At 51.0% G+C, this 69,787-nt stretch overlaps 1 protein-coding gene and 1 long non-coding RNA gene across 5 annotated transcripts; one reads left to right on the top strand and one right to left on the bottom strand.

Annotated features, from left to right (window-relative positions):
- Positions 1–9,732: 9,732 nt before the first annotated feature.
- On the top strand, positions 9,733–66,304 carry Gsn (gelsolin). Of its 4 annotated transcripts, XM_052722526.1 has the most exons (20): positions 9,733–9,854; positions 10,361–10,459; positions 22,953–23,042; positions 39,084–39,154; positions 40,382–40,586; positions 41,127–41,281; positions 47,850–48,011; positions 50,013–50,162; positions 51,142–51,231; positions 52,558–52,690; positions 54,085–54,173; positions 54,323–54,538; positions 56,186–56,319; positions 58,966–59,056; positions 59,991–60,161; positions 60,688–60,862; positions 62,064–62,188; positions 62,375–62,452; positions 64,730–64,790; positions 65,876–66,304. In XM_052722526.1, the coding sequence occupies exons 4-20, from the start codon at positions 39,131–39,133 to the stop codon at positions 66,043–66,045; spliced, it is 2,229 nt and encodes a 742-aa protein (XP_052578486.1). In that variant the 5' UTR covers positions 9,733–9,854; positions 10,361–10,459; positions 22,953–23,042; positions 39,084–39,130; the 3' UTR covers positions 66,046–66,304. The 4 variants fall into 4 exon arrangements, with proteins under 4 accessions (XP_052578486.1, XP_052578487.1, XP_052578488.1 ...); XM_052722527.1 differs by lacking the exon at positions 39,084–39,154 and having other exon boundaries at positions 9,734–9,854; XM_052722528.1 differs by lacking the exons at positions 22,953–23,042; positions 39,084–39,154 and having other exon boundaries at positions 9,734–9,854.
- On the bottom strand, positions 27,671–36,137 carry LOC128100401 (uncharacterized). Its single transcript, XR_008214783.1, has 2 exons — positions 31,238–36,137; positions 27,671–28,361 (listed from the first exon to the last, which is right to left on the bottom strand). It is a non-coding gene; the product is annotated as an uncharacterized LOC128100401 (long non-coding RNA).
- Positions 66,305–69,787: the final 3,483 nt, after the last annotated feature.

Below are 69,787 nucleotides of genomic sequence, written 5' to 3'. Positions count from 1 at the left end.
GGAAATTTAATCTGAAGAGGGAAATCTTTTTTTTTTTAATTTTAATAAGAATTCTATGTGCATTGGTGTTTTGCCTGCATGTATGTCTGTGTGAGGGTGTCAGATCTTGGAGTTACAGAGCTGTCATGTGAGTGCTGGGAACTGAACCTGGGTCCTCTGGAAGAGCGTTCAGTGCTCTTAACTGCTGACCCTTCTCTAGAATTTTCTGAAGAGAAAATTCTTAATCTGAGGAAAAGAAAGACACGATGTTCCCCAGGATGGGTTCCGCAGAATTCCTTGTGAGTGAAGGAGTGGGAGGTCTTTGGATAATGATGGTAGGGACTGAATGTACGCACCTTATTAGAAACGACAATGTACAGCAATCATCACACCGGTAGGAAAAGTAATATTATCAACAGCTCTGTTTCCAGTACTAGGTTAAATGTTACACCTGGGGCTGGTAAGACGCCTCAGCTGGTAACGGGCACTTGCCAGCAAGCCGGACAGCCGTCAGTTATAGAGATTTCAGAGGGATTCTGGGGTGAGGAGTAACAGGATAGAGGAGCCTGGTTCTACAGGATAGAGGCATGTTGAGGGTCCCGGGGACACAGAGGGACAGCTAATGTAATACACTTGGAGGAATCATAGAAAGCCTCCTGAGGGGCGCCCCCCACCCCCAGAGGAAGCCCCAAGAGGAAAGATAAGGTCAAGTATAGTGGGAGGCATGTTATAGTGAGTAGGAGAGAGAGAGAGAGAGAGAGAGAGAGAGAGAGAGAGAGAGAGAGAGAGAGAGAGAGAGGGAGAGGGAGAGGGAGAGGGAGAGGGAGAGGGAGAGGGAGAGGTGGGAGAGGGAGAGGGAGAGGTGGTTCGGGGTTCAGGGGGTTTTCAGTAAGCTGCCATGGCACTAGCAAGTGATTCAGCAGCTGTGGGTACAGGGTTTGAGCAGGAAGGATCAAGATGAGCTGGAGAGATAGCGAGGCCTGGTCACCTGTGGTCACAATGCCAGGCAGGGCAGCAGGAACCAGTCTGTCTGGGCTGCAATGTTTACCAGCCCCACCCACTCCAGGCCCTGGACATCTCAAATTCCTGGAGTCACTCACAAGTCCCTGTAAGGCCAGATCACCAGTTGTATTTTATGCCACGATTAAGCTGTATGCTTCAAAAGGCAAGTCACAGAGACTGGAGAGATGGCTCTGTGGTTGGGAGCACTGGTGCTCTTCTTGAGAACTTGGGTTTGAGTCCCAGCACCCACATGGTGGCTCACAACTGACCTCTGTGGGCATTGAGCATGCATGCAGGCAAAACACTCATACATATAACATAACAAAGATTTTTTAAATTTCTTTCCTTTGTTTTACTTTTTTAAACTTTGTATCGATTCTTTGTGAATTTCACGTCATGTATCCCAAACCCACTCATCTCCTGTCCCTCCATATCTGCTATTCTGCCCTTGCGACCTCCTCCCCCAAAGACAACAAAACAAACCAACAAAACTCTGGCCGTGGAGCTGCAGCGCCGTGAGGTCCACACTTTGGCCCAAACAGCTTTACTTGCAAATGTTCATTGCAACCAGTCACTGGACGGGTTCGAGGCCTCTGGCTTCTGCTACACTACCAATACTGCACCCTCATCGGGACTCCTCTAGGCTAGCCTGTTGTTGATCTGTCATGAAGATCCTGCGGCTTTGGTTCTGCAGGACTGGCCTCTTCATGCTCCAGCAGTTCATGGATCGGGTAGATGTTGGGGTCCCCCAACTCAAAGCTCTGGATCTGGGCCTGGGTGGTAGCTGAGCTGGTCAGCCTGCCTGCTCTCCTGCACCAGTGCCACCAGGGCCAGCTCTCCCACTCTGCCTAGGTGGGGGCAGGGTCGGCTCTCCAGTCTGCTGTAATAATTTTTTTTTAAAGCAAGTCTTAAATTGTCTCTGAAAATTTAACCGATTTTCCTATTGAGGAAAACGGTCCTTTTGGGGTACTTTGCCTCAAACTTGCCTGAGGTCTGCATTTTCGTTCCTTGAGGGTGATGTGGAGAAGGTCAGAAAACAGGATGTAGCCAGAGTCTGTAGGGGAGTGAGGGATTTACACCGACAAGTTTTGACATAGGGCTCCTAGCCAGCTGAGACCTTGGAGAACGGCTATATGAGAAGCTAATAAGGCTTTTGGTCCCTTGCCCCGCTCAGTAACCTGGACCTGCAAGCAGTCACTCAGCAGGAGAAGCAAAGCCTGCTTCTGGGGAATCTGTGGTTTTATTGTGGGCATGGCGACTGCACCTGAAACTATGCTTAGCTTTTCATAAGAACTGAGCCTGAATCCACCGCTGTTTCCGTAAGGACTGCACCTGAATCTACACTGTTTCCGTAGCCTGAATCTACGCTGTTTCCGTAAGGACCGCGCCTGAATCTATGCTGTTTTTGTACAGACCTGCAGCTCCGCAATCACTGCTCCTCAGCTCAGGCCGAGGCCTAACGGGACTTCTGGGTCCTGCCAGAACCACTTCTGCCTCTGTAGCCAAATACAGTTTTTAGCTAAGTTTCTTAATTCTTTACCAATAAAGGCTCCGGAGTCAATACTGGGATGAAAACATGCTAGCTCAGAGAGGCTGAGAAGCAACCAGCTGACCTTCCTCCTTAGCTAGTGACTCAGCAGGAAAGAGACTCTCTTCCCTGATGCCAAACCAAAAGAGACTGCCAAGCTCCAAGTCTCTCTCTACTACTTCCTGTGCATTTTTCTATCGCTTTTCCAGACTCTCCCAACTCTCTACGGCTACTTCCTGTCAACTAATTTTACTTAACACAAACTCAGGGTTCACAGTGTGATCAAATGTCCTGCAACAGTGATCCGAGTTTGAGTTTCTTGATTCTTGATTTCCGTCTGCAGAAAACATGAAAGGATTGCATGGGCAGTGGTCTTAAAGCATTCTTACAAATTAAAGGTGTCGAGTCAGATAGCCCAGAGTGACTTCCCTAAGGGTTCGTAACCTTAAGGTCGACTTTGGTGGGTCTTAGGAGACAGCTGCTGGCTCGCTGTCCTCGGGGCACGAAGCTACCTGGTGCCATGAGCCAGGTGTGGGCTCTGAGTAGTTACTTCCAGAGTGTGTTTGCAGATAAAAGGGGGAGGTGGGTGGGGTGGACTCAGAGAAATGAGGGTCTTGTCCCAGGTCACCTGAAAGGAGGAGGCAGGACAGCTGACTCAGCAAGATTATTTCAACTCCAGCAAAATACCATTTTCTTCCAGGTGTGGAGGCGCACACACCTTTAATCCCAGCACTCGGGAGGCAGAGGCAGGCAGATCTCTGTGAGTTCGAGGTCAGCCTGGTCTACAGAGCGAGTTCCAGGACAGCCAGAGCTACACAGAGAAACCCTGTCTTGAAAAACAACAAACAAACAAACAAACAAGGGGTGGGGTGGGGGAGAACAGTTAGGGAAAAGAATAAAACCAGGAGAGAGAATCAAAAAAGAAAAAGAAAGAAAAGTAGAAGAAGAAAGCCCCTAACAAATGAGAGAAGATGGCTTGGGGATTTAGCTCAGTGGTAGAGTGCTTGCCTAGCAAGCACTAGGGCCCTGGGTTCGGTCCTCAGCTCCGGAAAAAAAAAAAAAAAAAAGTGAGAAGAAGCAGAGGGGGTAAATTAATCTTCTGCTTGTCTTTTTTGACAGTGTCTCTCTGTGTAGCTCAGGCTGGTCTCAAACCGGTGAGCATGCTGCCTCAGCTTGCCTAACTGTACAAGATTGCCTTACGTAGTTTTGTTTGTTTGCATATATATGTGTGTTGGCGTGTGTGTGTGTGTGTGTGTGTGTGTGTGTGTGTGTGTGTGTGTAGAAAACAGAAGTCAACCTGAGGTGTCTTGCTCAATCACTCTCCACACACACATTCTCACGCACACACTTTTATTTTATTGTATTTATAAATAAAAGTATGTATTTCACTATGTATCCCTGGCTTCAGAACTCACTCTGTAGACCAGGCTGGCTTCGAACTCAGCGAGATCCACCTGCCCCTGACTCCCAAGCGCTGGGATTAAAGTTGTGCCCCTCCAAGTCTGGCTCCACTTTATTTTGTGAGACAAGCTCTCTCTCTAAATCTGGGGCTTACGTTGTTCTGGCCAGCAGGCCCCCAGCCCTGGAGTTACAGGCACACCCTGGCTTTCCTACATGTATGCTGCGGCTGGGGCTCAGGCCCTCGTGCTTATGTGAGGAGCACTCTACCACTCTCCTCAGTCTGCCAGTGTCTTCCACTAAAATCTCAACCTCAACCCCATCAGCTGCTCTGCTGATCTTTAATTTTATTTATCAGAGCTTTTTTTTTTTAAATTCCAAAGACGGTAATGTATTGCCAGCCAATTGTGTTTCAATGCTAAGATATATCGCCACATCTGAAAAGCCCATTGTTCTCTATGCTGATAATGTAAGTCTGTCGATGGTACAGTGCTGTGTACAAAGCACCGCCCCTCCTCCCACTGGTGACCTGCAGGGACAGCCGAATGCCTTCTGGTATGCGGCACCCAGAAGAGTAGGGCTGGCCTTTCACAAACAGCTGGCCTGATTCATCCAGAACAAAGGCTGCTCTTCCTGCTAAATCCCTGGCAGGCATGGACTGTGAAGCCAGCAGGGCCCCAGGCCCTCCACCAGAACCTCTCTCTCTCTCTCTCTCTCTCTCTCTCTCTCTCTCTCTCTCTCTCTCTCTCCCCTTCTGGTTTTGTTTAGTTTTGTGAGACAGGGTTTCTCTGTGTAGTTTTGGTGCCTCTCCTGGATCTTGCTCTGTAGACCAGGCTGGCCTAGAACTCTGCCTGGCTCTGCCTCCTGAGTGCTGGGATTAAAGGTGTGCACCACTGCCTCCCCGCCTCCCCTTCCGGTTTTAGTTTCTTTTCTTTTTGGTTTTTTGAGACAATGTTTCTCTGTATAATGACTCTGGCTCTCCTGAAACTGGCTGTGGCCTCAAACTCACAGAGATCCTCCTGCCTCTGCCTCCTGAGCACTAGGATTAAAGGCGTGCGCCACCACTGCCAGTTTAGTTACTTTCCTATCGCCATGACAAAACACGATGACTAAGCGACGTATAGAAGGAGGGGTCATTGAGGCTCAGTTTCGGAGGGTGAGTGTGTGTGTTGGGTGTGAGTACCGCCAAAAGTCCTTTGCCCACACTCAGGAACCATGTTTCTCCCCGCCTTCAACGGCCGGCCCCATCATCATTAATGGCCAATGTGACGTCGTATTTCCCATATGTGCGTGCTCCATACCCCCCATTAAGCCTGCTCTCACAACCTGGTCCACAGCGGTCTCCATCCCCTCTCAAAGACAGCCATTTTGCATCCCTCCTCCCCACTAAATCTCTTACATGAGGTCTGTTGCATGGTGATTTTTGCGGCGTTCCTTGGCCCCTGATTGCCAAGATACTGGTTTCTATTTCAGGTTGGCTATTTCCCAGGAGTGAAACAGAAATAAGAGACTTCACCTTGCTGCTGAGCCTCAGTTTCTCCATCTGGAAAGTGGGAGTCAGAGTCGTGCCAATCTGAACTGTTGTTAGGTTTGGGTTCTCTTCAAGAGCAGCAAGTCCTCTTAGCCGCTGAGCCATCTCTCATCCCCCTAGACGAAATAATTCTTGACCCTGTGTAGGACCTTGACCCTCAATTGCCTTTCCCTTTGGCTACAGAAAAGATTTGTGCTAGAGACAGATCTCAGTTCAAATCCCCTTCTGTGGCTCTCCTAGCTTACTGATTTGTGATGTCGAAGCTTACAAGGCTGGAACATATTAACGTGGCAGCTGTAACTGAGCTTTTCATCGTCATTATTATTGTGAATGTCATAGGACCTGCCTCATGCAGCTGGGAGCAGCTGGGTCAGGCTCGGCAGAATGGAAGTGGATGTGGTGCTTTGGGACCTTCCTTGACAATGTGACTTGAGAGGGAGGAGGCGGATGTCCTGTGCTGTGTCACGGAATCGGGAGCCTTGCTGATGTCAGCTGGGTAGACTCTCAATGGCATTTATGGTACAATTACAGGATCATGGCTGCTAGAGCCCAGTGGTGTGGAGGTCTGTAGACTGTGGGTCTCAGGACTGAGTTGGCACGGCTTGCATGGAACTGGGTCTACCTCAGAGGCACTCAGCATACAGTAGAGGTGTGTCTGATGCAACCTCCCCAGCACTCAAACCAAATCAAACCAAACAAGCGTGCAATGCACTAGAACAAAACAATGGTACACACACATCCTGCCCAGGACACTCAGAAAACATGGGTTGGCAGTTCTCTCAACCCTTTCTAAAGCTCCATAATGTGTTCCAATCTTGTATCTGACAGAATGCATTTCCTTCACTAATTAATCCACTGAAAAAGTTGTTCAGCCCCTTGCTCTGTGCTGGACACTATTTGACAGTGGGGTTAGAATTGAAAATCAAGCAGACATATTTCCCCTTCCACTGAGTCCCAGTGGAATGAGGCCACACACATTGACATGTTACTTCAGAGAGTGGGCAGGTGGGGTGGGGTAGGGTGGGCAGGGTGTGGGCTGTGCTGTGCTGGTGTTAGAAGGGAGGTTCTCAGGGACTGAAGGTCTGGAAGCTCTGACTTAAGGCTTTTGCTGGTCCCTGTAAAGATTTCTACCTTGACTGATCTCTGGCTACCAACATTATATCAGGGAATGTAGAATCGGAAAGAGACATGAAATAGTACCAATTACATGCAGCATTTCTACCTTATGGGGATATAGCGGAAATGACCTTAAAAGTCTAGTTAGTAGTAAACTATAGTAAAGTTAATTTGGAAATCATGCTTTGAGAATGAATTACCAGTGTAATTTATTTAGTTATTAGTTCACACATGAATTGTTATTGATGTAAGTTGTGTTTAAATTGGCTTTGAAACATTCCCAGATGTTTACCTGTGAGCTGGTGTAAGCTGGCCCTGGTCATCCTTGAAGGGCAGCAGGTAGAGCAAAGCAGACTCCTTTCCTGCCTCCAGCTGTCTCCATCCTCCATCTGCATGCCTCACACTCTCGCAGAAGAGCTGGTCCCCTTTCTCACATCAATTCTTTCTCCTCCATCCTTCCAAAGATGCCTCAGCCTTCTGCCTGCTAAAACTGTTTTACTCTATCAGAATTCCCTCATTTTTTAATTAACAAAGAATTTCTTTTTGACATAGTATCTCACATCGCCCAGGCTGGCCTGAAACTCACCGTATAGTCAAGGATAGCCTTGAACAGCAGATCCTCATGCCTCTATCTCCTAAGTGTCAGGATTACAGTCACATAGCACCATGCCTGCTGTATGAAGTACTAGGATTGAACACAGAGCTTTGTGCATGCAAAGCAAGCATTCTATCAGCTAAGCTACAGCCCCTCGTCATCCACCCTTGGACCTGCATCCCTGCATCCATCCGCAGATGAGGTTAGGGACAGCCAGGCTGGGTAGTAGAAACTTGCTACTCAAGCGGAGTATGTTGAAAAAAGAGTAGCATGTGGGAGGGATATAGTACAAATATGGTTCCTAGTGAGAGGAATCTGTGGCTGAGACGCTCTTGAGAAGGAAGCAGACACCTCTGAGATTGTCTACTGCATGACCTATGTGTGACTTTCATTTCTCACATCCTCATTCTGAGAATGGGGAGGTCTTCTGTCAGAAGATTACATAAAGATTCTTTCTTCAATCTGCAGGCAAGAATCCAGGACAAATGCACCTGACTGATGCTGGGCTTCAAGCAGTCCAGAAAAGAAAGGGGATGGGACATGGAGCCAAGGAGACTTCTAGAACCCCTGCAAATAAGACCTGACCCCACAAGGGCAGGTTAGGATTTCCCCTGAGTATCTGTGAACACCAAGAAGCGAAGGAGCAGGGACGTGCTTGGCCCTCCTCTGCAAGCATCAATCATTGTATCTTCATCCTTATAATTAGTTTTTGTAATTTCAGGTGTTAGCTATGCGCCTCTCTAGCCGCTGAGAGGAATCATCACAGAGTTATAGGAACAAGCCCCTTTGCACCCTTGACCTCAGTCCTGCCTTCTCTAACATGAAGGCTTGAACAAATGTCCTCTAGTGTTTCTTCTGTCCCAACATGATACTCTTTAGCTCCAGGGAGACACAATCTTAGAGTCTGCTTCCTTCTCAAGAATGCCTCAGCCACAGATTCCTCTCACTAGGAACCATATTTGTACTATATCCCTCCCACATGCTGCTCTTTTTTCAACATACTCCAGCTGGAGTAGCAGGTTCGTACTACCTAGCCTGGCTGTTCCTAACCTCATCTGCAGATGCAGATGTACACACAGGGAGACACAGATCTAAGGCTCCTGTCCCTGTGTCTGAAAGACATTGCTGGGTTTGGAAACGATGTGTTAGAAAATTCCTAAGAACATGTGTGCCTGGGCTTGGAGTCAGTGGACAGCCAAGCGGCTTGTGTTTCTGCCTCCCAGCCCACTGGCCCTCCAGACAGGGGGTGAGCTTCCCTTCGTGTGGGCACTCTAGCTTTTAGAGAAAGTGGAACTGGGCAGCTCACCAAGCCAGGAAGGATGGCAGAGTATGACACAGGACACTGAACAAATGAGCCACAGCCAAGCCTCGTGCATAGAGGACCAGGCCCAGAGAGCTCCACCTTTCCTGTGGCTCCATCATCTCTTCTGAAAAACAGACGTCATAGTCATAATGCCTACCTTGGTAGACAGGAAAGGGAGGGTGAAAGCCGGTGACATGGGAAGCACCTGTAGTGTACCAGCCTGGGATTCCCCAGGCCTTGCGGCTTTCCTGGCTACTTCTCAATGAAAGACGACACTAGGAAATTCTGGGTTCTTCTTTCTCTGCTACTGAAATACCAGCCTTGGCACCTAGTAATTACTGAATCCCGGTACATTTCACCTTGTATTGGAGGGAGCTTTACTCTGGTGAACATGAGCTACTGTCAGCACTCAGACTGGAGCAGACACGGCCATTTGGTGCAGTCCCCTATGTGGTGTGTGAATTCTTCCAAGGGAAGCCATGCTTGCAGCATCCTGCATCCTGTATCCTGCTCCTTTACACATGCTCAAATAGTGTCTGATGCAGTAGGGAGAAGTCAGTTCTTACACTTGCACGAAAATGCCCTTCCTCTCATCTTCCCGACCAGTGCCGCGGAGGGGGGCGGGATATTTGCTTTCACACTAATGTGTCTGTTTATGAGGGCTCCCCTGTGTTTGCCCTTGTGAGTCGTGTCGTGTCCCCGCCCACCAGGAGAGGCCCATTTGACAAGTGGATGCACTGAGGCTTAGATGTGTTAGGTTCATAGTTCATTGCCCAGAGTCTCCGGCTGGACACATCAGGAGCTCCAGTCCAGGCCTTCTGACTCTAACACCTAGCTAAGGTTCACATTTTAGGATGGGGTCTCTTGGCATTTCTCCTTCCTTATTTCTGGGTGATGTTAGAAAAGATTCTCCTTCATTCTCTTCAGTAGGGCAAGCTGCTGGCGGACTGCACATCACCTCTTCTTCCTGCACGGAGCTATTTCACAGTCGGAGGGCTTTGCCTCTGAAGGCCCTGCCCGGACTGCTCTAGCTTTGCACCGCAGGCCGCCCACGCCCAGTACACTCTTTGTCCCCAGCTTCGCTCTGGTTAACCTGAGTCTCTTCCTCACTACCTTAGTCCCCTTCAGATCTGCCCTCCCTGTTCCCAGCCTCAGTTTCCTCCTGTGGACCGCAGAGCGCTTGATTGACACCTTCAGGCGGGACAGAGGATGAATGCTAGCCTGGAGTCAGTCTTCATCCTCCCAGCAGCTCTCCTCCCCGCAGCCTGCCCCGCCTCGAGGGGCGGCTCCGGCGCGCGCCCTGCCCACCCTGCAGCTCGCGCAGCGCACCCCGTCCGACGCCCGGAACCAGCTGAGCACACAGCTGGACCGAGCAGCCGCTGTCGCCAGCGCCCCGCAGCAGGTAGGGAGGCGGGCCGCCCGGGTCCCGGGCTTTGGGGGTGGGCCGAGCTGAATCTCCTCTCCCTCCTGTGCCCATCCGAGCTCGGATGAGCTTGGAGCACGGCCCACGCGCGGGCATAGCGGGAGAAGGACGTGCTCGCTCACTTGCCTCTCGTCAAGGGGACGGAGGAGGGTGGCTGGGGGCTAGAGGTGAAGAGGAGCGGTCCGTTCCGCCATGCCTAGATCCGCTGTGCTGAAGGCTCCGGACATCACCTTGACCCCGCCCCGCGGGGTCATCGTTGCTTTGGGGGTGTCAGATCCCGTGTGCAGGTGACTGCCCACGCATGGTTTGAACAGTGGCCAGGTGAGGAGTCCGCACAGCGGAGCCCGCACAGCGGAGCCTTCACTCCTGAGCAATACCTTCCTCCTTCAGGGCCCAAGACTGTTAGAAATTTCCTCCTTGTACGTGCCTGACATCTTCATGACTGTTCCTGAAGGCAATTAGCTGTTTTCTTGCCCTCCTTGCAGTGCTGCGTTCCCTTTCTGCCTCGAGAAGAAACTTCTGACTGAACATCGACGCCACTCTGTGATTAGAAGCCCTGTCTCTGGGTCTCCATCACTTTTCAGGTCTGCCCTCCCCCAACTTTGTTATAGCAACTTCCCCATGTCCCAGGACTTGCCGGCCTGCAGGGGAAGCCACAGGTCTGAGAGCTAGGGTTGGGCCAGCAGGAGATCTCTGCAGTCCAGACACCACCCCTGTAATTCATTCTTACAGTCTCCCCCGAGCAAAGAGGAATCTTAACAGACCAGGAATTCTTCCTGGAGTGCCTGCAAGCCTTTGTGGAAGACCTCTGTCTTTGTTAAGCCTCTGGGACTTTTCAAAGACTTAATCCTGCCTGTCCTGTCCCCCAGGGACCATAATTCTGACCTGGGCACAGGGACCCTCTGAGCCACTTTATCCTGACCTGTGGGGTCCCACGCCATCTCCACAGTGAGGCAGTGGCAGGGCATGGGCCCAGTTCCAGCCTGCTCTTCCTGACTCCTTTCCTGGGAACACTCTTGGGGTGTTCTGTGCAGTAATGGCCAGAGGTCTCACACTGCCCACACAGTTGTGGGTGTTGGTTGGTATTCCTTGGGGGACTTTAAAAGACAGAGGAAGAAGGTGGGAACAGAGGACTGGTGGCCTCCAGCTTCTTTGAGACTGTTTTCCTTTCTTGGGCCTCCCTATTTATAAATGCCAGGGAAATCATAAACAGCCAAGGGAGCTTGGTTTGGCACTTGCGTAAATTACCCAGCAGCAAAGGTTTCCGTGTGAATCAGGGGAGGGATTCTACTCCAGAATTTTCCATAGTCTTTTTTATTAGGAACTCGTAGGGGGGGGGGGGGAGCAGGCAGGCTTGCCTGTCAGTCTGTTTCCTTCCCTCCTAACCTGATGCAACTTTCTCTGGTTTGTGGTCCGGGTCCTGACCGTAGAGGGGCCCAGGAGCCCCCAGAAGGAAAGCACCCTCTATACTTCCCATCTTGACGTATCTAGACCATACTCAGTTACTTCAGCCTAGTAAGAGGGGTGACTAATTCTGTCTGTGTGAGCAAGGCCTGAGAAATGAGTAATAGTTTGCCAGAATCAGGCAAGAGCTATTCAAGAAGCAGGGGCAGTTTGTGCAAAGGCACTGAGGTTTTCTGAGCATTCTACATGGCTAGATTGGTTTGTGCAGTGACCGAGAACTCACTGAGCCACTGACTGATGTGGGGGTGCATGGGGAAGGACTGAATTAGAGGAAGGGAGGCCCTGAGAAGAGGCCATCTCATGGCCAGCAGGCAGGTCCAAACCAGAGGCGTAATGCCTGCTGGGATGGCCAACAGCAGGTCCTGCAAACTTAGGTAAATTTTATCTGAACACAGATGGGATACAGGTACTCCATAGATGCTGTTATTGTTAGTGTCTCGGTGTTGCTGGTGTTCTTAAAAAAATAGTTTTAAAATAAAAATGACTATTGCTCTAGGTTCAAAATGAGGGACAGTCACACAGGCTCCTTTGTCCTGATTGCCCTCCTCTTTCCCTCGAGGTGAACAGTGGTCTGTGCTTTGAGCTGGACTGTCACCGAGAGCACTGTGCATGGGAGAGATCGCTCCCTGCTTCCTTGTCCTCTGGGGCCAGCGGGTCCCTCCTCCTGACTCCTTGTGGACAAGCATTTGGCTGTAGAGATGGTATCATTCTGGCCTGTAGCGCTTTGCTGAAACACTGATCTCTGGTTTTCTTCAAAGAAACTCTCTGGCCTGTGCCCACAGCTTTTGAATATTTACTGACCAGAAATGATAGGTTAGAGGGAGAGAGAATGGAAGAGAAATTACAAGGGCTAGCTTAGGGGTGGGGCTGCATTCTTAGGTCTTTTTATATGTCTGTGGCGTGTGTGTGTGTGTGTGTGTGTGTGTGTGTGTGTGTGTGTGTGTATACCTACATGTGTGTGCACACATGGGTGCATATGTAGAGACCAGAGTTTCAGGTATCTCCTATCACTTTTCACTTTATTTTTATTAACGTTTTTATTTATTATTAATTTATTATTACTGCATCTGGGGGCCAAACTCAGGTAGGTCATCAGGAGTGTGTAAGAAGTTCTTGCTCTTCGGCCATCTCACCACTTTGAGAGTCTCTCCATGAACCTGGAACTCAAAATTCAGCAAGGCTGACTGGCCAACGAGCTTCAGGGACTCACCTGCCTCTATACTCTCCACGCTCAGCGTGGGAGTTACAGATTTAAATGGGTGCTGGGGACTTGGTATGCACAGCTCAGGGAAGACTGGAGGGGGCTCAGGGTTATTTATAAACACATATGTTCTTTACCATCAACAGGTCCCCAGAGTGTGGATCAGTCTCCCATCTATTTTAGGAAATTAAGGCTCCAGGACACAGGCAAGGTCTTTTGTTAGCTGGGCACCGGGCCAGAACTGGTCCTTCCTTTCTACTATTTGACAAACTCTTAGAGACATCCCAAAAAGCTGGGGAAACTGAGTCCCCACTGGTACCTCTAAGGAAACGTGAGCTGCAGCAGAGGAAAGGGGGTCCCAGGAGTTACGCGGGGTGGTGGTGCTGGGGAGGGGTGAGCGATGTTTAGGCAGCTGAGGGTTGTTAAGTAAAAATATCTCCTCCCTTTCAGCTGAATGAGCGTGTGTCATATTTCAGCCTGGTGTGGTTTGTGACGCTGGAGACCACAGGCCACAGGCAGGCATAGTTCCCGCTGCTGCTGGCTCCCCTCCCCCTCCTCCTGAGAAGTGTCTTCCCTGCCTGGGACCACATGGGCAATTGCAGGGTAGGGAGAGACAAGCAGTGGGTGTGGTGGATGAGGCTAGGCAGCTAAAGGCCGGGGTCGGGGCCTGTCTGTGCCGCTGACAAAATGAGAGGTAGGATTTGGCTCCTGCACACTTTTTAGTGGAGACCAGTGTTCATTGCACATTGCAGCATAGTGTCAGGCTTGCCCCCCCCCCCCCCCCCCCCCCCCCGCTCTGAGTCAGAGTGCCTGTGCTCCGCATACCAACATGGTACCTTCGTGCCTAGAAGTGGCAGGTGAGCAGAAATTCTGTGGCCCTACTTGAATTTGGACAGACTCTACTAGAATTTGAGCAGAACCACTTGCTCCATTTTGCAGACAGAAGCCGAGAGTGGGGTTTCACTCCCAGATGCTATTCCTTGATCTCCAGTTCACCTCCAGCTTTTATTGTTTTGCTTACTGTTTAAATGGGCTTAGGAAGGAGGAACTATTGACTCAATTTTACAGATAAGCAAACTGAGGCCTTCCCTAGAGGAGCAAAGTGGCTTAACCCAGAGGTCCCTTCCCAGCTCTACTACTCTGTAGTTAGTGCCACTCATGGTTAGCTCGGCACAGTCAGTGCCTTGGCACCTCCTGTATCAATGCTTGATTTAAGGAATGGGAACTAGGTCTCATTACACAGCCCTGGCTGGCCTCGAGCTCACTCTGTAGACCAGGTTGACTTCAAACTCGCAGAGATCGGCCTGCCTCTGCCTCCCAAGTCCTGGGATTAAAAGTGTGCACCACGCCGGGCGGTGGTGGCGCACGTCTTTAATCCCAGCACTCGGGAGGCAGAGCCAGGCGGATCTCTGTGAGTTCGAGGCCAGCCTGGGCTACCAAGTGAGTTCCAGGAAAGGCGCAAAGCTACACAGAGAAACCCTGTCTCGAAAAACCAAAAAAAAAAAAAAAAAAAAAAAAGTGTGCACCACCATGTCTGGTCCGTTTTCTGTTTTGTTTTGCTATTTGGTTTTTCCTGGTTATAAAGTCTCTTTGAAACTGGCTTTCCCAAGAGGAATCCAGAAAGGGTTTGAGCCATGGAGCCTGGTAAGGAATTCTGATGAGGGGGCCAGGCCTGTGGGGGTGGATTCCTTCATTTTGCTAAATTGGTTAAGCAAACGGTGTCTTGTTACTTTCTGACCTCAACAGATCTATCGTTTGGGTCAAGTACTTATCAACAAAGTAAAGCAAAGGATATATATAAGTCAGCCTCCAGGGTGGGGCCCTTGATTTCCCTGCTCAGAGGCTGTGGCTGGGCTGGACTCGTGAGTACTCACTAAATACCAGTTAAATTTGGGGAGTGACTTGGTAGTATGGGAGGCATTTATGCTTCGTCTCTTCAGTGGGCCTTCCTTCCTCATGGTAACAGGCACTTATGATAGAAAACTTGGAAAATAAAAATTTTTAGAGATTTAAAAACAACAACAAAGAACTTCCATAACCAGCACCTGAGTGAGTGCCACGGGCTTTTGGGTGTGCTTTCTTCCTGGCATTTTCTGTTTTAAAATAGACTTATTTTATTGTTTGTGTGAATGCAGGTATGTCTGTGTATGGGTGCATGCATGTTAGTGTAGGTGCTTGCAGAGGTCTGATCTGGAGTGGGAGGGACAGATGTGGAACTGCCTGTGCAGGTGCTGTGAACTGAATTCAGATCTTCTGGAAGAGCACATTCTCTCTGGCCTCCACTTCCTGACATTTTCAACACCACACCATAGTCATGCTGTACTTACAAGTTTCTGTTCTTTTTGCTTTTTTCTCAATATTATAACAAAAATATTTTCTCATGAAGGATTCTTTAAACTTAAGTTTTAAAAGTGTTCTCAGGTTTACTATACCCGAGTAGGCAAGTGCATACTTATTTATTCTATGTAAACTCTTACTCTTATGGGTCAGAAGATTAAAACGATAGAATAATAATGTAGTTAGTTTTTTACTCTATGGGGACCCACCACCCAGCTCCCCAATAAATACATGGAGACTTATTCTTACTTATGAATGCCCAGACTTGGCTTGGCTTGTTTCTAGCCAGCATTTCTAAGTTAAATTATCCTGTTTCTCTTTAACTACATTTTGCCTCTGGGCTTCTTACCTTTCTTTATTCTATATATCTTTCTTTCCTTCTTACTCTGTGGCTGGCTGCGTGGCTGCGTGGCTGCGTGGCTGTCCCCTGGCATCCTCCTCTCCTCCTTTTCTTGCTCCTCCCTCTGCTCTAGATTTCTCCTATTTATTCTCTCTGCCCGCCAGCCCCACCTATTTCTCTCTCCTGCATAGCTATTGGCTGTTCAGCTCTTTATTAGACCATCAGGTGTTTTAGGCAGGCAAAGAAACACAGCTTCACAGAGTTAAACAAATGCAACATGAAAGAATGCAACACATCTTTGCATCATTAAACAAATATTCCACAACATAAACAAATGTAACACATCTTAAACTAATATTCCACAATAATAATATATTTAATTTAATTTTTTTGGTTTTTTGAGACAGGGTTTCTCTGTGTAGTTTTGGTGCCTGTCCTGGAACTCACTGTGTAGCCCAGGCTGGCCTCGAACTCACAGAGATCCACCTGCCTCTGCCTCCCGAGTTCTGGGATTAAAGGCGTGCGGCGGCGGCGGCGGCGGCGGCGGCGGCGGCGGCGGCGGCCGCCGGCACCACCACCCGGCTAATTTTATTTTATTTTTAAAATTTTCCTTTTCCTTTCCTTTCTTGGTGCTGGGCATCAAACTCAGTGCTTCACACATGCTGGACAATGTCTCTACTGTACTCTCAGCACTGTTTTTGGTAAATTATAAAAGTGATGTATGCTAACTTGATTTTCATCAGTATTATTCCACCCTTGGTGGACAGGTAGGTACCTTCACTTACCAATCATCTAACATCACACATTTAGGTTGTTCATCAACAATACCATGCTGAACACCCTAGTGAGTAATTTATTTTATATGTTCTTTTAAATTTTTTTATTTAATTTTTTATTTGTATGTGCACATGCATGCATGCACATGTCAAGGCAGGGGTCACAGACAACTTTATGGAGTATGTTCTCTCAGGCTTGGGGTCCTCAGGCTTGACCGCAATTGCTTGGATCCACAGAGCCACCTCTTGCCCCTTCATTATTACAAATGGAGTTCCTGGCTCAGTTGTGAGACATTTGACAGCGTTTGCTATGTTTTTCCAAATTGTTGTTCAGAAGGGTTCCCGTGGTTCACGAGTGGTCCTGTGTTCCTGCCATCCCTGGCGGGGAAAGCACATTCTTGAAGGAGCTCTGTAGCTGGCTCCCAGGAGTCCAGCTGTCCTGCAGGTCTACAGACCATTTCCCTGAAACATCAGACTTCAACTCATTTTCTCAGCAAATCTTTTTGCACAGAGCAGTATCAGAAGAGGGTGGAGTTGAGACTCTCTGCCGAAGAGCAGCGGGAATGAGGCTCTCTTTCCAGCTTCTGCTTTGCGCTTGCGGTTCGGACCCGGATTGGATCGCCTCTCTGCAGAGGGAACCTTGTTCTCTTTGTACTTGTGGTTCAGTCCCAGAGTGGATCGCCTCTCTGCAGAGGGAACTTGGTTCTCTTTGTACCTGCAGTTCAGACCTTGAGTGGACTGCCACTGTGCTTTGGTTTCCTCAAGGGTAAAGTTAAGATTTTAACACTAGCTTCCTACATTTTTGTTAGTTTTTTGTTAAGACAGGGTTCCCTACAGCCCAGGCCAGCCTCGAACTCACTATGTAGCTGAGGATGGTCCTGAACTCCTACCTCCATTACAAGTGCTAGGATTATAGTCTCGCACCACTGTGCCCAGTTTTACCTGCTAGACAAGCACTCTGTCAGCCGAGCCCAGCCCCAGCCCTTTCCTGGGGTTCTGAGACTGCAGATGTGCCGATGATGGGCTGCTTCCTCAGTGTAGATCATCCGGACTCCATCTGATTCAAAGCACCCTGGAGCCAGAGCAGAACGGTGAGGGCCACTGTCTTCGTATGGTCACATGTTAGTGACTTCTTGAGCTTCAGGTCAGGAAGTGGAAGCCAGTGGAGCTGTGTCATTCAGAGTGGGACTTTCATGGGCTAGCCTAGGCCCTGTCCCCTTTGCACTCTCCCAGACTGTTTCTCTACAGAGCATGAGAACACTTGGTTCTAGAATACTCCTTTAGAAGCTGGGAACTGCCTGCCTGACTTTAAATGGCCTTTTAAAAGACTTGTAGAACTTGTGGTTGCATAGAATTCCATTTCCGTAGCGGTGAATGATATTTTAGATGCAGCAGGGCTGCATTTAGGAACTTTTTAGAAATGTGAAATCTCAGACTGTGCCCTTAGGGTGGCCATATTTAGCAACTAAGAAAACAGGATGCTAGTTAAATTAGAATTTCAGATAAAGATTGAACAATTATTTAGTATTGCTATTCTCCCCGCAACATTTAGGGCATCCTTATAAAGAAAAATCAATGTGTATCTGCAGTTCAGATTTAAATGGGCATGCAGGGTATTTTCCAGCAACCCCACCTCCCCCGGCCCCACTGCATCTATCCTGTATTTCCTACAGGAGGCTCATGGGATTCTTACATAGTTCCAGGTGTGGGAAACATTATGTGCTAGAAGCCTTCCCGTCAAAGCCCACGCTGAATGCTTTTTGTGATGTCTGCCTGTGTAAAGCAGAACATAGTATTTGTTAGGGGACTGATAATTCCCACATTACTCATTCACATACATCTGGATGTTCCTGTATTGTGTTTTCATACTACAGAGAGCTGTAGGACTTACTACTGTGCCACTCGTGGGTCCAAAAGGTCCCCCACATTGCAAGAAAAATAACAATCTATAGAGAGATGGAAAATTAATTTATTCATGGTTTTGTCCAAAGCTGAGGTGGGTGGGTGAGTCTCAGTCCACCTCCACCTGGCTCACAGCAGAGTGGCACCATGCAGAGGAAAAAGCCAGGGACTATGCATACCAGCGTTTCTCTTGGCATCAGGCTTCTGGGGGTGGCCCATCTTCACTGCCCACATGGAGTTTTCCCAGAAGAATGCCAGTTCCTAGGCCCTTGTTACACCACATTCTTGGCAGTGGAAGGGGAAGGTTCTTGGCTTTAGGAAAACGCCCTGGCAGCTCTGGAGGCCTGAGTTTCTCACCAGCATACGCATCTCTGCCAGTGCCCATGCCAAGCTACTCTCAGCCTCCACACTTGGGACGGTAACACCAACCTTTGTGTCCCCAACCCCGAGTCTGTCTGCGGTGACTGCAGAAGGTGCCACTCTTTACTGCTTTCTCACATGACACGTTTCCTGACCTGACCTGTAGAGATGGGTCTCGGGAACTGCCGGGTTCCACCTCTTCACTCCTCAGGCCAGGGGTTCCCACGCCCTGAGAGAGCGACTGTGTTTCCACCGACACCCACCCAGCTCCCTGGTGCCGCCATCACTTGTGATAGTTGTTCAACCCAAGGCCTGGGAAGATCGGGGAACTTGGCCATGGACATGCCCCTAGCTCCTCTTGGGTGCTGAGCTTGGGTAAGTCACATGCCCACCTGTCTGACCTGGTTCCCTAACTTGGCTCCCAATCCTCTGTGAAATGGGGATGCTTCTCCTCTCCTCCCTCTCCTTCTCCTCTCCTCCCGAGTCAGCTTCCCTACCTGGCTAGGGCCAGATCTCAAGATCAAATGAAGGCCTAGTCTATCCATTTTACATCCTGGAGTGGAGTTCTTTCTGAGTTTGGTCAGATCTGAGAGCAGGGAGGTGACACTATGGCTCCAGAGAAGATGCTTTTAGACTTAACAATTTTGAAAGTAGACAGAAATGACGTTCTGAAGAATCTCAGACTTACCATGTCCACAATCACCCAGTGATTCGCTGAAAATGTAGGTGCTGTTTCCTTAGGGTTGGGGCCTGGAATCTGCATTCTTAATGCATCTCAGCTAATGCTGCTGGTCCAGGGGTCACACTTAACTGGAAGATTCTCAACTGAGGACTGAGTAGAGTACTTATCTATCATGCATGAAACCCTGAGGTAGATCCCCAGCATGCTAAAGAGGGTGGAGTGGTGTACACCTATATAAAGTGGGTGTGGTGATGAACACTTGTATAAAGTGGGTGTGATGCTGCACACCTGTATAAAGTGAGTGTGATGTTGCACAGCTGTATAAAGTGGGTGTGATGTTGTACACCTGTATAAAGTGGGTGTGATGTTGCACACCTGTATAAAGTAGGCAGGAAGATCAAAAATTCAAGATCACCTTTGGTTGTGTATTGAATTCAAGGCCAGCCTGGGATAAATGAGACCCTGCCTCAGAAAGAAAGGGGAGTGAAGCTGGGCGGTGGTGGCGCACGCCTTTAATCCCAGCACTCGGGAGGCAGAGGCAGGCGGATCTCTGTGAGTTCGAGGTCAGCCTGGTCTACATCGCGAGATCCAGGAAAGGCGCAAAGGTACACAGAGAAACCCTGTCTCGAAAAACCAAAAAAAAAAAAAAAAAAAAAGAAAGGGGAGCGGACAATCAACTGATAGTCAATTTAAAATAATTATCTAAAAGGTAAATCTATTGATAAGGCATAAACAGCCAGTCTAGATTCAGATATGTTTTTGTTTTCTTCAGAGTTTTTGGGCATAGAACCCAGAGCCTGTGCTGGCTGGGCAAACGTTCTACCCATGAGCTGCCCCCCAACCCAGGTCTTCTCAGAGCTCAGCTGCCCCCGACCCAGGTCTTCTCAGAGCTCAGCTGCCCCCGACCCAGGTCTTCTCAGAGCTCAGCTGCCCCCGATCCAGGTCTTCTCAGAGCTCAGCTGGGCCCGACCCAGGTCTTCTCAGAGCTCAGCTGCCCCCGACCCAGGTCTTCTCAGAGCTCAGCTGCCCCCGACCCAGGTCTTCTCAGAGCTCAGCTGCCCCGACCCAGGTCTTCTCAGAGCTCTCCCTGGAGATTCCTTCTCCCCATACTGTCTGCCTCCCTCTTCTCTTCAAACTCTGGGTCAGACTTAGTCCACTGTTTCTAGAATGTGAGCAGTTGTTGAAATAGTTTCCTGCCAAGTCATGGAGAGGTAGGGCCTTCAATAGGAGCAAGTGACTCCGTGGGGCGCCATCTGAAGGGCCTGCAATGGGCTTTGATAAACATCGCCACCAGAAGGTTTTACCCTTAAGATGATAAACATTCTTCTCAGTAAATACGTGAATGAAAACTGGTGCTGGAGGGGCTCACTCTATTTCTGTTTGGCTCTGAGCTAAGAATGTTTTTTTTTTTTTTTTTGGTTTTTCGAGACAGGGTTTCTCTGTGTAGCTTTGCGCCTTTCCTGGAACTCACTCTGTAGCCCAGGCTGGCCTCGAACTCACAGAGATCCGCCTGCCTCTGCCTCCCGAGTGCTGGGATTAAAGGCGTGCGCCACCACCGCCCGGCCGGTTTTTTTTTTTTTTAACCAATCAGTAAAATAGAATAAAAACAGAAGAAAGGGAGGGAAAACAACAATAAAAAACAAGACGCATATACAAGAGACAGCAGTGGCTTGCCGTGACTCAGATCATAGACCCTGTAGCCCTCTGCACAAGTTCACTGTAAACTTGAGCAACCAAAGCTTCGGGTCTTTCTCCAAGTGAGCAGGAGGCCTAACCTTAGTTATAGCTGGTTACTGAGTAAGCTAGACCCAAGAGCAGTGGTCTGTGTGGACATCTTGACTGTGTGACCTGACCCATGGCACCTTACTTCGCCCCTCTGAGCCTGAGGTCTCGCTTGACAAGTGGCATGATACTTGCCTAGCAGACTTCCTGTATTGCCTGTGGAGTCTGATACCTACGAGGTGTACGAAAGTGACAACTTGTCACTGGAGGTGGCCATTTGACTCCTTGTGGTGTGACTGGACATCAAGTCCAGAAGTCTCACTGATGACTCGGGAGGGGTCTTGTAGGGTGAGAAGGGCTGCTGCTGTGGCCTCCACCAGTCACAGGCAGGACCACTCACAGGCGGGACCACTCACAGGCAGGACCACTCACAGGCAGGATGCTCCGGATGAGTCCCCTGGTGGCAGCACTGACTGTCAATGAGCTCCCCGCCCAGAGGTTAGCCTTTCCTTGGTGGACAAGGAAAGAGTCAAGCCTGACTCTTGGGAGCTGCCTCCTCCCCCTGAGCTCTGAGCTAGTGCGCAGGCAGACTCAGAACCAGCAGCCTGGAGCTGGCCTGGGGGTCTGGGGGGGGGGGGCTGCAACAGAAACCCTCTCTTTCTTGCTCCGTTGGGAGCATGTGGTGGAGACCTAGCTAGTAGTATCAACTGCTTGCAGATTTTGTTTGAGTTGCTACAGCCTTTCCAGAAGGGAAACCTGCAAGCTCAGACTTAGCTGGGCTCATTGTCAACTCATCCAAGCATGAAAGCTGGTGTCCGTCTAGAAGAGTGTCGTGTTCTTGCCCATAGATGGCAGTATCTGTACTGTGAGCAAGCTCTGTGGGAATGTGCCTGTGAGCATGTGTCAGCCATGTGTGCAAACATACTGTTCCCGGGCTTCTTCCTTTGGAGAATCTGGAGCTGCAGTAGGCAGGGTCTGGGGTAGCATGAACAGATCTTAGTCTGCTGGGAGAGAGCAATACAGAAATAGACTGCTGCAGTTTAGTATGGCAGAGAACCTAGGGGCCGAGAGGATTCAGGAAAACAGTGTACACAAAACTTGCACAGAGGATACAAGGCACGGAAGACACTGGCTGGAGTCTGGAGGGCCAGATGGAAGCTGGCAGTGGATGAGAACCGTGGTTCAAATGGTTGGCCACGACAGACCACAGAGTAGATGCTGAAAAGTAGGTAAAGGATCCTGCACTTTGTCTAGGGCCTGTGTGGAGCCACAGCAGAGTCCGAGCAACCCAGTGATGTGGTCTTCGCCTGCTCTGAGGTGGTTTGCCTTGTGAGGGAGTCAGAGACTGCCCAACTGAGAGGGGACAGTGGGGATGGAGGGTGGAGGTGTGTTCCGGTGCAGTCAGAGGTTGAACTGGAGGTTGTGGGGGGTTCTGCTTGGGTCCTTGTGTGGATGGGAGATGGTGGCTGGGGGTACCCTTTGCTGAATGGGAAAGGGGTGCACTTGGGAATGTATGCAGCCTCCCTCAAGTGGACAGGTGAGACTGGTTTGGAGTTAAAAGAGTTTTCATAGTTGTCTGTCATTTTCAAAAACAAACTCCCAATGTGCTTTGACGTACTCTAGGAATCAGGGATTTTCTGCAAGATATTTGAGAAAGGCCTGCAGAAGTGCCATTTAACTCCAGTTCCCCAGACCTAGGTAAACATGTGACTTCTGACCTCTCTGCCTGTGGCTTCAGGTCCACTGCTGTGTCACCTACCAACACTGCAGAAGCCACCAGCAACGCCTGGGCCGTATGCTGTGGTTAGGAAGGGGCCTGTTGTATCCTCATCTGTGAGACCTGTGAGGCCCCACTGTGATGGGATCCTGACTCTTCCTGACTGGAAGAAGCTGGTTTGGGTAGCAAGATCTTCCAGAGCTGGAAGGAGCTGACTGGGACAGGGACACGATGATAGGATTGAAGTTCCAGGTTGTCCCTGGAAGGCAGGGGCTCGAGGGCTCAGCTGTACAACCCACCACTGGTCTGGGATTAGGAAAGGGTGGTCCTCCAGCCCCTCTTCTGACATGCACCGGAGGTGGCGTTTGCCAGGTCATGGACTGGGCCACAGTCCGTGTGAAGCAGTTACTCCGAGGAGCTCATAGCCTGGCATCCTGAGGCCACTCTTGGCCAGCTCAACCCTCCAGGAGCAGGTGTGGGCACCACTGTCATGAAGTGAGTGTCTCCTTGCTAGAACTACGCAGGTAGGCAGGATTTACCTCAGACACTGACACTGAGATTCCTGGCCCTTTCCAGGTACCACCGACTCTTCTTTGGCTGTGACTCGGCAGCTGTCACAGCATCCCCTCACGGAGTGGCTCTCTTCTCCTTGCACAACCCTGTAAGGTAGGTAGAACAACACAGAGCCACTGTCCACCTAGTGTCCTGGGGAGTCTAGATGATTCCAGAGTGCAGGCAGCTGAACAGCCTTTGTGGATTAAAAGTTTTTCCCTTTGTGGCCATACTGTTTATTCAATACCTCATCTGCTCCTCACCAAGGGAAAGGCAGGTGAGGGCAGTCCTGAGGGCAGGGATGAGGCAGGCTGAGCGCCCTGATGCTCTCACCCTGGCTTTGCTTCTTGCTTGCTGTGCTCAAGCCTTCTGGGAGCTCTGTCGTGGGGTGGGTTCCTTGAGGAGGTGAGGTAGGGACTCTCCCTGCAGGTTGTGGAGAGGTGCAAAAAGTTGGGTCGTGGCCACCAAGTCCCCTGCTTGTTGGCCTTAGGAGGCACCTGAGGAGTGAGTCATGCGAGGGTGGATGAGTCATCCCCACCTGGCTGGCCAGGTGGGCGGGCCCACCTATCAGGTTCCCAGGTGAGCCTGAGGTGCAGTGCACTGGGAGGCTGCTCGGAATGCAGAGTGCTGGGCTACAAGCCAGGAGACCCAGATTCCCTCACAAGGGGGTCCTGGGCTTTTCCTCCTGCAGGGCGGCACATTCGGTCCCCTCCTTGTCTGACAAGGTGGTGGTGGGGATCAGACAGGCCTGCAGATGCCTTTGTGAGCTGAAAAGCCATGAGGGTCACTGTGAGAGAGTTTCAACCTGAACACAAGAGAACTTCCAATTGTGTGAGGAGAAAGGAAAGTGCCCTCCAGCCCATGGCATCTATGGCCAGCCCATGACGTCACCGTTGCTTGCCGAAAGAAGCAGGAAGCGAGTGCCCGTATTTCCCAGTGCTCCACTGCACCCAGCTGCCAGGCAGTGACAGGAGCTGACCATGGCTCTGTCCCTCTTAAAGTCTAGATGAGAGGGCCATTGGTGGTCATCAAGGTACTTAGTCCTTGGAGCCAGGGGTTTCTAGAAGGTTCTCTAGGCCCAGAGGCCTGGCCTTGCCTCAGCTGCCACTGAAGGATCACACCAGCCTTCTGGGGTGTCCAGAGGCTGGGGTGTCCCTTTCTGTGAATGCTTTTGCGAGCCATGTCACAAGGCCCTTGCATTCTGCCTGCCTGCCCAACTTGGGAAACCACCACAGGGCCACAGCCAGACCTGCTCGGGCCTGGCTGAATGCCTCAGGGGCCTGCCTGTTCACCCTTGCAGCTCCTTCATCCCCTGGACTGCACCTGCCTCACGCTCACCTCCATGAGCTTGGGTGTAAGCAGGTAAGGAGGGTGACTTGGTGCCCTCCTCTCAGATCCTCAGATGTCCTTGTCCCAAGTCTCTGGCACATTGATTTCTTCTTCTCCATCTGGAACGTTCTCTCCCTTGCCACTGGAAGGCTGAACCATCAGTTTCCCAAGCTGCCCCACCCAACCCTTTCTGACTATGCACAGGGCTTTGTTTTTCTGACTTAAATGTTCAGCGGATTTATTCTGGAATCCATTCATTCACAGAATCATGTGACAGATGTCTAGGCTTGGAGCTGGGGGTTGGAGAAGGAGCAAAGAATAAAACCTTTCCATACCTCCTGGATCTTGTGAAGATGGTTATGCCTGCCATGGCTTTGTTTCTCTTCACCTGAGGAGGATCTGATGGGTTAAGGGAACAGCTGGGAGGGAGGCGATTCTCTGGGCAGGGCAGAGAAGCCCGAGTGCTGGATGGCAGGGTAAGCTAGGAAGGGAGAGCATCCCTCAGAGGGAGGGGGATGGCCAGGCAAGGGACCAGGAGCTTCCAGGCCACGCTGCCCTCAACCGTGGATTTTATTCCAGGCTACTGGAGACTGTTAGGAGCTTCCCAGCGGGAGACTTGGAGAACTTCATTAGTGGAACCATGATACACACGCACACACGCACGCACATCTTAAGACCCTGCATGGTGTTGTTTCAGGGTTTTTCTCACTGAAGTGCCCTGATGCTTCCTGGGAGACCTGATATTGAGAAGTCCTGGGAAATGTGCACTTGCCCCGGATTCTTTTGGCTCTTTGCCGCCACCTACCCCCCACCCATGCCCGTTTCCCAGCCAACCCTTGCTGACTCTTGCACTGGAATGGGTGGTGAACTGTGCCATCCTGCAAGAGGAGAGCCACTGTAATCCCTGAGGGGACAATGGTGGCCGATACCCAGACACTTTCCCAAACGCCCATGGGACCAGTCCGCTTTTCCTGCCCATGAGATGAACGCTGGGCTGAGATGGGGAGTTGAGTGTTCCAGGCAAGAGGATTATGTGAAAAGGGCTGATCACCTGGAGGAGCCCTGTGTCCCTGCGGACAAGTGAGTCATGTCTGGAGACTGAGGTGAGAGCGGCAGGAGGTGGCAGGGCTGTCTGGAGAGATCTGGAATGCTGTCGAGAAGAGGAGTGACTTGATTGACGGGATTTCAGAGCAGTCGATTGGTGGCAGGCAAAGAGGAGGGCGGGTCAGAGAGGGCAGTGCTGGAATCCCATAGGAGAGAACGTGTGTTACCAGTGAAGAACTGCCCCTTCACTACCCAGACAGACACACAGGAATAACCTGCCCGTCTCTGCATTCTTTGCTCTTGTCCGGTTCTGTTCCCACTGTCCAGTAGGCTGACTTGAGTCAGACCACTGCAGCCCTGGACTCCAGGAGTAAGAGAGTCTGAGCCAGGATCTCTCCGACTCTCCAGTCCCTCTCAGCCTCGTTTTCTGCATCCATGCAGTAGGGCTTGGATGGTGACGGGAGTGAACTGGGGAGGAAAGTCTGTAGCACAGGCGTGTACATGGGATGGCTGGGGAGCCTTTACTGTAAGGTTAGGGCCCTGGCCAGGTCACAAGCTGCCCCGTGGGGAATCCTCCTTGTCTGCAGTCTGAACCAGAAACACGATGTTCCCAGCAGGGTTTGGGGGGTGTGACCGGTTAGGACTTGTTTGCCTCTTCATCCTCTGCCCTCAGCACTTGGGATGGTGAGGTTCTCAAAAATCCTAGACAACAACAACAACAACAATAAAATTTAATTTGAAATGTGCCCCAAGGGCCGTGGATGTAGCTCAGGCAATAGAGGGCCTGCCTGGGATCGGCCCCAGCACTGAAATAATGATAAAATACAACTTCCAAGTTGATTGGGGCAGGACACGATAAAACAGATGTTTGAGAGGCAGAGGCTGTCACAGACAGATCAAGAGCATCCAGGCTGGAAGGGCCCAAGGGCATATACTGACCTCCCCAGTTCACATTTCGGGAAACTGAGTCCCAGACAGAAGCAGTGGAAGGAGGAAGCAGAAAAAGGAGCCTAGGCGCAGGTCCAGTATCCCCACTAGGCAGGTGGGGCTCTTTGCTCGAATCCTCTTCCTCCGAGGAGCGTGAACACTGGCTTCCTGGAGAAGTTTTAGTTAACTGTGTGAGCGAGAAGAGCCATTTCTGGGTCCATTTGTGCTCTGGTGCCTGTGGAGCTGGGCCTGGCACAGCGAGCCCGCCCAAGCCACAGGGTCTGTTTATAGGCTCTTGTGATTAGCCCGGCCTGTGTCAAGAGGCCTTATCCCTCTGCCCTGCCCAGCTGTGGATGAGGAAAAAGCCCTTGGGGGAATGGTGAGTAGCGAGGGCCTCTCTGAAGCCTGTTCAGGCAAGGCCAGTTTAGCTACCAGTTAGGCTCTCTGCCTGGTCTGATGCCCTCTTCTGGCCTCCAAGGGCACTACATGCACATGGTGCAGAGCCATACATGCGGGCAGAACACCCATAAACATAAAAGTAATTAAATCTTTAAAAAATAAGACAAGATGCATTTATTTTCATTTTATATGTTTGTCTACATCTCTTTAGCACTGTATGTGTTCCTGGTGCTAAGGAGACCAGAGGAGGGCATTGGATCTCCTGCAACTGGAGTTAGGGATGTTTGTGAGCTGCCATGAAGTGCTGGGAGCCCAACCCAGGTCCCCTAACAGTCCTCCTAACCGCTGCACCATCCCTTCCCCCACAGCGCCCCCCCCCCCCCCCCCCCCCCCCCCCCCCCCCCCGCTCACGTAGGTGCTTTTAAAGAAGCAAGGGAGAAGTAACAGGCTTCAAAATCTAGCCCTGGATTTAAACTCTGGTCTGCATTTCCTGACTGTGCAGTCTTCAGCTGGAGCTCTCTGAGCCTCAGTTTTCCCATCTATAAAATTGGATGATGCCACCCATAAGCTTTAGTGAGGGTTCAGGAAAATGGTGCTTATGAAGTTCCTCTCACGGGGCTGAGGAGATGGTTTAATAGGTGGAGTGTTGGCCTTATGTGCCTGTTGGGTCCCTCGCACCTACATAACCACAGGGAAGGGAAGGCAGAGACAGGAGGATCCCCAAGGGCTTGCTGTCTAGACTGACTGAGCCAATGTGAGCTCCAGGTTCAAGGAGAAAACATGCCCCCCAAATATGGTGGAGAATGATTGAGGAAGACAGCTGACCTTGATCTCTAGCCTCTACATGTATGAGAACACACATCTCCGTGCGCACACACACACACACACATACACACGCACGCACATACGCACATATATCTGCACACACACATATGTACACACATCTGCACACACATCTGTACACACATATATACACACATCTGCACGCACACACACAGTCTGCACACACACACACACACACAGAGCTCTTGTCATGATGCCTGTTGAATATGGAGCTTCTGTATGCAGAAGGAGGTTTTATTTGCAGGTGAGGACACTGAGGCTCCTTGTACAGTGCACTGCACACATCAGTGGCTAAGAGCAGTCAGGTTTGGGGAGCCCTGGCCTCCCACACCGCCCTGACCTCTCTCTCCTCCTCCCAGCCCACTGGGCCTATCCTGTTCCCAAGATCCGGGGAGCTCTGTGTTAGGGATTGTTTTTCTTAAGAAGTTCCTTCTGTGGTGCCACAGGATGACTCAGAGTCTGAGTCACAGCTGATGGCAGGGGAGGCCCGCCCTGGGAGGGAAAGGAGAGAAGAAAACAGGAAAGGGACCAGTTAGTTCAGCTGTCCTGCTGTTTGATCAACCAGACCCGACAGACCCCCTCTCCTGCTTAGCCTCAGTTTCCCCAACTGTGGTTTTGCCATGTGGTTCCCATTGGTAGCTGACCCTTAGAATTGAGTTCCAGGACCCCGCCCAGATCTACACATTCCAAGGCTGGGGCTGTGCCTGGGAGTTTGTGCTCTTTCTAAACTCTCCCAATGACTCTGCTTGCCCACCTCGGTGTGCATGATATGTTGACGGCCTCTCTCTGCTGTCAGTGGCTCTGGGCTACTACTCTCTTCAGCATCAGGTAGTTGACAATGGAAATCTCACTTCCTCAGCTAAACGAAGGACCTTTGTTTCCACAATGTTCCTGGAATATAATTCACATAACGAATTAAATTCACAGTATATATATATATATATATATATATATATATATATATATATATATATATATATATATAATCCTCCATTTCATGAACTGGGATTCTTAGTGAATTTGGGGGTTTGCAACCATTTCCACAACCATGCTTGAGAGACTTTTCTCTCCCTCTCTCCTCATCTCTCCCTCCCTCCTTCCTTTCCTTCCTTTCTTTTTTTTTGAGACAGGGTTTCTCTGTGTAGCTTTGTGCCTTTCCTGGAGCTCACTCTGTAGCCCAGGCTGGTCTCGAACTCGCAGAGATCCGCCTGCCTCTGCCTCCCGAGTGCTGGGGTTAATGGCATGCACTACCACAGCTAGCAAGAACATTTCATTACTCCAGAATGATCCTTGTGCTCCCTGCTTGCAGTCTCTCCTCCACTGCCCACAGCTAATCAGTGTCTGTTTCTAGCCCCACCACCCCCTTATCAGCATCCCCCACTTTCTGGCCCTGTGCAAATTGTTTTCCTGCTCTGAACCTCGGGTTTCTTCCCAGTATGAGAAGACATCACTGTATCCTCTTGCAGCCTGTTAGGATAAGTCCAGCGTGCAGTGTCTCCTGCACAGCAGACCAGGGCACATGGGCCCTGGTGCACAGCACACAGACTCAGGCAACATTTCAAAGCACTTACCCAGCATGTCAAGCGCTGAGATGCACAGCAGTGTGTTATCTACTTTAATCTACACAACCCTGCCAGAGAAACGTGACTGTCACAGCCAAAGAAGGCAAGGCACTGGCTGACAGGACGAGTTGCTTTGGCAAGGTCACGTGGTGACAGAGGCTGGGGATGGGTCCTTAACTATAACGTTGTATTGCCCCTGCTCTTTAGGCTGTGAATGCCCCTGGGGTGAGGACCACCGTTTATAGGTCCAAAGCAAGGATGTGGTGTGTGTGTGTGTGTGTGTGTGTACCGAGACCCGGTGTGTCAGTGAGTGAATCATGAAGGCAAGAGTGATGTAAATTAAGCTACAAAGTAGACCCTGGGCACAGGTCTAAGGAACACAAGGCCTGGTGTGTGACGCAGTCACGTGGTGTGTGTGTGTGACTGTGGGCGTGGACATGGTCCGAAGAGCTTGGTACTTCAGCTCTGGCAGTTATGGGTCCCTAGGCCCCGGTAGGCCCCATCATGGTAGGACCTGGGGCCCAGCAAGCAGGCAGGAGCCTTTTCCCTTCCTCACAAAGGCCTGCCTGTTCCCTTCTCCTGTTTCTGGATGCCAAAGAGAAGGCAAGTTACAGAGGAGTACTGGGGCTCCAAGTACACTCACTATTCCTTTAGCTCATATAGGGGTCAAGGCATGGGACCAAGTCCATGGTTCAGGAAGAGCCTGCCAGGCCCCCAGCTCCCCTCGCTCCAAGCCAGCCTCCCCCCCAAGCCTCCCCAGCACTGGCTGGGGCCAGTACCAGTGATTTTCCTCTCCCATCCTCCTCCGTACTGGCTTCCTAGCTGCATTGTTGGCTTGACAGAGACTGCCTCTAGGCCTCTGGGCCTCTGGGGAGAGAGCTGCCTGGCTGTTGGGGCCGAGAGTAGATTGCTAACAGCTGCTGTGGGCGGTGCAGCGGAGGAGGCTGTGGGTTGTAGGCAGCAGCTCTTGAGCCCTCTTGGTACCTGAAACTCACCATTTTATTGTTTCTTCTGAACAAGAGTGGCAGGCCCAATCTCACACATAGCTACTTCCCCAGGTTCCTGGGGGCAGGGAGCTGAGGTCACACACGGGCTAGGTTAGACGGCAGAGGGTGTTCTGGTGGGCAGTGAGCTACCACGCTTAAGGCACGTGGGCACCGGAGCTTAGAGCCCAAGAGTCCTGTCGGTCTGAAAGACCCTGGAGCAGTGGCTGCCACGGGCCTATTCAGTTCACAAAGATCTTGTGAATCTTTTCTCTGCTCCTCGCTAGCCCCTGGCCTTCATCTCTCCTTTGGAGTTTTTCCAGATTTTTTTTTTATTTAATTAACAGTAGATGTAGCAAATCTGTGACATAAGTCTGACCATTCTGTGTCCAAGGGCAGTGAAGTTCAGAGTGAGTTTCTCGTCACACTCAGCTTGTGAGTGTTGGAGTCCGTGTTCTTTTGAGTGGACAGAGCAAGCCAACTTCATAGAGGATAGAGATTCTCGAGGTAGACAGGAAGGCCTGGCTCTTCAGGTGAAGGCCAAGGCCCTTCCAGAGAGTCACCGACCCTGGACTAGCCACCACCCTGTCTCTGGCCTTGGTTGGAACCCTTCAGCTGTCCTTTGCTTTGACTTTGAAAACTAAGTGAGGTCAAAGGCAGGTATGGAGCAAGTGAGCGGCAGGTGTGTAAAGGCTGGCAGATGCCGAGGGGCCATCTTTGGATGTCACAGTTGCTAGACACCAGCTGAGTAGTGCACTGAGAGCCAGGTCGTCTTCTGTCCTACCAGACATCAGCAAGGTGGCCTCGCCACTCCATTTTACAGAAAGTGAAATCGGATCATTGTGGAAAGAGAGCACTTGCTCTGTCCTCCCCTGAGCTCTTCACACCCCTCCCTGAACATGGCCTGTCCTCCTGCTGCTTCCCCATGCCTGCCCCTTTGTCCTCTCTGGGACCTCTGCCTGCAGGCTGCCATGGGTCATTCAGGCCATCAGCTCTCATGCAGTGGCCAGAGCCCAACACAGACGAAACTGTGGTGGTGATTAGCTGTGGAGGGTGTGGGCACAGAAGGGCTTCATATGGAGGGAGCCCTTAGCAGGAGGATGCGGCACCATCCCGCCCCCATCACCATAGCTCATGAAGGTTGCCTGGGGAACCCAGCTGTTGGATCCTGGTGAAGAATGAACTTAGTCTCCAGGTCAGCTTGACCAGATGCAGTACTCACCCTTTTTTCTTTCTTATCTGTGTCCCAAGGCCTAAACCGTCCGGGCTGGACACTCCTGTAACATGAGTCCTCTTGACTGGATCCCCACAGGACAGCTCACTGTCTCTCAGAAAAAGACGAGCGGATGAGCAGATGTTCCCCGTTGTTTTTATTGTGGCAAAGTTGACATAACATGAAACTTAGCATCGAGAACATTTTAAACACATGGTTCCATGGTGTTAATACATCATATGTCTTGCACTGGTCACCACTGCCCATCCCCAGAACTTCCCATCATGCAGAACTTTTTAAACCCAAAGGGGTGAGGAGAAAGACCACTGCCCCAAATCATCATGGCCAAGTTAATTAAAGAAGCAAGCTTTTTTATTCATGTACATGAGCTACCTCTCTCTAAAAACGGGGTTCAAGAGATCAGCACTGGACATGAGGAAGACAAAGTGTTTATAGCCTAGAGTTAGGGAGTTTGCAAACGGGGTGGGGGCAGTGGTGTTGGGGGGGGAGGAAATCTGGAGGGCAAAATTCGGCAGGGTTACAGGAGCATAACAAGTTTGTTGTTGGTTGTTTTTTGGCTCTTTTGTGGGGGGCCCACCACTCAGCTCCCAAATAATTCACACACATGGAGTTTTATTCTTAGTTATGAATTCCCAGCCTTAGCTTGACTTGTTTCTTGCCAGCTTTTCTTAAATTATCCCGTCTACTTTTTGCCTCTAGACTTTTCCCATTCTCTTACTTCCATAAATCTTACTCGTACTCCTACTCCATGGCTGGCTGTGTGGCTGTGTGGCTGTGTGGCTGTGTGGCTGTGTGGCTGTGTGGCTGTGTGGCTGTGTGGCTGTGTGGCTGGGTGGCTGGGTGGCTGGGTGGCTGGGTGGCTGCTCCTTGGAGTCCTCCTCCTCCTTCTCTTGTTCCTTCTTCTTCCTCCCTTCTATTTTTCCTTCTATTTATTCTCTCTGCCTGCCAGCCCTGCCTATCCTTTCTCCTGCCTTGCTATTGACTGTTCAGTGCTTTATTAGACCATCAGGTGTTTTAGACAGACACAGTAACACAGCTTCACAGAGTTAAACAGATGAAACATAGACAAAAGCAACACACCTTAAAATCATGTTCTACAACACAAGTTAGTCATAACATCTGAAACAAAGACATGATTGCAAGGTGGTCCTAACAAGGTAGCCATAACAGCAGGTAGTCTTAACAACCTTTTGAAACAAAGGTAGGTTTGCAAGATGGTTACAACTTTTGAAACAAAAACATGGTTGCCATTCCTGGAACAGGCAGTACAGAACAATTTGTAGTTATAAGGTTACAGGTGGGGCATAGCCCAATCCTTGAGAAACAGATTTAATCATAAACAGGAATGGACCTAGTTTATCTTTACTGTAAGATGGCTTTAACGCCCAAGATGGAGGCAGGCTGGTTCATCAAACTGAAGCTCTGTCCTCTTTGGACAATAGCCTACGTTTCCCTTCCACTTACAACTATCACTTTACTGTATGTTCCTACACATCTGATGCTCCTCAGAACTTCAGGGAAGTAGACTCACAGTATTTGCTGTTTTGTGACTGGCATGGTGTCCTTGAGGTTCATCTATAGCAGAGTGTGATCTTTTTAAACTGTTCCTCCGTTTGAATGTGTTTGTTGATTGTGTACTCATTTATTAATGAACAGCTGGCTTGCTTCCCTGTTGTAACTGTTGTGGGCAGTACTGCTATGAACATGGACATGCAGATGTCTCTTAGACAGCTCGCTTTTATAAACCAGTATATATTTAAACATTTATTTTATTATGAAAAACACTGTCTGCCTGTCTGCCTGCCTGCCCCCCCCCCTCTCTCTCTCTCTCACACACACACACACACACACACACACACACACACACATTTTGTTTGTTTTGAAATCCGGTCTTGCTAGCTAGCCCTGGGTGAGCTTATTATGCAACTTATTATGCAAACCGGGCTGACCTCAAAGTTGCTTCTCTCTTCAGAGCACTGGCGTTACAGGTACACACCATCACACTCGGCAGGGAAAGGCCTTTTGGCCTCTAATTTACACACAAGAAGATTAGAGAGACAGAAACTCAGCCAAGCAGCTGACCCAGCAAAAATCGCAGCTTTCTCTTTACAGGTCTCACCTGCATCAGGCTATGCTGAGCCTTGGTGTATTTCACCTGGTTACAGTTCTTAATGGTTTACTCTTTTTCATTTTTAAGGGGTGTGTGTGTGTGTGTGTGTGTGTGTGTGTGTGTGTGTGTTTTATGTAAGTGCAGGTAACTGTGCAGGCCAGAAGAGGGCGTCAGATCCTCTAGGGCAGGAGTTACAGGTGGTTGTGAGTCATCTGATATGGGTGCTGGAAACCAAACTGAGGTCCTCTGCAAGGGCAGCTGTTCCCTTATTAAATTCTTGCACCCTTCATGGGAAGAAGATATTGCAATTCCTACCTACAGATAGGGAAACTGAGGCTCTGGCGCCAAGGTGACTTGCTCAGAGCTGTCAGCTAGTTGAGGGGTAGACCTTATTCCCCCACTTTGCTGGTCACTTGGCCACGTCTTTCCTCTGAAGAGCTGCCTGCAGCAGCGTTTCTGCCCCTTCCTGCTCTGGCGGGGGCATCGCAGACCCTGCCTTCTGTCTGCACCCCACCCAATCTCCTGCTGACCCTTGCCCCAGTCACCAAGCCTGTGCTTAGGCCCCTTCATCCTGCCATTAACCTATGTTTGTGTCTGGGCTCCTCAGGGGTTGCTACACAGTTCTAGGGTGGGGGGCAGGATGAGGGGCTAGGGCTCAGTTCTCAGCAATCCCAAGTTTCCCAGGGCTAGAGTGTCTGCCTCAGGGGAGGAAAGACTGATGCTACTCATGCATGGCCAAATCTTGTTGCTTCCAGGGCACAGAGCCAGGAGGTGGTAGGGCCAGGCCTCCTCAGAATGTCCTCACAACACTAGGTGGGGCTGGCTCTGGGAGCTGGGAGAGGGTCAGTGGCTTCAGTCCCTGAGATAGATTCAACCAAGACCCACTGGCCATATTCCCAATAGCTGTCCACACCCAGAATAGACTTGGCCAGGGCAGAAGCCCAGTTGGCCATGTCAGGGAACCCTGCTCCATGAGACCCAGGCCTTGACTCTGGCCTGGTTGCCCACAGACCTGAGTTCTAAGTCTAGGCTGTGGACACTGGCTCATTGGCCTGGAGACATCACTTTTTTCTGCTTGGTGTTATCTACAAAGAGATGGAAGGCCAGTGGCCATTACTACTGGCAGTCCTTCGGCTTACTCCCATAGTTCTACAGGTGGGTGTTACTGTCCCTATTTACAAATGAGTGCCTGGAGGCCCAGAAAGGAAAATAACCCACTCTAGACTGCACAGCCCAACCTGAGCCCAAGTCCCATTTGAATCTGTAGTCTCACCCCTGCTGCTCCAGGCTGCTGCCATTCGGTAGGTGTGAATGCGCTGGGCTCAGGCCTCTGAGAGAAGAAGCGGGCCATCCAGGGACCCTTTGGGAGATGCTGTGTGTCAGGCCTTGGAGTCCTCTGCTGTTCCAGGAGACTGCCACTTTAAACTCCGTTCCATTTTAAAAATGAGGAAACTGAGGCCTTGACTGCAGGTGTCTTCAAGTCTGTGGGGGCCAGCCGGAACGTGTGTGGGTCCTGTCTGGTCTCACTGGGTTTCATAACTGCCTTCTCTGTTTACTGATCATTGTCCCTCCTGGCAAAATCCTAGGCCAGAAGGGTGGGTGCTCCCAGGGGGACCAGAGCACTGCAATGGGCCAAAAGCAAACAGGCTCTGGGAGGGAAAGAGGGAGCTCTTCCAGTGCTGGCCAGCTGCCTGGGGGATGAAGAGCGGCAGTGTTTGGCGTGAGGGAACAGAACAGGGAGGTGTCTTCCCAGCCCGCCAAGGCCTTTTGTACACTGTGGCCAAGGGCGAGGGTGAGACATCTCATCTGGTAGTCACCCTAGGCAGCCCACAGAGATCTAGAGATTGACTTTAAGTTAGTCATAGGGAGAAGAACGGGTCAAGAGATGGTTATGGGGGCCTAGATCCAACCACAGGGAGGGAGGGGTCCACAGAGGGACATGAGCTATGATGCCACTCGGTCCTGTGGCACATACTGAGAGGATGCCTGATGTGTAGGAGGACTGGGCAGAACTCACAAACAGCCAAGATGGGCAATCAAGGCAGTCCCTAAGGCACAGTAAAGAGCAGGGTTACATTCAAGTCAGAGCAACCATCCCAGACCTGAGTAAATGGAGGTACTGCGGTCTTTCTCCACACGGTGGCCATGGTCTGGGGTCTTTTTAGACATATGGTTTTCCTGGGTGACGACATCAGGCATCTGGAGGGCTCGAGGGCTTTTCTGGAACCTTCTCTTGCCCCAGCCTAGGAGATGTGGTAGTGCCAGCTACTCTAGAGACTTCTGTCTGCCTGCCTGGCGTGGGCTTGGACTGGTTTAGCAACAGCAACCCATTTCTTGCACAGGGTTGATGCTCCCTGCTGAGGTGGGGCTAGGGCTCCTGCTTCCTCTCCCAGACAGAACTGGAGCCCAGGAGCCCCAGATGAGGGTTTGAACCTCAGCAATGCCTCCTTCCACATGAGCGGCCTGAGTCTCGGTTTCTCTGTCATCGGTGCGTCTTCCTTTCCTTGGCACTTGTACCCACTTGCTCCCCTGAATTCCTACAGCAGGGAACAGAGTAAGGCAGGGTTACCCCATCCGAGTCTCCCGCCCTGTGCTCCTTAGTGAGGGGTTTCAGGCTTTGAGGTCCTGTATGGCAGTGGCCAGGGCTTGACTACTCACTGGATCCCGAAGTGAGCTGACATGCTATTACTGATTTCAGAGCCTCCTTCTTACATCAGGGGTCCTAGGTGGTCTGATTCAGAAGGACCTGTCAAAGTGACCTGGTCCGGTGTCCCCATTTTGCAGATGGGAACTTTGAAGCTCAGAAGCAAGATGAAGTTCTGGGAAGGATGGTGCAGCCAGGATCTGGGGATGCTGGGGCCAGAAATGGACCTTAGAGGAGACCAGTCATCCAGGTGGTCTATGGCAGAGCCTCCCGAACACTGGTGCATCCCCTTCACCTTCACTTCAACCCCCTTGTTCCCTTGAACTCACGCCTCTTCCGGGCAGGGCATAGATTAGAGAGTTGCCCCTTCCAGTCTCCATTCGCTGATGCCCTTGAGTGAGGGTTTCTAGGCTCCAGGGTCCCAGAGGGCAGAGGCTGGGCCTTGGTCACTGTGGCCCAAACTCCATAGCCACATAGCCAGCAAAGCTACACCACCTTTGTGATCATTAACCTGGGGCCAGGGACTCTGGGCTGGTGGTCACTGACCCCAGGGGTCGAGGCCAAGCTATAATGGGCCCTCTGTTAATCACCAACTGGACAAACTGGGGCCACGCTGCTCCTGCTGCTCCCGAGGGGCCAGCCCAGCTGCTGGCTCAGGTTCCTTGTCATTTCCCAAGTCGGCTAAGGAGCAAGTATCCCTTTAGCATATTCTTAGAGCATTCTTTGTAGACTATAGTTCTTAAACAAACAAACAAAGCCAATAACCATGTCGGATACATTCTCGTCACATTTTAGATCTTGTGCTTCAAACTGTTTTGTAGCGAGTGTCTCAGGATGTAATTTGCTGGCACACACAGTTAACTCACTGAAGTATACAGTTCTGTGGTTTTTCAATGGTGTGAACTGGTTGCATGATCATCATTATAGTGTAGTATTAAAATTTTTTCCATCATCCTGAAAGGTTCCTTGTGCCAGTTACAGTGAGTGATCCAAGCACTTCCTCCAGCCTCAGGCAGCCATGGCAATGTCCAGAGTGAAATCTCTCTCTTCATCCCTTCCAAGCAGACAGCTTTAACACTTCGGCATTTACTGACTTTGCAAGGGTTTGTGCATCAGCTCCACCCTTACAGAAAGGAAGAGGGAGCCACTCTATACCATCATTGTGCAAGTTGCTTCTTGCACCTGGAGGTCTCTCTATGCCCGCCGAGTGCCTACTATGTGCCACCAGTCACAGTTGGCTCTAACTGACACCCTCCCCCCAGCTACATTGTGGTCCTTTGTGTGACAGCTCCATCACTTACTTCCCCAGCACATTTTGGGTCCTTTCCAATTCTCTTCAAACAATGCTTCAATGAATATCCTTGTCCATTGCAAGCAATTTTGTAGGGAATGCTGTATTATGTGCTTTGAATATGCACAATCAAATTGTTATCTAGAGAGGTTAAAATGCTTATGCCATCAGGAATGTTCATTTGAGCAGTGTGGGCTTTAATCAGCTCTGAGTTGAGTCTAAGTCAGCCCACTATGGGCTCCACAGGCCTGAGGGTCGGCTTCCTACACCACGGAGCCCAGAGCACTAAGGCTTCTACAGACACCTGATAAATCCTGCGTTTTTAGGATTACACAAAGGCCCCCGGGCACCCTCCTTCCTCGACAGCTTGCCCTCTAAGTCACCTTGTTATTCACTGTGCATGAGCTGTGTTTGTCTGCCCTTTGCCCATTCCTTCCCTGGGATGCTGTTCTCAGTCCTGACGGTCCCCTCTGTCCTGTTAGGCTTCACCTATGTCCACTTAAGTGGGAAGAAATTGGGGTGGGAGAGGGCAAAATTCAACCCTATCCAATAAGAAATCATGTAGTACAGGCTCCAAAGGGAGCTGGGGTGAGTGAGCGTTGCCACCTCCAGACCAGGCTATCTGAGCAGGCCTGATCTAACCCTCTGCAACCTCTGTGCCCAGTAGGAGACCGAGACACAGTATGTAGGAGTCCAACCTAGATCCCTAACTTCCCAGTGATGAGCTGAGGAGTGGGGGAGACTCAAATCCTGGCTCCCCAGGAGAGGATAGAGAGCCTGAAATAGAAAAACTACTACAGAAGGAGATGGAGGTGTCATCAGCCTAGAGGAGTAGATAAAAGTGTCACCCCCGGCAGAGGCAAGTGTGTCTGGTCAACAGGCAACAACTTTGTACAACGAAGTGACTAAGGTTTGCCAAAAACCTTTTAAAAAACAAAAATGTTATTGAAAGAACAAAAGAAATGCCATTTTGAGAAAAGTAGAACCAGAGATTAAGAGTTCTGCTCTCCTGATGGGGAACCGGAGCTCTTCCGTGTAGCCCAGATGTCCAGACCCAGAACTACCTGAGACAGGGGTTGACAATACTGTATTAGTTGTCCTCTTCATGGGATTGTGCCAGTCCTGAACTCTTCTGCACCGTTTCCCCCTCTGTGAAATGGGCTCTCTTTAGAGTGTCCACTCTGAAAAGGATGCTCCAATGACCCTTTGAGTAGAAAGCGCCACAAACGGTTAGTTCGTGCTAGGTGGTTCTTTTGTTTTGTTTTGTTTTGTTTGTTTAGTTTTTGTTGAACCTGCTAATAGCACCGATAAGAGGGGGCTTGCACGGGTCACAGAAAAACCGCTCTCCCCAAGTTAGCTCCTGCTCTATGTCAGACCAAATGCCGATCTTTCCCTTGGAAACTAGGGTCCAAGGGGCGACCGCACCCATTCGGGTGGGTGTGGGAACCCAGATGTCTCGGAGATCCAGGACAGATCCCCGCCTCCCCCGCGGGCCACAAGGCCCTCCCTGCGGGGCGGTCCCCAGCTAGGGCGGGATGGGGCGGCCGGCTACTTAAAGGTTGGGGCGACCGCGGGGCCACGGCCGCAGCCTGGGTCCTCACCGTCGCCATGGCTCCGAACCTCTCGCTGCTCTGCGCGCTGGTCCTGGCGCTGTGCGCACCGTCGCCGTCCCGTGCGGCCACAGGGTTGCGGGGCGCGGCCGGAGTGAGGGCGCCCCAAAGTCGGGCGTCTGAGGCGCGGGTGAGTGCCCGGGCTCCGCGGGGCTCCCCGAGTAATTGTCTATTGTAAGTTCTTGCAGATACAGCGCTAGGAAAAGGGGAGTTATTCAGGTGTAGAATGGAAAAACTGTTTTGTTGCTTTGTAAGTATGTCTTGCTGCTTCGGGGCTCCTGGGGGCGAGGGTGGGGGCCCTGGGTCAAGGCTGTTTCCCTCCCTGCAGGCTAACCTCACCTTAGCCGGATCTCTCCCCCACTACTGATTCGGTTCCCATCTCCTTTACCATGTGTAATTTCTTGTGTCTGCCCTACTTCCATCCGTGCTGTCAGAGTCCTCCTTATTTGATGCCTGCCCCCCCCCGCACCCCGTTTCCCTACGAATACCTATGGACATGACTGTTATTCTCTCCTCTCGACCTTGACTGTGGTCTCCCGTCCCCCGCCCCTCCCACCTGCCGTCTCCTTTCGTGCTCTCCTCCACTTGTCTGAGTTTCTCTAACTTTTGAGTCTGTTCTAACTTCTCCGGCCTGATTTTTGTTCCTACCAGACCTCCTTCTGGCCAAGGTGACCTGCTGACTTCCATTCTTAGGCGCCAACCTAACCTTCTGTCCCATCGCCACCCCACCCCCACCCCCCACCCCCCAGCATGCCTGGCAGCCTTTCCCACCCTCGACCTTCTCCTCCTAACAGGTTCCTGCAGACTTCAGGCTCCATCCCTCCCCCTTTTCCGAGACGTGGAAATGGGGTGGGTTCTGGGGTGGGGCAGGTGGGAGGAGGCAGACAGCGCAGGAGGCCACTTGGGCCCACTAAGCCAATCCTTTCTCGGGGTATGATGGAAGATGGAGGGGCCCGAAGTGATCTTCCCTGTTTCAAAGAGCAAACACAAAAAGGCCATGTGACCCAGGCTCACGCCCCTTTCCATCATCTGGTCCTCAGTTTACCTGTTTGCGGAGTAGGGGTGAATGATGAGTTCCAAGCCAAGAAGGTGCTGGAAGGAAGCGAGCAGAGTCTCTGGGGACCGGGAGAGTTGCCACCACCACCCGGGATCCCAGGGACACCCTCTATGTTGTTCCCTAACCGAGGGTCCTGCCTCTCTGTGCCTTAGCTGGCCCATTGGCAGCAAAGGGAGTAGGGCTCTCTGCCTCCTCCATAACAATAAACAAGTGAGGAGCAGAGTGGGAGGCAGACTGGCCTAGCCTGAGCTGAGGATGAGTACGCTCAACTCCCAGAAAGGGGCTGCTTCTCCTCCACCACAGGAGAGCAGGAGGCTCAAGTGAGTCAGTCCTGGCGCTGGAACCTGCCCTCCCTCTGCCTGGGGTCTCTCCCTGCTGAGACCCACACCCCCGCTCAGGCTCTGCCCTGTCTCTCTGCAGCCCAGCACCATGGTGGTGGAGCACCCCGAGTTCCTCAAGGCAGGGAAGGAGCCTGGCCTGCAGATCTGGCGTGTGGAGAAGTTTGACCTGGTACCTGTGCCCCGCAACCTCTATGGAGACTTCTTCACGGGTGACGCGTATCTCATCCTGAAGACAGTGCAGTTGAGGAATGGGAATCTGCAGTATGACCTCCACTATTGGCTGGGTGAGTAAGTGTTCCTGCTCACCCCACCCCCCTACAAAGCGTGGATATACCTGGACACTTTGAACCCGGTGATCCGTATGTCAGGCCTTGGTTAGTGGTTCCATGCCACTACACTCTAGAGCCAGCCTGGCCATGTTCAGGTCCCAGCTCTGCCCCTTGACCTGTGATCTGCCTTTCAGTAACTTCCCAGTGTTTTTTATAGAGTGAACGTGCTGACAGCTATGCTACCTCACAAGATGTAAAACAAGTGATGCTAGGTGACTGGGGACCCTGGGTCCCCTGCACTTCCTTAGCTCAGCTCCAATCACTCCTTCATTTACTCTTCACAGTTAGGAGCATAGAGTCTCTAACATTGGCTCTGGTCTGTTTTAGGGTTACCCCATTATACAGATGGAGTAACTGAGGCTCTTGGAAAGCAGGGAGGGACTCGCTCAGTTTCTATAGCCAGGCCAGAGCAGAGCTGTTGGCTCTGGATGCCTCCTCCCCAAAGGCTTCCAGATGCTGGTCCCATGCTGCCCTGATGTTCCCTGATGTCCCCAGGTAATGAGTGCAGCCAGGATGAGAGCGGGGCGGCCGCCATCTTTACTGTGCAGCTGGATGACTATCTGAACGGCCGGGCTGTGCAGCACCGTGAGGTCCAGGGCTTTGAGTCCTCCACCTTCCTCGGCTACTTCAAGTCCGGACTGAAGTACAAGGTGGGTTGGCATTTACTTTATTTGGCTGGCCAGTGCTCACGGTCTCCCAGCTTTGTGGAGTGATGGACAGACAGGCCACATGTCAGGCTCTGGCTTCTCAGCCGTGGGTTTGAACCCTGGTCTGTCGTCTCAGTGTGGTGGCCTTGGACAAGCCAAACTCCCTCCTTGAGCTTCTGATTCTTTGTCTTACAATGAAAAGAAGGTTCTCTACATCTTTGGAGTGTCTTCTTCCCACATCAGAGGGAGCCCATGGTGGCCTTCTCACAGCCCCGAGGGGCTGTACCAAGTCCCAGTCATGCACCCTGCTAGGGCTTTGCTGACAGGCTCCTTTCATTCACACACATCTTTCCCCTTGAACTTGGACTTTTATACGTCTGTACCATAGTTTGTCCCTAAGCTTCCGGCCAGACAGGATCAAAGCCAAGCTGGGAACCCTGGCAACTGTACCCCAATATGCTGTGCAGCCTCCAGCACCCCCTGACACCAGAGCCTGCCTGTGTCTCTGGGTGTCAGAGAGCCAGTTGTACCTGTCCTACAGTTTCAGGGAGAGGATGTGGGGCAGAGGTGGCTGGGAAATGTCCCAAAGCTTGGCTCCTTGAAGAGTTCAAGAGAAGCTCAGTTCTCTTTGTTTAGGGTAGAGAGGAGATTACAAGTTTATGAACGAGATGAATCTAGAGCTCTCATTTTATGGGGGCCGGAGCAACTGAAGTACGGAGAGGTTGAGCAATTGGACCAGGCTCACACAGTTAGTTCGGTGGAGTTAGACCGGAACCCAGATGGCCTGTCAATCTCCCAGTTTCCACTAAACCAACCTGTCTCCTGTGGCCGGGTTCCAGGGAGGACATACCCTACCTGTGCCTCTGCCGCTCTCTGGCCCTCAGAGCCCCCTTTGTCAATGCAGAAGTACCTCCCTCATTCCCAGGTGAGGGACAGGGACTGAGTGATGGAGGAGGACCTGTGACACTTAGATACCAAGAGACAGTGTGTCCTGGACCAGCAGCCCGGGATGGGTGGGGCTGGGCTGGCTTTCCTGGCATGTACCCAGCCGCATTTGGGGAGTTACTGTGGCTGAGCTCCTGCCGCTGCCCAGCTAAGCAGCTCTGCCCTCCTCCTGCCGTCCTCCGGGTCCTTGAAATCCTGAGGAAGAAGAAGTGGGGGGCCAAGTCTTGCCGCAGACAGACCAGCATAGTCTCTCCATTGGTCATTCACTCAGTGGACAGTTTCAGGCTCCTAGATCAAGCTGGGTGTGGTGGCACACGCTCTGATCCCAGACTTTAGGGGGCAGAAGGTCAAGAGTTTAAGGTCACATTCTGCTAGCTGGTACATCCACAGGCCAGCTGAGCTTCAGGAGGCCTTTTCTAAACACTTGACTGGGGAGTACGGGAAGGAAGGAAAGAGGGAAGGCAGGTGTGGTACTGGGAACCTGTGTGATCCGGTTTTGTCCTCGAGGCTCCAAAGGGTCACATAACAGGTGGTGGAGGCCCAGCCTGGGTCGTTGCCCCCCCCCCCCCCTCCGATTCTGTCAGACTCTACACTGAGCATTGGGTGTCCAGGGGGTGGGGGTGGGGCAGGGCAGGAGACTAGAGAGGACTGTCAGTCTTCAGAGAGTCGACCCACTGAATCCTGGAAGGAAGAGGGGGAGTCGGAGGACTCACGGGGTCAGCTCTCACAGGCATCACGGTCGTCCATCTGCCTCAGTTACCTGTTGCCTTGGGGAAAGCTGAGCAGATAGAAATGTGACAGTTGTCTTGAACACAAGGACAGATTACCAGGCCAGATAACATTGCAGAGCAGGCTATGGGCGGCCCAGGTTTGGAGACGGAGGTACAGCATATATTGAGCAGGCTATGGGCGGCCCAGGTTTGGAGACGGAGGTACACTATATATTGAGCAGGCTATGGGTGGCCCAGGTTTGGAGACAGAGGTACACTATATATTGAGGATTTCCTACAGAATCCCATTTCATTCTCACCATTGCTTAACTGGGGTGGCAGTGGTGTTCCCGTTTCATAGATGAGAAAGCTGAGGTTCTGTGGAATCTCTATGAGCTAGGAGAATGTGCTCACATCATTTGCATGCCCTTCACTCAGTTTCTTTGGTACTGTGAGGTCCGTCGCCAGTACTGGCCGCACTGTGTGAAGGAGGAACGTGAAGTACTGGGTGCTAAGCACCCTGCCCAAGTCTCGCAGCTGGGCAGTGATGTGGATGAGACGCAGACTCAAGTGTGAAGGCTCTAGCACAGCGGAGAGCTAGTCCAGAGTGATGTTCCAAGAGCCCCCGACCTTAGCTCTGTGGGGCTCGTCCACTGCTTATCTAACTAGCCTCTCCTTTATCAAAGGGGTTTTCTGGGGTGTTCTTGACCGTGCTCTGAGGAACACTTGAGAAGCAGGTCCCAGTCAGGGCTCAGATTTGGGGCTTCAGTCACGAAAGGACCTGGTCCCTGGAGGACATGGGAGGCCGGTGTTTACCACCTCCTGCAGACCTTCAGGTTGCCCGCCCCCGCACTTGGCAGGCCCAGACTGAGGTCCTTGGCCTCCCCACCTCATCCATTATAGATGCCGAGGAGCCAGGCCTGTTACACAAGACTTGTTTCTATGAAAGCCTCCCGGGAGCCACCTCTGTCCTGGAACAGAGAAGGGGCAGCGAGGGGACACGGAGCCGACAGGAAGAGTTGTCTTATTGTTCTGTCACCCCGGTCATTCGTTCCTGTCACTGTCCTGGGTGAGGGTGGGTGGGCTCTGATCCTTTGTCACTCACCCTTCCGGCTCTCCCTTTCATCTTCACCCACCACCCTGGGGATCCCCCAAGGGCTGGGTTATTTTAAGTCCTTTGCTCGAAGAGAATCTAGGCTTATCAGTCTTGGGAGTCCTGGACCATGAGACAGCTGGAGACCAGACAGCTGCTGGGGCCTTGTCTTAGGAAAGGACTCTGGGTAGAGGATGGGTGAGTCCAGCCCCAGCAAGGTTTTTAGTTGTTTATGTTTGTTTTTAATGGGAATTTTAGTGCCCCCCCGGATCCCCAGTAGCTGAATAAGGCAAGCTGAACACAGACTAGCCAACACTAAGGAGAACTCTCAGAGGGATTGGTCCTGAGACCCCATCCCAGAAGGCACAAACCAATGGTGGTTGGTTACCTTGGCTCTTTCCACAAACCTGTCTGTCAGCTTTGTGTCTTTAATTCAGAGAATGGCTCTTTAAACAATTCACCCTGTGCCTGTGGGATTTTGTTAGAAGAATTTGATGCTGATCTCTTCCCACCCAAAGATTAGACTAGACAGCAATAATCAATCCTTAAAAAAAGTAACAGAAAAATTCTAAAAATTCCCATCCTTTCCTTTGTACATCTAATGGTGTCTTGCTGTATTTAGTGTGTGTGTGTGTGTGTGTGTGTGTGTGTGTGTGTGTATAATCAGGCATTCTTTCACTTTATAAACTTTGTAAAGAAAGAGAAGCTGGGCTTCACAGCACAGGACTGTAATCCCAGCTACTTGAGGGGCTGAGGCAGGAGAATTGCAAGTTCAATACCAACCTTGGTAATATATCAAGGCTGTCTCAAAGTAAGAAGTTAAAAAAAAGGCCAAGGAAGCCGGGCACTCGGGAGGCAGAGGCAGGCAGATCTCTGTGAGTTCGAGGCCAACCTGGTCTACAAAGCGAGTTCCAGGAAAGGCGCAAAAACTACATAGAGAAACCCTGTCTCGAAAAACCAAAAAAAAAAAAAAAAAAAAAGGCCAAGGATGCAGCTGAGTGTTTGCCTAACCCGTGCAGATCCCAGATCCCATTCCCAGTGTCGGGGGGGGGGGGGGGGGGGAGGGAGGGAGAGATAGAAAGGGAAAGGGAGAGAACTGATAAGGAGAATCCTCATGGCTGAGATTAATGACACAAAGCTTCAAAGAGTTTTTGGGTTTTTGTTTTTTGTTTAGAGACAGGGTTTCTCTGTGGAGCCTTGGCTATGCTGGAACTCTCTAGACCAGGCTGGCCTCAAACTCACAGAGATCCACCTGCCTCTGCCTGCTGAGTGCTGGGATTAAAGGCATGCCTACTACCGCCCAGCCAAAGAGTTATTTTTAAAAAGCAGAACAAAAGGCATGCTTGAACAAGTAAAACTATTTTCGAGTGTATAAAGCAAGCAGAGAGTCTCTCCTATCCCCACACTCCTTTGTGTCTGAGGAACCAGTACCGCAGGTCCTCTTGGCACCCGCTTATTAGAAAAGCTTCTCGGACCCCCTCATTCTTGCTATCCACCTGAGCAAGGCCCACAGACTCTCAGGAGCCCCAGGGCTGACTGCAGTGAGGCTGGTTCTAAAAGGCAGAAGAACATGGGCTTGGAGTCCATCTGTGCAGCCACCTGGTGGGGGAGCCTGGTCACGTGTCTAGGCCTCAGGACTGCTATTCCTTGCCCAGGAATTGATGCAATAACTGTCCTCCTTAGAGGCTGTGAGTCCTGCATGGACAGCGGGTTCCCAGCCTTACTGTCTGTCAGTCACGGTGCCCTGGGGTCCTGTGGGTCACTGTGGAGTGAGCACAGGGCGATAGGGAATGCTGCCCAGGTTTCCCCCCCTACCTGGTCCCTGGTGACTCTTAGGACCATCCTGCCTCAACCCTTGCTCTCCTCCAGCCCCTACTCACTTTCTTGGATCTCAGGCATCATGGCCACCTGGGCCCTTGCCAGAACTTAGGTTTGTTCTTTCTATGATAGAAAAAGTTCCTGACTTGCTATTGACTTGCTGACTTCCTGAGTCACGGGGGGAACTATGGATGTAGCCCTGCTCCACACTGAGGTCATTCATACCTGGTGGCACCCACAGCTCTGCCAGAAGTGCTCCTGACAGGGTGAGGGCAAGTCAGTCCAAACTGAGTGCTTTGCCTTAGGCCTGGGCAAAGCTGAATAGGCCTTACGCCCACACCAAGAAGGGACACCAGAGGGCGCTCTAGCCCCAGCAACGGGAACTTGCTTGTGTTAGATGAGTGACCCCTTGGGGATGTTTGGGGGGAAGAACATGGCTTTGTAGATTTAGACGTGCTGAGTTTTGATCAAGGTTCCGCCATCCATCCCACTGTGCGAGGTTAGGCAAGTCTCTGCATGTGTGGGCTCTGCGCTCCTCACCTGTGAGATACATATGAAATGTGTAGCAATGGTGGGTGTGCTCACGTGACAAACTCGTCCGTAGCTCTTACCGTTACTGTGCATAGCAGGAGCCTGGTTTGAAATGACTGCCCCTCCCCACTTGCCTCCATCAAGTCTGTATGGCGAGGGCCGGGCAGCACCCAAGGGAGGTGGGCAGATAGGGTCCTGGCTGGGTGGTCTGAGGACCCACAGGAGCCCTGAGCTCCCGCCCTGTGGTGTGTGGAACAGGGAGAAGTCCTTTAGCAGGCGGTAAGCCCTGACTGTGCCACAGGCTTGCTGGTCATGCCCAGGGAAGCGCTTCACTTCTCTGGGCTTCGGTTTAGGCGAAATGAATGTAAGGTCGAGGACTGTGAGTACCTGGAGCTGGAGAAATCCCAGCTTCCTTTGGCTTCCTACTGAACCAAGGGTGTGCGGCAACTGGGGCAGGGAAGCCCATGAGCCGGTCCCTTCAGCAGCTGGTGGTGGCTGAGGGGTGGAGGAGAAGCCTGAGGCTGAGAGAGGGAAGAAGATCATCCAAAGTCATCTGGCACTGTGGTGGAGGGAGGGCTGTGCCTTCCCACTGCCTGCCTCTGAAGGCCCAAGTGGACTCCACACCACAGGAGGAAGGAGATGGATGATGTGGGCTGGGGAAGTCCAGGAGGACCGTCAGCCTTGGAGGATGGAAGGACTGGGATGAGTGGGTTAGCACTTAGAAACACATGGTTTTCAGAACGGGTGCTGGAACAGGGTGAGCTGGGGCAAAGTGGTGAGCTGGGGAGGGGCTCTGAAACAGAAGGCAAGCAGGTGTGTTCGCTGTGGGAGCCTTCACTGTGTTCCTGTGCTCTGTGCAACAGCAGGGTGAGTGAGTAAGGAGCATTCCCTACACTTTGATCGTGGATCCCTTTCCTTGAAGAATATCTTGAGTAGGTGTCTTGGGGAATGCTGGCTTTGAGAGAGGAATGTTTGCAGTCCTTTGGTTCGGGGAAGTGGCTCCAAGGGATCTTTTGGGTGGAGAGTAAGAATCAGTGGGTGTCATGTGTAGGGAATCTATTACTTCTTAGCTGTGTGGTCTTGGGTAAATGTTATTTATTTTCTGAACCTCAGCAAAGAATGTCTCGGTGGGGCTGGAGAGATGGCTCAGAGGTTAAGAGCACTTGCTGCTCTTCCAGAGGTCCTGAGTTCAATTCCCAGCAACCACATGTTGGCTCACAAACATCTGTAATAAGATCTGGTGCCCTCTTCTGGTGTGCAGGCAGAACACTGTATACATCATAAATAATAAATCTTTAAAAAAAAAAAAAAAAAAAAGAATGTCTCGGTATCAGACACAGTAACAGTGGAAGTCCTGGCTTAGCTGAGCATCCACTGGCCAGAATTTCCCTCCCCTCAGTCCTATGCCCCACCCCCCATATCTACTTCACTGGACCTTCTGCCCTGGACTAACACTGTCCCCTTGACCTGACAGAAAGGAGGCGTGGCATCTGGATTCAAGCATGTGGTACCCAATGAGGTGGTGGTACAGAGGCTCCTACAGGTCAAAGGACGCCGTGCAGTCCGTGCCACCGAGGTGCCTGTGTCCTGGGACAGCTTCAACAATGGTGACTGCTTCATTCTGGACCTGGGAAACGTGAGTCTTGCCTGCCCTTCTCCAGGGTTGCTGTGGTGAACTTGGCTAGGTCTGACTCTGGGGAGGGGAAACACTCGTGAACAGGTGCATGAACACTCGGGGCAGGCCACAGGGACCAGAAAGTCTGTGTTGGGCACACAAACCCAGTACAGATGAGTCTGGTACTCCTAGATTCCCACATGCGGATCCAAGAATGTCATGCATGTATGCATGGATCTTTGGTCCTCATCATTTGCACAATGTTTTTGATACACAGACTCTCTGATATCTCTTGACCTTTTAAAACATAGACACTCATTTCTAAGCACATGGCAGTTGTGGGCGAAACCTGTAGGCTCTTGTCCACTGTGGACACTCGCACTGCAGCAAGTGCCCAGACTTGGACCCACAGTGTATGACATGCGCATCATTGGTTGCATATGTATTTGGTATGTGACGATGTGTGTGATGCACATATCCCCAGGCCCACCTACACCTACTTGCATGGGTGATGCTTCCTACATACTTGCCTCATAGCTCCACATGAGCACAAACCTGCAAATGGTCATAGCCAGACATTGCACCCCAAAACTTGTGTGCATATGTACCTGTGGTATAAAGTTGTATCTTGACTTAGCATAGGCTTTTAAAAAAATGTCTTAAAATTATTTTATGTGTAATGGTGTTTTGTCTACATATATCTCTGTGTACTGCATGTGTGCCTGGTGTCTACAGAGGCCAGAAGAGGGAGTTGGATCCTCTCGGACTGGAGTTGTAGATGGCTGTGAGCTGCCATGTGGGTGCTGGGGGTTGAACCCAGGTCCTCTGAAAGAACAGCCAGTGCTCTGAACTGCTGAGCCATATCTTTAGCCTGGGTGTAGTTTTTTGTTGAAGTAAAATGGCTTGGCATGTTCTAATTCGAACTGCTGTTCTGTGGATTTCACCCAGTGAATGTACCTGTCAAACTCCTATCTAATTGAAGATCAAGAAACAGAACATCACAGTTACCTAGAAAGCGTGGGCTGTTCCCTGTAGGTAGAGTTTTCCTGCCTGGCCCACAGTCAGGACAAATCTCTGTTACCCGCCAGTCCCACAGCAGCTCAGACCCGACCAAGTAAACACAGAGACTTATATTGCTTACAAACTGTATGGCCGTGGCAGGCTTCTTGCTAACTGTTCTTACAGCTTAAATTAATCCATTTCCATTAATCTATACCTTGCCACATGGCTCGTGGCTTACTGGCATCTTCACATGCTGTTTGTCATCGTGGCGGCTGGCAGTGTCTCTCTCACTCAGCCTTCCACTTCCCAGCTTTATTCTCCTCCTTGTCCCACCTATACTTCCTGCCTAGCCACTGGCCAATCAGTGATTTATTTATTGACCAATCAGCAACACATTTGACATACAGACCATCCCACAGCAGTTCCCTCCCAGTCTTTACCTCTGAGGACAGCCCTCATCTGGAACTCTCTCGACAGGATAGACTCGCTTTGCACATTTCTGAAATTATGCACAGGAGACCTTCCTCTTTGGTGTTGAACTCTCCTCAGCCTTGGTTTCTAAGAGGCTGAGGGAGCTGTAAACAGTGCTTGCAGTTCTGCTATAACAGAAGCTCGGAGATGACATAATTACGTAAAAGTTGATTTAGGCTCACAGACTGGGGAGTGACCAGCTGCTTTACAAAATGGCTGCTGTAGACAGGCAAAGGGCCCTGTGCAAAACAGTTGAGAGACAGAGGTGACCTGTGCTGGAGTAGGAAATACTGAACCTACGTGAAAGATATTAATCCCAGCGCAGCCACAGTGGCCATCAAACTTTAACATGAACGGCAGAGGAACAAATTACATGCAGTCCATACCAGGCAGCAATCTAGGTGACATGCACGTGTGGCCTGCTGGCCCTCACCTGGGCAAGCACAGGCCAAGGGAAGCTTGGACATAGCCACAGTCTGCACATTGCCTCCTTCCAGGCAGGCTTGTGCAAAGGCTGGGCCCTGACCCCCTGGGCGCTCTGTCTTACAGGATATCTATCAGTGGTGTGGCTCCAGCAGCAACAGATTTGAAAGGCTGAAGGCCACACAGGTGTCCAAGGATATCCGGGACAACGAGAGGAGTGGCCGTGCCCGAGTACACGTGTCTGAAGAGGGTGGAGAGCCAGAAGCGATGCTCCAGGTGTCTGTGGGGTATGGGTGGGGTGGACGGGGGGAGGGGGCAGGCTACCCCTGCCTTCTTTATGAAGGGTTATTTAGTAAGGCCCCTACCCTGCTCCTGCAGACCTGGTTTTGTTTTTTACCCGCCTGAACATTTAGGGAGTAGGTGGCTCCCTGCAACTCAACTCCCCTGAGAACTAAGCTGGAATCACAGGTGTGGTGCATGCTGGGAGTGCACGTCACACCCTCCATCGAGGAGGACCCAGTCTTCCAAAGGAGCAGGTTAGGAAAGAGGTCCTCCCAACATTTTTTGAGGACTACCTGGAACTACTGAGACCCAGCCGTCAATGCCCTCTGCTGACATTCCTGTTTATTTATGTTATTTAGTTACTAGTATGATGGGGTTGTCAGCTGCCATGCTTTGAGAACCTACCGATGGAGGCAAGGTTCCCCAGGAAGAGGAGGGGAGTGTCTGCTCTGGGCCACTTTTGCTCCCACTTGCTGGGGGCATCTAGTTCTGATTTTTGCAAAGAGCAAAGGGATTTTATGGGGAGAAAGAAAAAGATCCCAGACATCAGGGCCAGTAGGCAGGATTAAGACCTCGAATGGAACTGAGCAAACAGGCCTGAAGTCATGGCAGTTGAGGTTCCAATTCTGACCGCCTCCTAGAGGCTGTTGAGATCAAGTAAGCATTGTCTCTCCAGCTCCCAGCGCCTCTTGCTGTGAATGGAGAGTGGTAAGTGAGATCCCCTCCAGTCCCGGCCAGATGTTTGGCCTTTGCAGTGGGCCCCAGTGCGAAGCAGATGACTGAGGGAAGGTCCAGCCTGGACTCGGGGCACAGAGTGGGAAGGGCATTGACAGGCAGGTCATGGGAACTTTTTCTCTGAAGGAAAAGTAGATTCAAGATGTCAGGGCCAGGCAGGTTCCGGCCTGCTGGGGAGCTCTCTCAAAAGCCTCCATGCTCATGGTCACCTTCCACCCCATCTCCACACCTCCTCCAGGTGCTGGGCCCCAAGCCAACCCTGCCTGCAGGTACCGAGGACACAGCCAAGGAGGATGCGGCCAATCGAAAGCTGGCCAAGCTCTACAAGGTGAGCCCCAGGGGTACTAGTTCCGCACTAAACAGGGCCAGGCTGGGGAGACAGGAGGCCCCGCCTTCCTCAGCTGCCCTGCATCCCTCCGTCCGTCCGTCCGTCCGTCTGTCCGTCAGGGACTGACACCCCAGGTCCCAGCGTGTCTGTTGTTCTCCTGAAGCCAGAGTCGGAGGGCGGCTCTGCTGGATGTGTAGAGCTTGGGTCCCCACCCCTCCCTGCAAAAAGAAACAAACTTTGTTGTTGTTTTGGTTTGAGTTTGGGTTTTTTGTTATTTGTTTGACATGATCTTGTCTTACTGTGTAGTCCAGGCTAGCCTTGAGCCTCATGCCTCAGCCATCCAAGTCCTGGGATTACAGGTGGGCACCACTGTGCCCAGCCAGAGGGTCATCTTTGCAGAATTTTGTAGGATTTCCGGGAGCCACCTTCGGACTGGGGTGAGGGTGAGGGTTATGGCTCACATTTCCGGTTTGGGTCCAGTGCTGGGGCCCATCCCAGGGCCGTGGCTTGTGCACATCATCAGGCTGGTGCCAGCCTTCATCCCTTCCCTCTCATTTTGGAATCCAGGATGAGGCCCATGTGACGGTCCCCAGCTCCCACAGCTCCTTCCTCAGGGACTCAGGAGCCTCCGCTTACTCAGAGCCAGTCTTGTGAAATTTGACTGGTGGACACCTTGTTTTGAAGTTGAATGAACTCTTTGTATTAGAAGTTCTTAGATTTCCAAGAGTATTGTAGAAATGGTCCGCATAACCTCCTCCAGCTTCTCCTCAGCATCCTAATGTGAGCAGACATTCTCAGCTAAGCATCCGAGATAGGGCCAATGCTGACAACCAATTACAGGCGTAATTCTCATTCTCCAAGTTCGTTTTAAGTGCAATCCGGAGCAGCACACCATGTCTGGTTATTGTCATTTTTCTTCTCATTCTTTATGATCTCAAAGGCTTCTCAGCAAACTCTTTACAACTTCTCGGAGGCCCTACACCTTTTCCTAAGACAAAGTCTCACTACGTAGTTGAGGATGACCTTGAATTTCTGATCTTCCTGCCTTCTCCTCCTGAGTTCTAGGATTACAGGTGTGCACACCACACCTGGTTTGTGGGGTGCTGGGGGAATAGAACCCCAGGCTTTGTGCATACTAGGCAAGCAGAGCTACATGCTCAACCCCAGGATCCTCCCTTGCTCCGTTTATCCACCTTCCTATTCCAGGTGCAGCATCCGTGTTACATGCTAGATAACATGCTTGACTGTGCTGCAGAGCTGGATGGGCCTGGACAATGATCTCTGCCTGCCTTTAGGTGCTCACGTGCCCCTTCTCCATCCCCACAGGTCTCCAACGGTGCAGGCAGCATGTCAGTCTCCCTCGTGGCTGATGAGAACCCATTCGCCCAGGGCGCCTTGAAATCTGAGGACTGTTTCATCCTGGACCATGGCCGAGATGGGAAAATCTTTGTCTGGAAAGGTACAGGGCAGGTGCCTAGGTTCCATTGGTCTCTAGAGGCTTCTGGGACCTCAGACCCAGGGAGAACAGTGTTGGAGGCTTCTGGAACAAAGAAAAGCAATCAGGATCCTAAGCTAATGCCTAGCTTTGCAGTTGGCTCACTGTATGGTCCTAGGCTCTTGCAGAGCCTGAGTCCCTGTTTGGATTCAAATGAATGTTTGCCAAGTGTGCGATGAGATCAGTCCTCTGAGAAGTTAATTGACACTATGTAAAATTTATATATCTTTAAAAGGTGTAGCTTTGTGGGTCCAAAACTCTTGGGCCCCAGCATACTGAATGAGGTCAGCAGTATGTTATTGTATGGCTTGCTCTCCGCTGGGGGTGGGAGCCTTTGTGAAGGTGATTGTACAGGAGGCACCAGGGTGTTCTTTGTGGATGGAGTGTCTCCTGTTAGGCTTTTGAGAGTCCAGAGACATCTGAGAAGTCTCCCTCCCACCTCCCCACCCTGAGTGCTTCTTCAGATGCTGGATACTGGTGCTGGGAAAAGGGAGGGAGGTAGTGGGTGGAGACAGCAAGAACTTGCTGGGCTGGCTGTCGGAGGGATCTGGGCGTGGACTGGCCAGGGCCTCACCTGACTCTTTGAAGCTCTCCAGGGCTGGAGCAGAGGCCTGGCTGTGGGGAGGGAGGAGCCTTCTGTGTCCAGTGTGTGGCCTGGGCTAACTTCCGTGACCTCTCTGAGACACCCATTTCCTTATATAAGAGAGGGACCAAGACAGCCGTGACCTCTATGATTTAAGGCTGTTATGTGGATTAAATGAAGTGATCTCTGTGTAGTTATGGTATCAAATCTGTGTTCAGTAAATGGACCACAGTGGTTGTCATGGTTGCTGTTATTGGCAAGGACCCCAGAGGGGGCATCTCTTGGAACTAGAAGCCCTCAGCTCTTAGGGGTGATGCTCCCTGGCTATCTATGGTCTAAGTTTAAGAAGAGTAGGGACTTCTGAGCTGCTGTGTAAGGGTTTCTGTTGCTGTGAAGAGACACCATGACCACAGCGACTATCTTAAGGAAACATTTAACTGGGACTGGCTTTAACTGAACAGTAGTGCAGAGGTTTAGTCCATTGTCGTCGTGGCATGAGGCATGGCAGCACGCAGGCAGACATGGTGCTGGAGAAGTAGCTGAGAGTCCTACATCCTGATCTGCAGGCAGCAGGAAGAGAGAGCGACACTGGGCCTGGCTGGAGCATCTGAAACCTCAGAGTCCACCCCAGTGACATACTTCCTCCAACAAAGTCACACGAGCTCCAACAAGGCCACACCTCCTAATAGCACCACTTTCTATGAACCTATGGGGGGCATTTTCATTTAAATCACCACAGCTGCTGACCTCACATCATTTCTTTGACTTCTGGCAGGCAAGCAGGCTAACATGGAGGAGCGGAAGGCTGCCCTCAAAACGGCCTCAGACTTCATCACCAAGATGGAATACCCCAGGCAGACCCAGGTGAGGGTCTGAGGCCAGGGAGAGGCAGGTTCAGTGGTGGTAAGGATGGAGGGGTCCCCCATCCTCCTTGGGGACTGGATGGGCACCTGAGGCTCTCGGAGACGCCTGCTAGGCAGCCTTGCCACATCCTGCTCCTCTCCTCTTCCCAGGTTTCAGTCCTTCCGGAGGGTGGCGAGACCCCGCTGTTCAAGCAGTTCTTTAAGAACTGGCGGGACCCAGACCAGACAGATGGCCCTGGCCTGGGCTACCTCTCCAGCCACATTGCCAACGTGGAGCGGGTGCCTTTCGATGCTGCAACATTGCACACCTCCACGGCCATGGCCGCCCAGCATGGCATGGACGATGACGGCACTGGCCAGAAACAGGTATTGGAACCGCAGTTTTAGAGCAAAGGCCTGGCTCCACCGGATCCCACAGTTACAATGTTGCTGTGCCTGGGCGGGCTCCGGCGGATGCCTCCGCTCCCTGGCTCCCTCCCTCCCCGGCACCTGCGGCTCCTGCCCCCACCCTCCGCCTCCCTGAGGGTGTTTCATGTTTCCACCACAGTTACAGTGGATGAGATCCTTTTGTTTCACTTTTGTTTTTGGCAACAAGCATCCCCTGAGCATCAACCATGTGCCAGGCTCTTTGCCGGCTCTGGACCCCATCCTTCTCCCCAGGAGTGCCTGGATGGGAGGGCAGGTGACCATGGCCACAACAGAATCTTGAAATCTGTTGTTCCCAGAGCTGAAAGGAAGCCCAGGGGATTTCTCGGAAACGCAGGAAGGGCAGTGGGAATGGGGTGGCTGGGTTGGCTATCACAATAGTAGGGGTTTGCTGCTGGGGTGCAGGGGGTGCATTCCAGGCGTGACCCACTATTTGAGGAGAACAGTGCTTCTCCCAGTTTGGTGCTGATGCCATCCTGAGGAGGGACCACGAATGCCATTCATGGGGTGTGGCAGTAATAAAGTATTTTGGGTTTTCTTTTGTTTTTAGTAGATGTATGACAGATTTGGTTCTGCACACCATAAGAGTAGGTAGGGGCGGGAAATGAAGCTGGAACATCTGGGGGGTGGCTGTGATGGTTTAGGGGAGAGACGATAAGGTCTGAGGGACTAGTACAGGCGGAGGTGTGCTCAGAGATGTTTAGGACCCAGAGTCTGGTTCAGGTCGGTGTTTGTTGTTTCCTAAGAGGCATCTGCAGGGTCGTCTTTGTCTGGTGTCATTGCTGTCGTGGATGCAGGGTGTGGGGAGGAGGCAGCGAAAGTATTTAGTAGACAGAGGGTTGAGCCTGGCTGAGTCTCCGGGGGCCAATTACTCAGCCTCTCTAAGCCTCACTTTCTCGCTTGTAAAATGGGGTTGCGCAGTGTCTCCACTTCACCACCAGGTGTCACTGCAGGGCCTCCCGGTGACTACAGTCCTGTCCCCGGATCTCGGCAGAGAGCCGCCTGCCGGGGTCATTCTGAGGCCACCCAACTATGGCCCTGATGAGTGAGATGGCCCATAAAATTCTAGTGCTTCCTTAACGATGGGGAGAATGGAAATGTTGGAGATGTAATAACAATCTTATCGATAGCCGCTGATGCTGACAGCCAGCTTGTGGTTCAGGGCATCACGCCATCTTCATGACTAGAGTTTAAGGCTTGAAGGACTTACCTTCACTGCTGTCACCACCACCACATGCCAGGTGAGAAACTGAGGCTCTGAGAGGTGAAGCTGTCCCACGTCATAGGGCCTCCCAAGGGGTGGGGCTTAGGTTTGACTCAGGCCTGTCTCTGTCTTCTAATCTAGACCTATCTTGAGGGGCCTTTCAGGGTGAAGCTAGCCAAAATGTGGTGAGAAGAGCTGGGGCAGGAACCCTGGGGTCATCGCCCCGCCGTGCCTCTCAACAGCTCTGTGAGCTCTGTGAGCTTGGGCCTGAATGGCACTGTGCACCCAGGAAAAGCTTGTCCTGTCTGCTGTGCTGGGGTCTCCAGTGGCCTGAGGTGACAGAGGGCACACTGTGGTGTCTGACCCCAGCTCTGCCCCTGCAGATCTGGAGAATCGAAGGCTCCAACAAGGTACCAGTGGACCCTGCCACATATGGGCAGTTCTATGGAGGTGACAGCTACATCATTCTGTACAGCTATCGCCATGGTGGCCGCCAGGGACAGATCATCTACAACTGGTGAGGGACCTGGGCTGTCTGCTCGGTGTTAGCGGGAGTGTGTGGGGACCTGACTGTGCCTGAATATGGTGAAAAGAGGGAGTTGATCTGAGGGAATCTGGATTATAGAGGCCTAAATTCGGACGACCACACCCTGCTGGGACCCATTCTTACCCAGAGTCACAACTCTAAGCTTCCTGCCATCAGAATATGACATTCCATCTTAGGGATAGAGACACACCAACCCAGCAGCTCCTGCCAATCCCTGCCGAGGCTTCCATTGTAATAATTACAGATTATTCTCTAGTACATAAATATGTAATATTATTATATATGTCAGTTATAATAATTATTTAAATACTTGTCTTAAAGCACAGCATAGACTCACATTGCGCCAACCCAAAGCAGAATCCAAAGGTGTCATTCTGAACTTTTCATCCCCCTGTACTGCTGTTGACTCATCCACCAAGCCCTGCCCTTTCCTCTTGACCAGTTGACAATTTTTATTTATCCTTTTTGCATAATTACTGGAAGGATATGTAATGTAAACAAATGCTAAGTGCATTGACCTGTGGCTTGCCTTTTGGATACGGCCTTCCTGGAAACTGACACTTCCTGATGTAGGTGGCATGTCTTACAACTGTCCCACTCCTTTGGGTTGCCATACCGCCATTTATCAACAGACTCCCCACACCCATGCGTACTCAGGTGCTGTCTACTGCTCTCTCGGCATCACCAAGATTAATAACTGTTAGCAAACAGTCAGATGTTTAGAGATGTCTCTCCGGTGAGTTCCCAGAAATGGATTGGCAGAATCAGGCAATGACCCTGTCATTTTGATGGATAGCTCCAGTTTCTCTAGCTAGTGCTTGGAGCTTCTCAAATTCCTGTATTCCTGCCAGCTACACACAAGAGCTCCACCTCAGTGGACTGTGTTGCTAAACTCATGGATGTTGGTCAAGCTAATAATTTATAAAGTGATATCTTATTAGAATTTAAATTTGCATTTGGGGTCAGGAGTGTGGCTCAATGGCAGAGCACTTCGGGGATGCAGGTAGCTCTGGGTCACTCCCGTAGCACTGAAAAACAGACATTAGGAAAATGGTGGTGGCACACACTTTTAATCCCAGCATTTGGGAGGCAGAGGCAGGAGTTCCAGGAGAGCCAAGCTGCACAGTGAAACCCTGTCTCAACCCCTGCCACACACACAAAAAAAGAAAGAAAGAAAGAAAGAAAGATCCCCCCCCCCCGCAAAAAGGAAGAAAGAAAGAAAAAATGGTGTTCCTATTACTAGACAGTTTCAGACTTTTATCTAATAGTTGTTGAATTTCTTCTTTGTTAACGTTTTCATTTTGAAATAATCTCAGACCCACTGAAAAGTTGCAAAAATAAAAATCCAATTATCTGGCCAGTTCCTACCGCTTCACGTCGCAGCCCTGGCAGCTGTGGGTCAGGCAGATGCAAGGCTGTGCACTTGTTTGTGTCTGCTCCAGCACACCAACTCTCCATTCCTGTGTCTTTTCTGGCCCCACAGGACATCTCTGGGGCCCAGGGCCCCACAAGGCATTTCTTCCTGTGTCCCCTCAGTCCTTTGGGATCTGTGACACAGCCTGCCCTTTTCCTTCATGACCATAGAGTCCTGAAGAGTGATGCTCAGGAATCATGTACTCAGACTCAGTTTGACAACCCCATACTTTTAAAGAAGCTACATTTATAAACTAGATAATACACATATTGTTGGGGGGCTATGGGGGGTGATGGAGATTGATCCCAGATCCTTATACATTCTAGGCAAGCCACTACCCCTGGTCTATAAACTCAGCACCCTTTTTGCCTTTTATTTTGAGACAGTCTCACTAATTTGTCCATGCTGGCCTTGAACTTGCAATCTTCCTGCCTCAACCTCCCAAGTAGCTGAGACTCCAGGCCTGCACCACTAAGCTCAACATATTGTTTTTTCAAGACAGGGTTTCTCTGTGTAGCCCTGGCTGCCCTGGAACTCACTCTGTAGACCAGGCTAGCCTCAAACTCACAGAGATCTGTCTGCCTCTGTCTCCCAAGTGCTGGGACTAAAGGCATGGGCCGCTGTGCCTGGCTGATACAAAAGAAGGCTTTTTGATTTATGGTGTCTGCCAGGTACAGTCATACAAGGCCCAGCCTGGGCAAGGAGCAGAGGCAGGGGACCTTGCGTCTCCCTAACGTCCCCTCTCAGGGCAGTTTCCATACATCTTTCAGTGCACATCTGGCAGTCTTTTACATGTGCCCATGAGGCTGTGTCTGGTGTCTTTCCCTCCAGATGGCATGTATCACCTGCTGTTTCTGACCCCTTTTATACAAAGAGATGCCCTGACTGCTTTTGTACATTTTGCGTTTGTGTCTCAGTACCCTCTCCTGGCTGTCCATCAGAGGATGACCAGGGAGTTCCCTGCAGGCACATTTAGGACAGGGAAATCCACCTGTTGTACTAGGTCCTAAGTAAGAAAACCGTCTGCTGAGCTGGGGTGGGCAGGATGTGAGGCTCTAGTCTCTGGTTCTCCACAGTCCCTGCACGTCTCCATCCCAGTTCCATCCCCTTGACAAGGAGGCTCATGGGTTACTGGAGCTCAGGGCAAGGAAGAGGCCCAGGGCTCTGTGTAAACTAGTCTTGAGTCTCTCTCCCTCTTCTAGGCAGGGTGCCCAGTCTACCCAGGATGAGGTCGCTGCGTCCGCCATCCTGACTGCCCAGCTGGATGAGGAGCTGGGAGGAACGCCTGTCCAGGTGAGCCAGAACAGTGCCTCTTAGGGCTTCAGCCAGGCCTTCACCTGTCAGCTCACTTACCTTCCTAATTATTCATACACTCATCCAGGCATCTGCCTACTCACCATCCATCCATCTGTCTGTCTACACACCTACCCATGCTACAAACATTTATGCAGGGTTTTCTATGTACTGGGCTTAGTGTCTGCATCCAGTTATATAGACCCTGTCTTTCCTGGGCAGCGTCTCCATGCCCTCCCTTGGCTGTGCAGCAGGGATGACACAGTTGGTTCCTGCAGGGCACATTCAGGACAAGGAGATCATGTGCTGTGTTCAGGTCTAAGTAAGAAGACAGGCTAGGGACAGGGGAGAGTTGGGAGGTTGGGGCTGTGTGGGTGCTGCCTCCGCATCTGGAAGGCCCTTCGCACCCTCCACCGACTCACTTGTCTGGGACTGACGTCAGCATTCTGGAAGAACGTACTCAGGCAATCTGTCCTTCCTTTTAAGGTCATATTTGCGAACTTGGGCTCCCCTCGTTCTTGGGCCAGACTCAGAGGCAGAGAGTAGGGAAACAGCCGAGATGGCAACCGCGGACCTTGGTGGTGACACCGTCTCCAGTTTGCTCCACTCAGTGCTCTGGTGCCACCAACAGATGTGGTGTAGTCAGATGTGGTAGCCTTTCTGGAGGGAATGGCCCAGGACCACGTAGAAAAGCTGATTTTGGGGGGTTGGAGAGATGGCTCAGCAGTTAAGAGCACTAACTGCTCTCCCAGAGGCCTAGGATCAATTCCCAGCATCCAGAAGGCAGCTCACAACTGTCTGTAACTCCAGTTCCAGGGGATCCAACACTCTCACACAGATATACATGCGGACAAAACACTGATGCATATAAAATTTAAAAACATTATAAAAAAGGAAAAAAAGCAAAGCTGATTCTCTCCTCTCTCACTGCCAGAGCCGAGTGGTCCAAGGCAAGGAGCCTGCACACCTCATGAGCTTGTTTGGTGGGAAGCCTATGATAATCTACAAGGGTGGCACCTCCCGAGATGGTGGGCAGACAACCCCTGCCAGTACCCGCCTCTTCCAAGTCCGAGCCAGCAGCTCTGGAGCCACCAGGGCTGTGGAGGTAATGCCAGGTCCCAGAATGTGGGCAGGATTGCCCTCCTGAAGTCTTCTAGGCCCACTGAATAGACCTCCAGAGGCCCAGGGCTGAGTGGGCCTGGGTGGGATGAGGAAGCAGATTTTCAGGGCGTCCTGCCCTGGCAGCCCCTTGCCCCATCAGGATTCCTTACATACTTTCCATCATAGGCAGCTCACTACCTTCTCTAGAACTCATTCTGTGCAGCCCGGACTGCGTTTCTGATTCCGCAATAGTAGGCCACTATGGTCTCAGCACTGGAGAATTACTCTGTCAACTCCTTTGTTTTGAGCATTCAGCTTTTGTTAATGCAGCCCCAAATTCCAGGTCATTCTCACTCCTCAGAGTGCGTCTGAGAAATGTGGGGTTAGCCTGCCCTCTCAGTGTCCCAAGTCTGTGCTCTCCGTCTCTGGAGGAAAGATGTCGTCTGCTGCAGGGTCCCTGGGCCGTCATGAGGGGCTAGGCTGTGTTTCCTTGTTCCTGACTGAGTGCTGCCTGCCCCACCCGCCTCCAGGTGATGCCGAAGGCTGGTGCTCTGAACTCCAACGATGCCTTTGTGCTGAAAACCCCCTCAGCTGCCTACCTGTGGGTGGGTGCAGGAGCCAGTGAGGCCGAGAAGACCGGGGCCCAGGAGCTGCTGAGGGTGCTGAGAGCCCAGCCCGTGCAGGTGGAGGAAGGCAGCGAGCCAGGTGGGAGCCGGGGCCCATCCCTTCCCTCCACACCCTTCTCTGGTGCCATCACCTCATGCGTGTCAAATGGGAGGGTAAAATGAGCATGACGGCCAACGACAGGGTAGTCTCCAGACACCAAAGGAAGGAGAACTTGTTGTGAGGGCCTCGGGAGATGATGGCGGAGGTGACATGTCAGAGAGGTTCTCCTTGCCTTTAGAGCTACACGGAGGAAGGCATCGGCCCTCACCGTCTTTTCTGTTGATGCTCAGAACCCCTCCCCCTTTCCTTGGTATTTCATGGAAGCAGTGAAGGGTCGCTTGGTCTCTGCCTCTCTGCCCAGCAGAAAACGCCATTAGGATAAATGTTCTGTGTCTCCCAGCCCCAGTTTGGTGGCTGGTGGTCACTGTGGCTTTTGAGTGCTTGAAATGTGGGAAAGAATGGACATGAGGAAGTGTGACCTTTGTAAATGGCAAGCGAGAGGCCTTATTTGAGCCAAGGTGCCCACGGCTGGTGAGAAGGAGACTCGCCATGCAGATGTGGCGGTCCATGCAGATGTGGCGGTCCGCAGCATGGCGCGATGGAAAGTTACACTATGCAGACACACATCCACGTGGAAAGTTTTATTATTAAAGGGGGAGGGGAGATGGGATAGAGAGAAGGAGAGAGAGAAAGATGGGGGAAGAGAGAACGCGGAGGTGTGCATCACCTCATGGAGAGAAAGGGAGAAGGAAGAAGAAGAAGCGAGAGGTTTTTCTCTTAAAGGGGACTTTACATAAGATGACATCAGGATGCTGGGCGGGTCCCCAAGGAGTGGTTCAGAATGCTAACAGTAACTGTTTAATTGTGATACATTTCCATAGAAATGGCCACATACAGACAGAAAACACATAGCCAGAGCAGGTATTGTCGAAAGAATATGGAAATTGGACTTAGAAAAGATTTGCCTCCTGGCTTTACCACTCCCAGGCTGTGTGAATTAGGTGAATCACTGTCCCTGGGCCTCTGTGTGCTGAGTGGAGATAATTAGCCCCGTCCTGTGGTGCCGTTGCCTCTGCCATGGGTCTTATGCCAATTTACCCTCTCCGGGCCTCTCCGTTCCCTTCTGTCTTGAGCCCCTGGGATCTTAAAGTGGAGAGCAGCCAGGTGGATCTGGGGTCTGGTGAGATGTGCTCATGGGGCCATGGTTTCCCTTGGTGACTGATGCGATCTCCCCTCATAGGTGGCTTCTGGGAGGCTCTGGGTGGGAAGACTGTCTACCGCACATCCCCAAGGCTGAAGGACAAAAAGATGGATGCCCATCCTCCTCGCCTGTTTGCCTGCTCCAACAGGATCGGGCGCTTTGTGGTGAGTCTGGGGTGACACCTCTGCTTGTGGCAGGTTTAGGGGGGTCACTGGACCTCAGAGCCTGGAGACACAGTCTGATGGCCCAGTGCAGGGGAAGGGCCCCTGAAGGCAGGACAAGCCCGTGCACTCATCCTGGGAACCAATGGGGGATGATGCTTCTTCCTTGACCTCCTCTGACCTCCCCAGATCGAAGAGGTTCCCGGAGAGCTTATGCAGGAAGACCTGGCTACTGATGACGTCATGCTCCTGGACACCTGGGACCAGGTAAGTAAAGGAGAGAAGGAGAAGGCTGAGGTAGAGGGGGAAGCTAGACTCTTAGCTCCAAGATGAGCCACAAGGAGGGCATGAAACACCAGGTGTTTTCAGGGAGGTCCTGAATGGCTGTAAGCCACGTCCCCTCTCTCTGAGCGTCCTTTTCCTCAGATGTAAAATGGAAGTGATGTTAGCTGACTGGCAAGTGCATGGCCATTGGAAGCTGTAAAGCACTCTAGAAACCCAGGTCACATGACCCTGCACCATGCCCTTCTCCCCTTAGCCTCAGGGGAGTGTGAATTCTGGCTTTAAATCTGTATGAAGAAAGTTGAACTTAGCAACGTGTCATGTGCAGGTTAAGTTGCCCAGTGTCCTTTGGAGCTTGGAAATGTCACTCCCCAGCTCTGGGGTCTCTCGTGTCATCTGCTAGGGTGGTTTGCTGTAGAGGAACCAGCATGGATGACATTCATCCAGCATCAACTGAGCATCTAAACAGTGCTCTCTAGGGGATGCTGGGAATGAAGGATGCATCAAGTTGACCTCCTCTGCTCCCCCTGGGTCTGCTCTCATGGGAGCGTCAACTCAGTAACCCCTTCTATCAAGTGCCTGCCAGGCTGTAGAATGGCTAGACACAAAGGCCCAAGTCTGTCTTTCTCCCACGGGTGACTTTGGGGCAGCCTGGCGTTTTCTTGTCTAAGGCATTGACAACATTGACTGTCATTAGTAAATGGCAATTGCTCTTGAATGTGATTATCTTGAGAGATGCATAAAAATAGATGTCAGAGCTGGGGAGACAGCCCAGTGGATAAAGCACTTGCCACACAAGCATGAGGACCCGAGTAGAGGTCCCCAGAACTCAAGGAAAAGCTCAACGTGATAAGGTGTGTCCTCAATCCCATGCTCCCAAACAAGAGGAGAATGGGGGAACCAGACAGACTCCCCAGAAGCTCATAGTCCAGCTAGTCAGGATACAGCACTATGAACAGGAAGATCCTACTTCAAACAAAGTGTAAAGTGAGGACCCATACCCAAGGTTGTTCTCCGACCTCAACATGTGCATTGTGGCACAAGTAGGCACACATACCTACACACAAAGATTTAAAAAAAAATAGATGATGTGTAAAAATCAGCAGAGTAGGTTTTTATGTGTGACCTAACTTGTCATAAGGATCACAGTGACATGAGTTTTTTATTACAAGCTTTAGACATGTGTCAGTCAAGATGCAGAGATTGGTAGCCTTTCAGCATGCCTTTGTTGGATGAATGACTAAAAACATCTGTCCACCCATTTGTTGAGTGAATCCACACCTTTAAAGGTGTGACTCATGAACTCTTAAAGAGGGTTTTCCAACTCTGCCCCCATATTGCAATGAAAATGAGTGAAGTAGGCTGGGATGAGGAGATGTGAGGAAAGGTGTAGCCTGAGGCAAACTGGACCTGTCACCAGAGGTGCCCACCTCTCAGCTTCATCCCAGTGAAGGTGATGGCCCAGCTTCCAGATCTTCCTGTGTTGTTTTATCTTCGGTACAGTGGCTGCACCTTGATCTACTCCTGTTTCAGCCGGTAATTGTGACTGCACAGTTATTGGCCTGCTTCTCTGGCAGTGGCTGGCTGCTCAGGCTGCACTGACTCTGTCGCTGCCACTAAAGGTAGCTTTAACTAAATCTCCATTGTTCTATTTATAGATAAGACGAGATTCAAAGGCTGGGGTGAAAACCTGCTAGCTCAGAGAGGCTGACTAGCAACCAGCTGACCTTCTCTCCTCCCTGGCATCTCCAAAAAGCCCATCCTTTCTCTCCACCAAAACAGAAAAAGCCACGCCACTCCAAATCTCTCCCTACTCCTTCTAACACATCTCTCTCTCTCCCATTCGCCCTCTGAGGCTCTATGATTACTTTTTGTCAACTAGTTGCTCAATCAGCCTCCTGACCCAAGGTTAATTTTATTTAATTAATACAAATGCTAACAGGGAGTTCACAGAGTGATCAAATACCCCCAACACTCCTGCACTTCAGGAGAAGTTGGAAACCCAGACTCTTATGCCATCATTGACGACTGGATTCCAAGACAGTGCTGTCACAGGCCAACACGTTAATGGCAAGCACGTGTGTAGGTCACTGCCTTGCAGCCTCTGTCCCATGCCTTTCCAGTCGCTGTCTAAAGGCTGTTGGTTATGGGGGGCTGTGTCTGTTTCTGATACCCAGGACCCACCTCCACCCCTGTTCTTTATCCAGCGGTGACTGTCACCAGCACCTCTCATGTGATTTTCATTCCACATCTCACCTACAGGTCTTTGTCTGGGTTGGAAAGGACTCACAGGAAGAGGAAAAGACAGAAGCCTTGACTTCTGGTGAGGACCCTAGGCTCTAGGGTGTGGGTGGGGACTTTGACTGTGGATAGGGTCTTTGGCTGTGGGTGTGGGTGGGGTCTTTGGCTGTGGGTGGAATCTTTGATTGTGGATAGAGTCTTTGGCTGTGGGTGGAGTCTTTGATTGTGGATAGAGTCTTTGGCTGTGGGTGGGAATGGTGGGTGTGGGTGAGCTCTTTGGTTGTGGGTGGGAGTGGTGGGTGTGGGTGGGGTCTTTGGCTGTGGGTTAGGGGTGGGTGTTTGGCTGTAGGTAGGTAGGAGCAGCTTCTGATGCTGTTCTAGGAGTTAGCTTCCATGGGGATGGAGACTTTCTGCTCATAGTCTGACCTTCTGGAACCCTGCTTGGGGTGATGTCCCAGTGGCTTTTTGTGACTACCTGAGGCAATCAATTCATATTTTGGACGTTTCCCATTTCAATCATATTCATATTTTGGAAGTTTCAGCCCAGGTCAACTGACTCTGGTGATTTTGAGCCTGTGGTGAGGCACTGAGGTGGAGAGTGTGTACAGAGTAATGCCATGGAGACTTGGGAAGGGAGAGGAAAGGGTGGGGTCTCTTCAAGGGCAATGCCTGAGCAGCAGAAAACACCACTTCTTAGAGTTCTCACTGCCCCCCCCCCCCCCCCCCCCGGGCTGAGGACCACAGCTTTGAGGGACATTCTAGATAAAAGCTACTGCAAGTGTGAAGAGATAAATGTGTCCCTTCAGAATGCCTGAGGGAAGGAAGGAACAGAGGCGAGCCCATGTCCAATTCCCAGCATGCCCTAGAGATTTCCTTGTTAGGGTCCCTGTGTGGGAACCTATCTTGGTAGCTAATCTAGAGACTGAACTCTAGGACTGGTTTCTTTATTTAATATCTTAATCACCAGGGGGAAATGATACATTCAGAGAAGGGCTGAGAACTCTGTGAAGCAGGAATTTAAGTGAAAGTTCCTGTTCTTCCTGTGTTGGGGGCAATCCGAGGTGGTGGTGGTCAGAATATGAGACCATATTCTCTGGCAACCCCTACTCTCTCTCTGAGGAGGAGACACTAAGAGTCCCTGGGTTTCTTCTCCGTGTGTGTCTGCAGCTAAGCGGTATATCGAGACGGACCCAGCTAATCGGGACAGGCGGACCCCCATCACTGTCGTGAGGCAGGGCTTTGAGCCTCCATCCTTTGTGGGCTGGTTCCTCGGCTGGGATGACAACTACTGGTCGGTGGATCCATTGGACAGGGCCCTGGCTGAGCTGTCTGCCTGAGTCAGGACCAGAGCCACCAATGTCACCAGTCAGTGCCTTTGAGAATTGTCCGTCTCCCAAAGAGATCCTGCGGCCAGCCCGATAACTGTGTGTGTGTGTGTGTGTGTGTGTGTGTGTGTGTGTGTGTGTGTGTGTGTGTTTGTTTTTTTACAGTAGCCAAAACCAGCCCTGGGAAAATTCAGGGTCTTTTCAAAATTGCCTCAAGTATCCGTGCTTTGGGAATTAAGTTCAATAAAAGCTTTTTGAAGTGTGTTCTCTCCAGGTGTGTCACTGTGTGCCTCAGTCCATGACCCTACCCACGAAATAGTCCTAGTCTCTGAACCTGCTCCTAACCCTGGTGATTCTGAGGTGCTGAGGTAGGTGCCCGCCCTGGGCTGTGAGGCAGCAGATCAGCTCCACCCACCTTGAGAAGCTGATCACACACACTACTGGGGCATGTCCTAGTCTGTAGTGATAAAAACAGTGACCAAAAGTGACGTGGGGAGGACATTTCATCTTCTGGCTTATCGCCTGTCATGAAAGGAAGTCGAGGCAGGAACTGAAGAAGAGGACATGGAGGAGTGCTGCTTATCGGCTTCCTCCCCAAGGCTTGCTTATACAACCCAAGCACCACCTCTAGTGGGCTGGGCCCTCCCCATCAATCATTAGTCAAGAAAATGTCTCCACAGACTTCCCTACAGGCCACCTTATTGGGATTATATCGCTAGCAATCTGTGGAGTCTGCCTAATGATCAAAGGAATTTATTTGGGGGTTAACTCACAAGACAGAATAAAGGCATTTGTCTCAGGGTCCTGGAAGGGTGAAGCATGGTCCAACGCTGTTCTCTGGTGTGATCTGCCCTGGTCTGTCCCAGCCTCCAAAACCATGAGGTATTGAAGAGAGACCTCGTACAGGTCTTAAGGGTCCCAAGGGGCATGTACTTCAAGGTCCTAGGCAGGTGTAACCTGCTACCTCACTAGGGGTGGTGCTCCAGGGCATGGTGAGAACAGCCACCCACTACACCACCTACTAGAGGCAATTGCTCGGCTGAGGTTCCCTTTCCCCAGAGGAACCTGCCTGTGTCTAGCAGACAAAAACTAACGGGCACGGGAAGCAGTCAACCTGGCTGACCGGGAGAGGGCAGGAAGGAAAGGCAGAGTGGGAGTGTCTGTTCTCCGCTTAGTCCTGCCGTGTCTGCAAAGCTTTTAGGTAGGCTTGGGCCAGAGAGGAAGGGTTTTATTTTGTTTAATTTGATGATATGGTCTGTGTTTGTTTCTTTTTTCAGGATTGAACCCCAGATTCTGTGCAAGTTAGACAAATGCTCTACCACCAAGCTACACTCTCAAACTGCTCTCTCTGCTCTCTCTCTCTCTGCTCTCTCTCTCTCTGTCTCTCTGTCTGTCTGTCTCTCTCTCTCTGTCTCTCTATGTGTCTCTCTCTGTCTCTCTGTCTCTCTCTGTGTGTCTCTGTCTCTCTGTCTGTCTGTCTGTCTCTCTCTCTGTCTCTATCTCTCTGTCTCTCTGTCTGTCTCTCTCTGTGTCTCTGTCTCTCTGTGTCTCTGTCTGTCTGTCTCTCTCTCTGTCTCTCTGTCTGTCTGTCTGTCTCTCTGTATCTCTGTCTCTCTCTCTGTGTCTCTGTCTCTGTCTGTCTGTCTGTCTCTCTCTCTCTCTGTGTGTGTATCTGTCTGTCTGTCTCCCTCTCTCTTTCTCTGTCTGTGTGTCTGTCTCCCTTTCTCTTTCTGTCTGTGTGTCTGTCTGTCTCTGTGTGTGTGTCTCTGTCTCTCTTTGTCTGTATCTGTCTGTCTCTGTGTGTGTCTCTGTGTGTGTGTCTGTCTCTGTGTGTCTCTGTCTCTCTCTGTCTCTCTCTCTGTGTGTCTCTGTCTCTGTGTGTGTGTCCCTCTCTGTCTGTCTGTCTCTGTGTGTGTGTGTGTCTCTCTCTCTGTGTGTGTCTCTTTCTGTCTCTCTCTCTGTGTCTCTGTCTCTGTCTCTGTGTGTGTGTGTGTGTAGGTCGGAGGACAGCTTTGAGGAGTCCCTTCTCTCCCGTACCGTGTGGGTTCTTGGGATGGAACTCAGGTCACCAGGCTTGAGATGCAGGCGCCTTTACCATCCGAGCAGCCTCACCTCCCCGTTCCTGGACCCTCTTCTATTTTATTTTGAGAAAGGGTCTCACTAAGTTGTCCAGGTTTTATTCGAATTGCAGATCTCCTCCTCAGCCGCCCCCAAGCTGAGGATCTAGGCATTTGCCGCCGCGCCCAGTTGTTGTTTGTGTAGCAAGCTGAGTATGACAGAGTATTTCATTTTAACCAGTGCTAGGCATACAATTAGTGATATTACATAGATATGTAATGTGACATAAGCTATAACCACTACCGGTACCCAAACTTATAAAAACATTTTAAAAAAGATTTTTAATTTTACGCATATGAGTGTTTTGCCTGTAGGTATATGTGTGCACCATGTGTGTGCAGTGCCCAAGCAGGTGAGAAAAAGGAATACTAACTTCTGGAACTGGAGTTACAGTTGTGAGCTGCCATGTGGGTGCTGGGAATCGAACCTGGGTCCTCTGGAAGAGCAGCCAGTGCTCTCAACCGCTGAACCATCTCTCCAGCCCGATCCAAACATTTTATAGCCCCCAATCTAAGTGCTTAATAATAATAATAATAATAATAATAATAATAATAATAATAATAATAATAAATGTTTTTTTCAAGACAGAGTTTCTCTGGGTAGCCATGGCTGTCTTGGGACTCACTCTGTAGACCAGGCTGGCCTTGAACTCACAGAGATCCACCTGCCTCTCGAGTGATGGGACTAAAGGTGTGGGATACTAGCCCTTGCTTTTAAGTGTTTATTATTAAATAAGCTCCCCATCCCTCCATCACCCTAGGATCTTTATTCTTCCTTTGCCCTTGATAAATTTGCCTATTCTGCCTACCTCCCCTAAAAAGAGTCATGCAATATTTATTGTCTGTGTCTGGCATATTTGACTTAGAATTGCTTCCAAAAGCAACCCTTGATCTACATTGATGGGTAAATACTATTCCATTGTATGTACATATCTCATCTTATTTATCCATTCATCCACCATGGATGGTCGGATTATTTCCACCTTTTGACTACTGTGTACAATGCTGTTGTGAATGCAGGGCAAAAATATGTATTCTTTGAGTGTTCTGAGCCAGCTCTCAAATGAGTTCTATATCTCCTTATGAACATGAGTCTTACCTCCCCTATTCTGTGCACTGTCATTAGGAGGCTTGGCCTTGATGGAGTTCAAAGCCAACTACACTCCCTGGAGTAGGAAGTAGACAAGGTGTGTTGCCATAGAGACACCTCCTGTGGTGTCTGCCTGTACCCACTTTCTACAGCTGGTCCCTTCTGTTCATTCTATTACTCAAAAGACTCTTTGGTGAGATCTCTACCTTGGCAACTGCCGTACCTAGAGAGGCTCCTGGATCTGCCTTTGGAACACAGGAGAGGTACTCCTTGGTGTCCAAATATGGTCCCTCTAGGCCTGAATCTTTGCTGGTATTCAGAGCATCAAAACTCCCCCTTGGGTACTCCCATGAACTGCTTCAAATGCTTTTCTCCCTGGAGGTCAAGGACAGAGCCTGTCCCTCCCCTTTCCTTCTGGATTCTTCTGGCCACCTTTCCTCCTCTTGGTCCATGCCACTCCATGTTATAGGATGAAGCTTCTGTATGTGGACTATAGAACAGAGCCCAGGGTGAGGTTTGGATAGTAGAAGCCTGAGAGTTGTGTGTG

This window comes from Peromyscus californicus, unplaced genomic scaffold, assembly GCF_007827085.1.
Source record: "Peromyscus californicus insignis strain IS unplaced genomic scaffold, ASM782708v3 Scaffold_7__1_contigs__length_154581171, whole genome shotgun sequence".
Lineage (NCBI taxonomy): Eukaryota > Metazoa > Chordata > Mammalia > Rodentia > Cricetidae > Peromyscus > Peromyscus californicus.
Note: the sequence above shows the minus strand (reverse complement) of the source record. Positions and strands in the feature narration are given on the sequence as shown.

Excerpts from the sequence above, each read along its gene's own strand:
- Gsn (XM_052722525.1), top strand. The coding sequence starts at position 38,903 with ATGGCTCCGAACCTCTCGCTGCTCTGCGCGCTGGTCCTGGCGCTGTGC. Across the intron at positions 52,691-54,084 it reads GAAAATCTTTGTCTGGAAAG|GCAAGCAGGCTAACATGGAG; the intron begins GTACAGGGCAGG and ends GACTTCTGGCAG. Across the intron at positions 64,791-65,875 it reads GACAGAAGCCTTGACTTCTG|CTAAGCGGTATATCGAGACG; the intron begins GTGAGGACCCTA and ends GTGTGTCTGCAG.